This window comes from Cottoperca gobio, chromosome 18, assembly GCF_900634415.1.
Source record: "Cottoperca gobio chromosome 18, fCotGob3.1, whole genome shotgun sequence".
In the NCBI taxonomy this organism is placed as follows: Eukaryota; Metazoa; Chordata; class Actinopteri; order Perciformes; family Bovichtidae; genus Cottoperca; species Cottoperca gobio.
In genome coordinates, this window is record NC_041372.1 from 12,524,744 (window position 1) to 12,580,045 (window position 55,302).

The 55,302-nt window shown below is 40.2% G+C and overlaps 7 protein-coding genes across 8 annotated transcripts in view; 4 read left to right on the forward strand and 3 right to left on the reverse strand.

Annotated features, from left to right (window-relative positions):
- Positions 1-2,470: 2,470 nt before the first annotated feature.
- On the forward strand, positions 2,471-12,675 carry btr12 (bloodthirsty-related gene family, member 12). The gene is made up of 8 exons (XM_029455421.1): positions 2,471-2,606; positions 4,037-4,503; positions 4,774-4,965; positions 5,253-5,348; positions 8,357-8,590; positions 9,683-9,830; positions 10,594-10,620; positions 11,373-12,675. The coding sequence occupies exons 1-8, from the start codon at positions 2,600-2,602 to the stop codon at positions 11,909-11,911; spliced, it is 1,710 nt and encodes a 569-aa protein (XP_029311281.1). The 5' UTR covers positions 2,471-2,599; the 3' UTR covers positions 11,912-12,675.
- A 353-nt stretch (positions 12,676-13,028) lies between these two features.
- LOC115024042 (E3 ubiquitin-protein ligase TRIM39) lies at positions 13,029-19,397 on the forward strand. Its single transcript, XM_029455422.1, has 7 exons — positions 13,029-13,055; positions 14,243-15,230; positions 16,469-16,564; positions 16,675-16,918; positions 17,357-17,503; positions 17,643-17,669; positions 17,754-19,397. The coding sequence occupies exons 2-7, from the start codon at positions 14,286-14,288 to the stop codon at positions 18,305-18,307; spliced, it is 2,013 nt and encodes a 670-aa protein (XP_029311282.1). The 5' UTR covers positions 13,029-13,055; positions 14,243-14,285; the 3' UTR covers positions 18,308-19,397.
- Positions 19,398-20,637: 1,240 nt separating this feature from the next.
- LOC115024023 (E3 ubiquitin-protein ligase TRIM47-like) lies at positions 20,638-23,782 on the forward strand. The gene is made up of 3 exons (XM_029455403.1): positions 20,638-20,657; positions 22,622-23,260; positions 23,525-23,782. Exons 2-3 carry the CDS (start codon positions 22,721-22,723, stop codon positions 23,780-23,782), a joined length of 798 nt encoding a protein of 265 aa, XP_029311263.1. The 5' UTR covers positions 20,638-20,657; positions 22,622-22,720.
- A 945-nt stretch (positions 23,783-24,727) lies between these two features.
- LOC115024024 (uncharacterized) lies at positions 24,728-40,829 on the forward strand. Its single transcript, XM_029455404.1, has 18 exons — positions 24,728-24,775; positions 25,873-26,450; positions 26,610-26,705; positions 27,049-27,282; positions 27,458-27,605; positions 27,686-27,712; positions 27,808-28,366; positions 31,161-31,431; positions 32,061-32,139; positions 32,235-32,323; positions 33,539-33,617; positions 34,011-34,129; positions 37,033-37,128; positions 37,208-37,311; positions 37,436-37,544; positions 37,713-37,857; positions 38,240-38,266; positions 40,060-40,829. Exons 2-18 carry the CDS (start codon positions 25,875-25,877, stop codon positions 40,605-40,607), a joined length of 3,306 nt encoding a protein of 1,101 aa, XP_029311264.1. The 5' UTR covers positions 24,728-24,775; positions 25,873-25,874; the 3' UTR covers positions 40,608-40,829.
- A 1,338-nt stretch (positions 40,830-42,167) lies between these two features.
- LOC115023871 (complement C1q-like protein 4) lies at positions 42,168-43,890 on the reverse strand. The gene is made up of 4 exons (XM_029455190.1): positions 43,723-43,890; positions 43,500-43,554; positions 43,251-43,379; positions 42,168-42,650 (listed from the first exon to the last, which is right to left on the reverse strand). The coding sequence occupies exons 1-4, from the start codon at positions 43,888-43,890 to the stop codon at positions 42,376-42,378; spliced, it is 627 nt and encodes a 208-aa protein (XP_029311050.1). The 3' UTR covers positions 42,168-42,375.
- A 953-nt stretch (positions 43,891-44,843) lies between these two features.
- Positions 44,844-46,447, reverse strand: LOC115023875 (complement C1q tumor necrosis factor-related protein 3-like). Its single transcript, XM_029455196.1, has 3 exons — positions 46,183-46,447; positions 45,935-46,063; positions 44,844-45,326 (listed from the first exon to the last, which is right to left on the reverse strand). Exons 1-3 carry the CDS (start codon positions 46,445-46,447, stop codon positions 45,052-45,054), a joined length of 669 nt encoding a protein of 222 aa, XP_029311056.1. The 3' UTR covers positions 44,844-45,051.
- Positions 46,448-52,776: 6,329 nt separating this feature from the next.
- casq1b (calsequestrin 1b) overlaps positions 52,777-55,302 on the reverse strand; it is a 19,040-nt gene continuing 16,514 nt past the window's right edge. For both annotated transcript variants that reach the window (XM_029454830.1, XM_029454829.1), the window contains 5 exons: positions 55,060-55,105; positions 54,865-54,919; positions 54,606-54,706; positions 53,782-53,856; positions 52,777-53,590 (listed from right to left, as the gene is read on the reverse strand). In XM_029454830.1, the coding sequence (XP_029310690.1) occupies positions 53,312-53,590; positions 53,782-53,856; positions 54,606-54,706; positions 54,865-54,919; positions 55,060-55,105 (556 nt within the window). In that variant the 3' untranslated portion in view covers positions 52,777-53,311. The remainder of the gene's footprint in view (positions 53,591-53,781; positions 53,857-54,605; positions 54,707-54,864; positions 54,920-55,059; positions 55,106-55,302) is intronic.

The following is a 55,302-nucleotide window of genomic DNA, read 5'->3' on the forward strand; positions in this document are numbered from 1 at the left end:
TCATTCTGTAGAGGGGCTTTACATACATTAAGAGATATGGGTATTGCATTGAATTTGCAGGGAAGCTCTTGCTCTAAGACCTATTTCTTACAACTAACGACAGGCTAACTGCATAGGATAGGATCATTCAGACTCTACTGTGTTGGGCTATGGTATATACTGAAGGAGATTTTTATTATTTGCTCTGGAAGTAGAAAACAGAACAATAAACTCAAACAGACACAAATGATTGACAATGTTGGCACACACACTGGACTATATTTTACTCAAGTTAAAGTACAAATGTATGGGTTTTTTTGTTTTTAAAGGTCAGTAAGTAGTATTAGAGTAGTGACTGCATTACATTTTGCCAAAGAAGGGTGGGTTTATGATGATATGATACTACCGTTTACTAGTCCAAATGTCCAAACCAACAGTAAATAAATGTTATATATACACACTTTGCATACACCACTTTCCTCAGGTGTGTGTGGACACCACGGCGGGTGCAACAATTAATATAATGCCACATTAATTCAATATATTCTTATGGAATCAACTGCAGAATAAAACATCACCGAAGCAGAAAACATATAAACAATATAAAGTACAGCCACAAACACCCAAGCAAAGGAGAGACTGCACCGTTATTACCATAGAAAGAGAGTGCACGCGCACACACACACACACACACACAACGTTGCTCCTCAAATAAATAAATAAATAAATAAGACGTTCACCTGAATGACGCTCTGCAGTTACATCAGGCATTATTGTCCAAAGCAGCAGAAAGTCCTCACTGAAGGTGACAGCCCCTCAGCTAACGCAGGAGTCACCTGGAGGAGCCACCATTAGCATGTTAGCTAGAAACAGCTAGCACCTGTTTCAGCATCAGTAGGTGTAGGTGTGTTTCATGTGGGTGGCGAATGAAATAAGTAATTAAGGTGTTTTGTTTATTACTGAAACGAGAACAGTGCTAGCCATAACCAATAAAGACGTAGTCCTTAATTTCATTGCATTATTGTGCATTTGTTGAGGCTACTGTTCATTAAATGCTACACCCACCAGGTGTGTGTTCGACCAGTGAACGTAAACATTACTTTTTTCCCCAAAAACTTTATTTACAACAAAGACGTATAACAAAAATAGCCATGAAAACATTATTTATTTTGTATTAACTTTGTACAGGTGCACTAATTGTAAACTTTTGTTGTTTTGGCAAGCAATATAATTCAGTTTTCTTCTTTTGTATTTATTTTATCTATTTATTCTGTATTTTTCTATACAGTGCTTTTACGATAACAGTGGATGATTCATGTGATTCATGTTGACTGAATTTTGAACGTGCCTGTATACTATTTATCTTGATGTTATTTCTGTTTGTGCCCTTTGCCATAGTTGTTCCTTATATGAGTCTAATGTGTGATCATACTGGTTGCTCATTATTTCTGACTCTGTGCCATTGACAGTCTGACGAGTGGAAGGTTGTTGGATGAAGAAGGGATAAACTATGTTGCCACTAAGGTGATTTGATTAATCAAGCTATTTTTTTTTATTAATTTAACTACTCTTGTCATTTATCACATCGAAAGCATCATTTATCACATTACTAATTCTGGTCTGTCGTCCCCGCAGAGCTTAAGAAAGTGCAACAATATGCAGGTTGGATATCTTCGTGTGATGTTTGTACTTGTACAGTTCACTGCAGTAAGTAAATATCTCAGAGATATGACAAATGTAGACATTTTAAGTACATTTTTGTATGTTTCTTGGCATACGTTTAATTGTTTGCCTTGTATGAGAAATCAGTTCTTATATATAAATATTATATTTCTTAAGTGTTGTCTTAAATTTGAAAGAAAATGTACTGTAAAAGTCATGAATTTCATCAGATGATGGTTAAGGAACTGAGACTTGATAAATAAAGTGAGTACAAGTGATCAGCGGGATGCAGGGTGCAGGGTTTTATCATTTAAAATAAAAAATAACCATATTATGCAACGAGAACAAGGTGATAAATTCATTCACTTTCAAATCTAGATGCTGTTATCAGCGTGACACTTATCAGAGTAATAAAAAAGGTGAATAAAGGGAATTTATAATCCCCCGCACCTGTCTGTAAGACCTTCTGGTGCACAATAGACTGTAGTAATTAATATATTTCATGATAATAATAAACTTATGTAGCACTTTTCAAGCTTAAGTATGAGATACAAAGATTAGGAACATAAAGCAGGTAGAAAGCTAATAAAAAAACAAACTAAATTTAAAACAGATAAAAGTGCAAAATATATATTTAAAAAAAAGAGCATATCAAAATGCTAAAAGTAAATGATACTAAAACAAGCACAACATAAGTATGCAATGACAATTAAGTTAAAACATTGGGAGTATTAAGGAGGCTCTTAAAAGCTGCCGCTGAGTCAGCATTTCTACAGCGCACAGCCATAAAAATCAGAGTGCAATAACAAGGGGAGGGGATGTGTGGATGTTTGGGTGTGTCGCACTGAGAGTGGGAGGGACACTTCAAGTTTCAGGAAGAGAGCAGCACCTGCTGCTGTGGGATAAAAAGCAAAGTTCATGAAGTGAAGGACTGCACTGCTCCACGTCAGAGGGAAACATGCAGAGTAAGTTCTACTTCATCTTACATGTTTCTATCAGTGATTACCTCGTTGTTGTTGTTGTTTGACTGTAGGACAAACAACTTTTAAGTTTTGTGAATCTTTTGTTAAGAAACATTTTTCTGTAGAGTTTTGTGCCATATGTTCAGTCGAAGAGTAGCAATCAGACTTCTCTCCAGTGAAACATCGTTCAACTTGTACAACTCACACACATATGAAGAAGAAGAAGTGACCAAAAGTGTAGGCTGAACGTTTTCTACAATCCTCATTAGATGTGTAGTGTTGGTGTCATCTTACATCTGAGCGCATGTGTTTGTTTGGGAAGGACAACATTTTAAAAACACAGCTACTCGTGTTACTGACTTAATGTCCTGAAGTGAAGATTCACTAGCTGATGAATCTTGTCTCATTTAGTAGACTAATGACGGTTAGTAAAAACTAAAAGAAAATATTTTACATGAATAACAAGTCGGCTTAAGTAATGCCTACAGCAGTGGTGGTTTGTTGTAGCTGGTGTACATTGCAAGTGGGAGTTGTGTTTTCCTTTACACCTGCAGCAGGCGATGCGAGGTAGAAGGTCCTGAGATTCTGCATTCCTCAGATACTTTCTCACCTCCCTCTGGACACAGTGACGCTCTTAAATCTACTTCCTGCTCGAGTGAAAAGCCTCTGTGTTCGCCTAACTCAAGTGGAACAGGTGCAGATTGTAGACTGAACTTTGACCCTGCAGTCAGACTAACACAAACACCACATATCCTACCGTAGGCCCGTTTCTCTCGCTGTAACGGGAAGAGTTTTGCTTTGTCACCGCCGTGGTTCACCTCAAGGTTTCCATCCCAAATCTGCACATATAGCCCGATTACTGTCAGATTGTGCCTTCAAACCACCCTCATTTCTAGTCAAATATTAAACCATGTTTTTCTAAAACTGCAAGTGCGAAAGCTCCACTGCTGTCCTGAAATGCCCTCTCGGGCAGTTTCATAGCAGTTCACATTTCTGTCACGTCTCATGACTCTGACATGAATGTGATCTTAGTGACTCATAACTGATATAAAGGTGTGAACAGCCCCCCCTGGGTGGGTGGCGAGGCAGCACAAACGTATCCAGATTTACTCTTTCTACATACATGGAGCTGGAAATCCTTGCAAACACTAGCATTTCCATGTTGCGTTCAAGGTTAGAGAGTTGCCGCTTTAATGTAGACATGTGATTAATGTGATGAAGAAACAAAGTAATCATTCTACTGTATATAAACATTTAGTATATCACAGCTGTGAGGTGCTGAAAAGCTTGAAAAGGTGCAGGTTTCCTACAGATATTTATCAGATCAGACAGGAGTCACTTGGACTCCAGTCGAGAATTTGGCAATCTGGCAATGTACCTAAAGACTTTTGCATCTAATCACATCTCTCCAATTGTCTTCCTCTTTCCTCCAGGCTCAAGCTCTCCGGGAGTCAGCCGTGCCCTCTCTGAGGACCAGTTCAGCTGCTCCATCTGTCTGGAGGTGTTCGTGGAGCCCATCACCACACCATGTGGCCACAGCTTCTGCAAGGCCTGCCTGCAGGGCTACTGGAACCACAGCAAGAAGTTCCTCTGCCCCATGTGCAAGAAGGGCTACTCCAGAAGACCCGAGATGAGCGTCAACAGGGTCCTGGCTGAAATCTCGTCCCAGTTCCAGGGGCTGATGCTGGCCGGAGGTGCTGGTGGGGCCGGGGGGTCCTCGCGGGGATCCACACTGAATCTGAGCTCAGATATGAGCCACGGCAGCACCGACAGCGGGGAGTTTGCCCGGGCTGGGGAGGTTCCCTGCGATGCCTGCATCGGAAGGAAGGTTAAGGCTCTCAAGTCTTGTGTGAACTGTCCCGGATCATTCTGCGAGGTCCACCTCAGACATCATAAAAAGGTCTGTTTTATTTTCTTTAGGATTATTACGTGAATAAATATTGGTTTTATTTCTCCTTTTTTGTCCTTGTCCTGTTTTGTGGGATTAAAAAATGCATTGATGCACAACATGAGTTTACAGTGATGCCACAAGATAAAGACTTTCACCATGCATCGTATTATGCCAAACCTCAGGATATTTATCGTTCGAACACCAAATATATGATATTATCAGAAATGCTCACAGTCCCATTCAAATTCATGATTCTCTTCCTCGTTGCACTAATTCTAGGTGAAGTCTTTGACATCTCATCGTCTGATCGAACCCACTTTCCACCTGGAGGAGAAGATCTGTAAGAAACACGAACGTCTCCTGGAGATCTACTGCCGCACGGACCACACCTGCATCTGCACGACCTGCGTCGAGGCCACGCACAAGACCCACGACATGGTCTCCGCAGACCACGAGTGGAAGAAGAAGATGGTGAGCTGCAGCCACAGATTGTTAAGTACTGACAGTAACCATAATTATTGTCGGTATTATTTAAGAAAGGCCTGTAATAATACAATATGCAAAACAATAAAAATGCTACATTTAAGTAATAATGAGATATAGTTTTGACATTAACTACATAATTTATTGGTGACACAGAAACCTTTTAATTAAATTATGTTTTAATTAAAAGCAAAAAGGCATTCTGCAAAAATGAAAGAAAAAGCTGTGTCCATATTGAATCCAGTAAACCACAATCTGGATTTGTTTTCTCGCAGAGTAATCTGGGTAAGAAGAGGTCGGAGCTCAAACATTTGATCAAGGAGAGAACCAAGAAACTGGACGAGATCAAACAATCCATCAAGGTCATCAAGGTGAGAAACAAGAGCTCGCCTGTGTGTTACTTTGTGTTGTTAATGTGTGTTATTGTGTGTTACTGCGTGTTGTTACTGCGTGTTGTTACTGCGTGTTGTTACTGCGTGGTGTTACTGCGTGTGAATTACTGCGTGTGAGTTACTGCGTGTGAGTTACTGCGTGTGAGTTACTACGTGTTGTGACTGCGTGTTGTTACTGCGTGTTGTTACTGCGTGTTGTTACTGCGTGGTGTTACTGCGTGTTGTTACTGCGTGTTGTTACTGCGTGTGAATTACTGCGTGTGAGTTACTGCGTGTGAGTTACTGCGTGTTGTTACTGCGTGTTGTTACTGCGTGGTGTTACTGCGTGTGAATTACTGCGTGTGAGTTACTGCGTGTGAGTTACTGCGTGTGAGTTACTACGTGTTGTGACTGCGTGTTGTTACTGCGTGTGAGTTACTGCGTGTTGTGACTGCGTGTTGTGACTGCATGTTGTGACTGCGTGTGAGTTACTGCGTGTTGTGACTGCGTGTTGTGACTGCGTGTGAGTTACTGCGTGTTGTTACTGCGTGTTGTTACTGCGTGTGAGTTACTGCGTGTTGTGACTGCGTGTTGTGACTGCGTGTTGTGACTGCGTGTGAGTTACTGCGTGTTGTGACTGCGTGTTGTGACTGCGTGTGAGTTACTGCGTGTTGTTACTGCGTGTTGTTACTGCGTGTTGTGACTGCGTGTTGTTACTGCGTGTTGTGACTGCGTGTGAGTTACTGCGTGTGAGTTACTGCGTGTTGTTACTGCGTGTTGTGACTGCGTGTTGTGACTGTGTGTTGTGACTGCGTGTTGTGACTGCGTGTGAGTTACTGCGTGTGAGTTACTGCGTGTGAGTTACTGCGTGTTGTTACTGCGTGTTGTGACTGTGTGAGTTACTGCGTGTTGTGACTGTGTGAGTTACTGCGTGTTGTTACTGCGTGTTGTGACTGCGTGTTGTGACTGTGTGTTGTGACTGCGTGTTGTGACTGCGTGTGAGTTACTGCGTGTGAGTTACTGCGTGTGAGTTACTGCGTGTTGTTACTGCGTGTTGTTACTGCGTGTTGTGACTGCGTGTTTTTACTGCGTGTTTTTACTGCGTGTTAGAGCCCGGAGTGACACAACACAGCGTGTTGGAAAGTTTTGGTGTCAATTTGCAGCTCCAGTGGCAGCAACAGCTGCTGTGACAATGCCTCTACAGTATCCCCAATGTGATCAAATCCACATAAATAATGTCGAGTTCAAAATTGAACACATTTATTGTTTTAAATGATAAGTCTCGTGAAAGCCATCATAAAGGAAGCCCGGTGTAGCCAAGCAGTGTAGTAGTGGTCGGTTGTGCATGTGTACGCCTACATGTGTTAAGACAGGGTGGCACTGACTGACCAATACCCACAATTTATTATCAGTCTTCTAGTTTTCCGTTTTAAACATGCATGTTATGTGTTTCAAAGTGTGTCGTGTTGCTTTCCGTCACATCCTGCATGTTAAATATTTACCCAGTCTCCTGTAATGTAGCTTTGTTTGCACTTCAAGAAGCGCTGTGATCCAGGCAAGCATGCAAAACGTGAGCAGGCTGTTGCTGTGGGGCGCTTTGGGATGAAAATTCAGTTGCAGATCACCCACCATACTGTAGTTTTACATCTTTCTCAGGCGTCGCTCTGTGTAACAAACACAACCTCGCTACAGAACACCAGACTCAGATCCATGTCTGAGGCTGTCCAACCGGTGCGACCAGGTTAAACATTCACCTGCGTTTCCCACACCCTGTTTGACATCACAGTAGCTCAAGGAGGAGAAATGACAACGTGAACGATTAAACTGCTTTCGTTTATATAATTTAAAGGATTGTAGCTGTAAAATAGCTCAAACGTTATTGAGGTTTTGAATGGTACATTTCCTTCTTATCAGCACAGGTTGAGTGAAGTGCTGCTCATTGTTTCCTGCTTGGTGAAATTTTCCAAAAAAGTAAATACAATGAGGATCATGTTACCAGAGATAGATAGACTTTGAGATAAAGACGATGCATCACTGAATTCTTCAACATTTTGAAGAGGAAAATGAGTTTGCAATATAAACTTTATATTAAGGAAATTAAATGGTATCTTTATACACTTCTATTACACTATACTTGTGTATATTTGTTGGAGAATAAAACTGGATATTGGAGTGTTATATTGAGACCTACGTAGGGTAACTTTAAGATAAAGAGCAGGGGAGTTCCTACACTTCTTTGGGGGGGAGACGTAACCTGTTAGTCCAGTTTTACAAGTAGCAGACAGACACTAAGGAAACGAAGGAAGCTGTGACTACTGAAACTGCAGCGTTTCACAGGTTAATTTGTTGCACTTTAATGGTTTATTTTAGGCCTAACCCTGTTATTGACAGATGAGAACAATGTAGACAGCAGACGCTTTAAGGCGAGGCAAGTTTATTTGTAACACACCTTCAACAACAAGGCAATTCAAAGGGATTTTGTAAGACATTAAAAAAGAAACACATGACAAGATAAAATAACAGCTTTCTCGTGGACAGCAGTAAGTGATTAGTTCATCTAAGAAACTCATCTAGGTTTTATAAAAGAAAATTAAATCAGTAGAGGCACAAACATCTTGTCTTTAAGTCTACAGTACAGATTAAGCTCCAAAAGGTGCTCAAGCCTACATTTCCCACAATGCAACTAATAATTGTGTCGTTCAATTCTTTCTGACTGCACCGTCAGTTTGTAATGCATACTTCCTGTTTTACATTTCTAGTCTTCAAGCGCAAGCTGAGAAAACCTTGATGACATCACTGTGACATCATCAGGGTTATTTTGTCACCTTTAGAAAGCTCCTTCAAATCCACAGAAGAAATAAAACCTGCAACAGTTTTCACAGACTGTTGGGTTACTTTTGAGTTCAAAGTCAAATCCTTCTTGAGACAAACTTCACTGACAGTGATTTTGACAGCCCAACGTATTCACAATCCCCTCCTCTATGTCCCCCCCCCCCCCTCCTTTGCAGGCCAGCTCTCAGAAGGAGTTGGAGGAGAGCTGGCAAGTGTATGCGGAGCTGCAGCGCATGGTGGAGCAGAGTCAGGCGGAGTTGGTGGAGCTGATCGCCAAGAGGCAACGTGAGGCCGAACGTCACGCTCTGGAACTGGCCCGAGGTTTGGAGAACGAACTCAGCCAACTGAGGAGCAGGAGCAACGAGCTGGAGGCCTACGCACAGACCCCGGACAAAGTGGTCTTCCTTCAGGTAGGAGGGACTTTCAAGTGACACAATGTTGGTCCAGCTCTAGAAATGCTCGCGTTATAATTACGGCCACTGGAGGTTGTTTTTCATGTGCAGGTGGCACATTTAGCTGTGAATAAAGAAAACTTCAAAAAGTTGAAAAGTTTCTCAAGGACTTTTGGACTAACCCATTTTGCAACAACAGGAAATAACGTGAGATGCATGTCAAATTTCAAAGTAAATACATGTTGGTGTTTTCCCGATGCGACTGGAGCCACACGGGCAGCACTCCACCAGCTTCTCTCCAGCTCTTGGCGTTTCTCTTCCATTTCTTTCATTACTATTGATGATCAATATTTGAAATCAAGACCACACTCCAACTGAACATTTAAAAATGCATGCTGGCATATTGAGTATTACTTCATTAGTCAGTTTTCTAGGGTGTAGCCTACATACACAAAACACTTAATATGCATTTAGGACAGCGAGGGAGCTAATTAGTTCAAATCCTGAAGACAGAGCCGTGCACGCTGCTGCTGAATTTCCAATAACATTAATGCAAATCTGATAGACATCCACCTTAACAGACTTTATAATTATTAATAATGTTGCCAACCAAGCCGGAACTATATATATATTTAATACTGTCTCTCTTTCTATCAGCATTATTCACATAATATCCAATTATCCAGTGGACCTCCATGCCTGCATCAGCTGCAGTTGCTAGGAGATTTGTAAGGGAACATCAAAAGCCTCTTCGAATAGAGCCAGCTGTTCTGGAAGTTCCCCCTCGTGCATTTACCCTGGACTGTTTATGTAGATAAAATGTTGATTTTCTTTCATGAAAGACGTCTTTGAAGTTTTTCCAGATAGTATGAGAGGAAGCAAATCAGGCATGCAGCCGCACATACCCAATGCTGTGATGAGAGAGTGCACAGACAAACGCACTGTTCTGTATCTCTTCTGATATGCACTTATTAACTTTGATTTATAGAGACACATTTGCACACTGTCAAGGTTGTTTACCCCAGTATAAATCATATTTAGTGTTTTCACGATTACTACATGTTAGTTTATTCCTACCTTACTTAACCCTTAGTGTCTCATTTCCTGTAGAACCTGGCGACGCTGACGCCCCTACCCGAGCCCACCGATTGGTCGGCGGTCAGCATCAACACTGACCTCTACCTGGGAACCATCCGCTCCTCCGTCAGCAGCCTCATAGACAAGTTCCACGAGGAGCTTAAGAGACTGTACAGCAAAGGTGAGGGCTTACTCTGTTACGTTAAAGTGTGATTTTTAAAAGATGTGTCAGGAAATAAAACAAGTAAAGGAAGGTTTCCATGACACATTGACACAATACAAGAAACTATGGCTGTAAAAACTTGAATGAATCATTTTATTTTGTTAAGACAACAATAACTAAGCTTCATAATGAGAAGCTATTGTACTGTATTGTTAGGTGTTCCTGTTATTTTGTCCATCCCCTTTACTACAAAATGTCACACTGTAAATGTTATACTTACACTCCTTTTACTAATAGACATGCATGGATTAATTTGTGCAAATTCTTATTCAGAAAACAAAAGTTTTGAATAATTTCAAAATAAAAGTGTGAAACTAAACAATATTCCTACAGCTTGCGCTGCTTTTGGTTGATTTAAAGCCAAGTTACAATAAAAGCCATCCTTCCTTGTTTAATATCAACCACAGGGATATGTAGGTCACTGTACGAGCACTTTGAAATAGAAAAGTGACTCATCATTGCACCAGCACCCCCCACAACACTCACACATTCACACATACAAGATGGTCAGGACAGATGGAGATAGTGTTGATGCCACAGTTCACTCACTTGGAATCAGCGGAGACGCCACAGCGGAGAGCTGACTGACAGCAGCACATGTCTCTAGCATTTACAGCTCTGGATTAGATACATGTTTACCACCCACACGTGCCATCTGCTTTGACTTTGACTCTTTGGCTGAATGACTTGCTGACTTTGACTTGGTCTCTCTCTCTCTCAGAGCTCCGGAAGGTGCAGAATTATTCAAGTGAGTAAGACTTTAAATAGTCAGTTTGGTGATCAGCAGTTTCTACTTGTGCTTTTTTATTTATTGTGATTTTTTTTTTTAACTTAACTTAATGTTCACTTCACCAAATTGCCCACAGGATGGCGCCACTTCCTCACAGCAAGCTCGATCCAGGGGCATGTGGCCAATTTAACGTTGTAGCATTTCAGAATTTTTACTCCAATTTTTGTCGTACTATAAAAATGGGTCTATGTATACCATGTAATTAACAAATATTTATTTTCTATCTTGTATAAGATTATAACTTGTGTGCACAAGATTTATAAAAACAAACCCTTTTCCTTCCTTTGTCGGTCTTTACACCTGACTTCCTCCTTTGCGACCATCATAATAAGTGTAACAATTTTGAACCTCCCAGCGGTAATCCAGTTTACCAATAGATGATTATAACCTAATGAGTCAATTACAGTAGGGGAAGAGTAGGGCCTTACCACCTCTATGCTGCCAATGATAACGGCCATTTAATTGACTGTCAAAGCGTGCGTCTTCCACCACTGAAACCTTGTTTTGGGTAATATCTAGTGATATACCTTTTGAGTCCAATCGTGATGCGTTTTTGGGGGGATTACAGCCAATTTCAGAAGGAACTCAATCTTTTAGATGATGTCTTTTTCACTGTTGCATCAAGCAGACATGTTCAGGCATAGACCATCCATTATTGTGATAGTAGAAATGTCTTTATATAGTATTCTGCTGTTCTCTGTCGTGTCCAGGTGAGGTCATTTTGGACCCTGCCACGGCCCAGAGGAACCTGATTGTGTCCGATGACGGCCGCCAGGTGAGATATGAAGAGCGTAAAACCGCCCACACTGAGAGTCTCAAACGCTTCAGCCCTGCCCTCTTCGTCCTTGGGCGAGAAGGTCTCAGTTTCGGGCGACACTACTGGGAGGTGGACATGGGGCGCAAGACGTCCTGGACGCTTGGCATGGCCAGCGCCTCAGCCCGTCGCAAGGGTGAGATCAAGCTGAATCCTGAGGGGGGATACTGGTGCCTGTGGCTAAAGAATGCAGAGGTGAAGGCTTTGGCATCGTCCCGCCTGCCTCTACTGCTGTCGACCCAACCGAATAAAGTGGGGATCTTCTTGGATTATGAAGGAGGCCAGATTACTTTCTACGATGTGAAGGCGCGTCTGCATCTCTACACCTTCGTCGATACCTTCAGCGAGAGTCTGTACCCAATCTTCAGCCCCTGTCTCAACAAGGAGGGGAAGAACTCCTCACCTCTCATTATAACCTCTGTTAAACACTCCTGATAGTCAAGTCAACAGAAAATCAGCTTTTGTAACATCTTTAGGTCAAAAACAGTGTGGCGCATAGTGCCGATACATATTTTTCATACATTTGCCCTTTTATTTTTGTCTTAAGATATGATTTGACAACATGAAGACAGTTTTACTTGTTTGCAAAGCACTTTCTCTCAAACAACTTTCAATATAATGAAATAAAAACAAAGCAAGTCATTGTGCGTATCAAAACTGCCCACTGCAACAACTTTCTCATCATATGGGCACATTATTGCATTTACTCAAGTAGAATCAGGCTCAACACAGATCCTATAAAGACACTGAGCCACAGTTTCAAAACAAACAAACTGTGTTGCCAGTGTGTGTTGGGATCAGAGGAAACAAAAATGTAGATGGTATTTTATTGACGGACTACATATTACAGAGAAGTGTATTTACAATTTGGTTAATCAAAAGCATCCAATAGTTCCTTCATGCTGTATACTCTTATCTCAGATTGTACATAAATAAACAGATATATTGGTGTAAAAACATGTGGAGGACGAGAGTGGTTTAGCAGACGTACAGTTAGAGGTTTAGGCTGGGGGGCCAGATGAGAAACTTTTGTACATACTGTAGGACTATGACATCGTTTGCAATGGGCATTTATTTTATATGCATGTTGATCCAGGAATGTTTCAAGGACCTTGAAACAATGTTCTGTATTTCTATATCAGATGTTTGCTTTTGTACCTTCTTTCCGAACATGTTTATTAAAGATGATCAATCACAAACAAATACAGAATCAACCTTTTTCTTTTTTTCTTCGACATGTGAAGGAGAAATTTGAGTGTTAGCTTCTTCCTCTGAAAGATAAGAAAGAAAGAAAGAAAGATATGACTATACCTTTTATAAAAAAAAAAAAAAAAAACTACAATTATAGCCATAACAGATCAACACTGACTCCACTGTAGGAGAGTTAAAGCCAGTCCTCCTGTGAGGGCCATAGCCAGGGGGTATAAATTTGTATCTGGGGTAAAAAGAGAGGGAGGGGGGTAGTATATTTTGGGTGTTAGGTGTGTGTGTGTGGGGGGGGGGGGGGTTGGAGGTGGCAGTGGTTATAGCCTGTCTCATGTATCAGTGCACAGTGGAGCTTTGAGGCAGCTGCTCTCTGGTGAGTGTCCCCATATCTCTGCTTTTTCTGTCGTCTCTTCGTCCTCTCCTGCGTTTTAATTTTTATACCCTCACATCTGCTTCTCTGTGCTCTCAGGGGAGTGTTGTTTGTGTTCTTTTTTATTACCATTTGGTTGCTGTGACCTGAGCAAAGGACTTTTTTCTTTTGCGATCAGTTTAGTACAGATTCAAGAGAAGACATCAACTGTAGCTACATTTTTGTATTTTTTGAGGCACGGTGTTTCCATGTCAAAAATAATCCAGATTATTCTTTGTTAGCAGCGAAGCACAGCAAGACAGGTCTCTGGCTAGACCAATATTTTTGGAAAGATGTTAATCCGGTCTGCTGTGGATACCTAGGCCTCAAGCAGAGAGCTGCTTGAGTTACACGTCAAACTCACTTAGTTTCACACATACTGCCTTTAGATTAATTACACAAGCATTATATACGTAAATCAATGTTAGACCCAAATGTTTAAAAAGCAAATATATGGAAGGTCTGAAACAACACAAAAACATTTATTGTTGACAATATTTCCAGCAGATATTAGCTCATTACAAATGTATTGGTATATGTCAGCAAATAATGAATATGTGCTGTGAAAAAATATGTTACTTACTTTGAAACAATGTTGCCATTACATCGCTTGTCCACCAGGGACAGTGACAAGTTATATCTGTATATCTTGATCTAAATGTAAGTAATCCTTCTCAAAGGTGTTATGAGTTTATATTAAAATTGAATATATCTATATTATAGATATAGATATTTTTCTCACAACCCAATCAGAGCAGTGTAGGTTTTTTCAAAGGGGGGCTTAAAGAGACAGGCGTGAAAACGGAGCGTTTCAGAGAGAGGGTGAATACAGGTATATTCAGAAAAATAATGTGTTTTTTGAACAGTAAAGCATCTAAAAATGCTCTTGTAGAAAACCCAAAATGCAAGTATGAACCTGAAAATCAGTATAATATGTCACCTTTAAAAAAAAGAATACAACAAACAATACAAACAACACTCCCCAAAGACTCACAAGGGCTCAATTATTACAGAGAAAATCTATATTCTCAGATATTTGGCTTGCATTTGTAATAATAAATGAGTCCTGTCATGCTTTGCTTTGTGAATCTGCATGAAAATGACCCTAAATAAAGTCCCGCCATCTAACCCCAGCAACCTCAATATCACAGCAGGTTTGATGCCCCATTCAGAGCCTGGTTGCTTGCGTTGAAAATGACCCTGCCTCTCCGCCGTGCAGGAATGGCCACCACTGGGAACCTTTCTGAAGAGCAAGTGCATTGCTCCATCTGTCTCGACGTCTTCACTAACCCCGTGTCCATCCCCTGCGGTCACAACTTCTGTCAGGGCTGCATCCTGGGATACTGGAAAACTAGCCCTTTGTACCAGTGCCCTATGTGTAAGAAGTCTTTCTACAAGAGGCCTGATATTAGCGTCAACACGGTCCTGAGGGAAATTGCAGAGCAGTTCAAGGAGATCAGGGTTAGAAGTGCGGAAGAACAAGTGAGTGAGGAGTTGGCAGAAGAGAGAGAAAAGAAGTGGACAATGGAAAGAAGGAAAAAGGAGGATGAGGAGAGGCTTTTGGAGAATGATCAGAATCAGCAGCTTCTGGAGGAGGTGAAGCAAGAGGAGGAGAGGAGTAAGAAAGAGACACTAGGAGAGAAACAGCTTCTACCAGAGGAGTTACCACCGCTGATCCCCCCTGTGTCAGCACCCAGAACCTCTCCTCCACCCTCACCCGCACCCCGAGCCACAGCTAAGAGGCCGCCTCCACTGCCCCAAACATCACCCCCACCGTCACCTCAGATCCCTGCTTCTTCATCCCCTCCACCTACCTCCTCTTCACTCCCACTTCCTTCCTGGGAGGAGGTCCTCTGCGATGTTTGCCTGGGGGACGGCAGGCCAAAAGCAATCAAATCCTGCCTCGTGTGTCTCACTTCCTACTGCGAGGAGCACCTGACGTCTCATTCCGCCAGGTTCACCAAGCACAAGCTGATAGAGCCTGTTGCTAACATGGAGGACAGGATGTGTCCAAAGCACGAGAGGCTCCTGGAGCTCTTCTGTAAGAAGGACCAGACCTGTGTGTGCGTGCTCTGCACCGAGACTGACCACAGGGCGCACTACACTGTCCCTGTGGAGAGAGAATGGATGGAGAAGAAGGTGAGACAATTTGATCAGAAATCTTGGTTTGACAAATGCTAGAGCAGCTTTCAAGGATTCCTGCTGACTCTGAATTACAGTTGTGAAGAAGCAGTGAGATTGTCATCTTCATTGTTGGTTAGTAATATGATTAGTTTTTCCAGTACCGAGTAGTGTTAGGCACTGGTTCCCAACCTGGGGGTCCCAACCTCCACTAGGGGTCGCCAAAGCTTCGTAGGGGGTCGCATTGCCTTCTTAATCTAAAGGGGCGTAGGACAACGTTTAAAAATATACAGTTGGCCTATATATCAATATTTCATTAATTTCTGTGAATACAAATAATTTTTAAATCCATTATTATATAAAATACACTGAAGACCTGGACACTATATTCACAGAGCTTCCCCTCCCTGCTAAACAGCCCCGTCCTTGCATTAGAAAAGTATGCAGTTGAAACAACTACAAAAAGCCTATGTATATGATAAAAATAAAAATAGTTAAAAATACAGACGGAGAATTGTAAAACTTCCTAAAAATAACAGGAAAACTCATCTCTGATGGAAATAATCTGCTCAAAATTCATCAAAATTGCTCGTTTTACACAAACCTGCAGTTATTGCAATCACTGTTTGGGTTAATTGTACAGTTTATCAGTTGTTCGGCACTGTTATTGTTATACATTGAATATCATATTGAATACCCATAAAATATGTCACTTTGGGGTCATCGGTTTTCTCCATTTTCCTTCTGTCCATACTAAAATGGGTTTTTCACATCCAAAAAACATGTTTGTACTCTTGCATTGTAGTTTGGATGGCAACATCTATTTTTTATTCATTATCCTTCCCAGGAAACTGTAACGAGCAGGAATTTTAAGAAACCACAATATTCCTGTGTCATGCAACAATGCCGTTTTCAGTGTTCAGAAAAGATTTAACCTTTAACCTGAATGTAATTGCACTCCATGCAACACGTTTGAGGTTAAAGCCTGATTATTTATGTTTCCAGAGAGCAGCTTTACCACTTAGTAGTGTTAATAGGAATTACACCCGTCATAATTTCATGTCAAATCATTTCCTGATGGGGTGCATGGGAAGTTGTCTTCATATCAGCGAGCTCCATGGTCCATGCCAGAAGCTTTTGCCCCCAAAACCAGGACAACAATTACAACAGTAAAAGTAAAGATGGAGATATTTGTGTCTCTCAGGTTATCATGTGCATGTCTGTCATCAGCCTTGTTTCTGTGAAATGTTGTGCAGGCGCAGCTGAAGAGGACAGAAATAGACGTCCAGCAGATGATCCAGGACAGAGAGAAAAAGGTGGAGGAGATCAAACACTCTGTGGAAGGAAACAAAGTGAGTCCTCCGGAGATCACAGAGCTCGATCACATTCTAATACCACCAGGAAATGCATTTACACAGAATATTATTCAATATAAACGTGTGTAATTGGTCTGATTTTCAAGGCCAGCGCTCAGAGAGAGGTTGAGGAGAGCATCCAGCTCGTCTCAGAGCTGGTGCGCTCCATCCAGAAGACTCAGGCCGAGCTGGTTTTGGCCATTGAGGAGAAGCAGAGGCAGACGGAGAGGTGGGCTGAAGGACTCATCGCTGAACTGGAGCAGGAAATCACTGAGCTGAATAGGAGAAACACAGACCTGGAAAAAGTGGCTCGGACCGACCACATCCACTTCCTAAAGGTTACAGATTATTGTTGTTTTGAAGAGAAAAATTTAGGTTAAATAATGTTTTAAGATAGATCAGATTCCAATCCTTCCATGATTGAGATGTTTGGCATCTCAATTTCATGCTAGGGGTAACATCTTTGAATGTGCATCTCTTATTAAGAGTTTCCACTGTAGCTTTTTATTGCAAATAACAATTGTTTTTGTTTTCTTCCGCTGTCTTACTAAAGGGTGGTGGTAAAATTAACCTTTCCCTTGGCTTTTCTTCCACCATCTGCTTTGTGCTGTAACAACAGTGCCCTCTTCCTGTTCTGAACTGTAATGCAATCCAAAGGCACAACATTTAAAATAAACTGTAGGCTGCCAATCATTTTCAAAATAATCTTGCAATCTTGTTTGTTTATGAAGTAGTTAAATATAGTTTAGAGTACTCCAATCCAACACCTCCTGATTATTCTCCGTAGAGCTTTCCCAGCCCTGAGCACCCTTCCTTCTGTCAAAGACTGGTCTGAGACCAGTGTTCCCACTGCCATATGTGTCGGCATGATCAGGAGATCCTTGTCCAAACTGGAGGCAACGTTAAATCAAATGATCGGCAAACTGTCTGAAAGTGGTAGGATTTAGTTTAACGTTCAAATACATCTTTTATATGTTTTTCTGTTTGATTTTTAATTGAGAGCATCACCAGAATCAGAATCAGAATCATACAGTATATCTTAAACTCTTATATCTTTCTTGCGGTTGTTTTACAGAGATCAAGAAGATTCTGAAATATACAGGTATTATTTTACATTTGGTTTGATCTTTTCATGGTCTTGATCTCCAACAAAATAAATCCTTCATTATGTCTCGCCTTTCTGCAGTGGACGTCACTCTGGACCCTGACTCAGCCAACCCTTGGTTGCAGCTCTCTCAGGACAGACATCAGGTGAGACACCTGGGAGCATGGCAGGACCTCCCAGATCACCCTGGTCGCTTTGACACTGTGGTCATTGTCCTGGGCCGCGAGGGGTTCACGTCAGGGAGACATTACTGGGAGGTCCAGGTGGGGGACAAGGACGACTGGTACATGGGCGTGGCCAGGTCTTCTGTCAACAGAAAGGGCAGGATATCCATAAGCACGACACAAGGCTACTGGGCTCTGGCCATGAAGAAAGGCCAGGGGTACCTTGTGTCAACAACCCCTCCAATACCGCTCCCCCTCGACCCCAAGCCCAAGCGAGTGGGTGTGTACGTGGACTACGAGGAGGGGCAAGTGTCCTTTTACGATGTGAAGGCTTGGACCCATATTTACACATTCAAAGATACGTTCACAGTGAAGATCTTGCCCTTTTTCTACCTGTACTGCTGCGATAAAGCCTCTGATACCATCGTGATCTGTCCTGTGAATGACAAAAGCCCGATCAAGCAAAGCTAAGTACAAGTTTGACAGTAAAAACAGCACTGAAAAAATCTTTATGAAATTGAAAACTGATTGTATTTTGTTGTAGCCGCCATACTAGTTTTGATGAAATCCTGTGTTTTGTATATTTATTACATTATATAGGTATAGGGTAGCTCTAAAAATATATTAATTGTACACCTTACATATTCATAACGGTTAATAGAAGTTTCATAAAACCTTAATTAAAGGGATAGTTCAACATTTCTGGAAACTTCATATTAATTTTCTTGCCGAAGGTTGGATGAGATCATTACAACTCTCATGTCTGTACACTGAATATAAAGCTAAGGCTAATTAGCGTTTTTCTGCAATGCAGTGCAATATGAGTACCCGGGTGGCACTTCTCACCCTCAACGGTCACCATCTTGGCTACGTAGTGGAAAGGGAGGCCCCAGCAGCAGTTGCGGTTGTTTATATGTTATACATGTGTTTTTTCTCTCTCTAAGTAACACCATACTGTTGCAGGTATAAGCCTTCAGTATGTTTATTGGGCTAATTTAGCAGTCTGTAATGATTTATTGCCGCGAAAGGTAACGCAAATGCTAGCTAGCTAGCTAATAGTGGCTATCGTGATTTCCGGAAAGTGCACAACAGACGTGTACGATTTGAGACAACACTACCCTGTCGAAATTCACGCACTACGCAAGTAGATAGTGTACACAGTGTAGCCTACTAACTGAAGTATCCAAATTGAGACACAGCCTTGAACTAGCAGGCAGTTAGCTTAGCGAATTAGTGAACTTTAGAGGTGCTGGACAGAGCCAGGCTAGCTGTTTCCCCCTGTTTCCAGTCGTTTTATAAAGCTAAATATATGTACCATCCAGTTGTAACAGCGGTTTTAGTTTTCTCTTATAACTCTCAGCGAAAACGGCAATAAGCGTATTTCCTAAAAATTAAGGATTCTTTTAAATGCATGATATTTCAAAAATCAAAAGAAATTGTAGTTTCTTGATCTCTGATTTTATGATTGCATGTTAATTTTTATTTAAGTGTGATTGATGCTGCAAATGTTGTATGCTGAGTGAGTTCATGATTTATAACAATAAATGTGCTCTCAAATATTCCCAAATGTCATTATTTCTTTGTTCATTGGCTTTTGGAAAATACTGTTAAGTTTAATTTCAGTAAAATTACGTCACTTGCCTTCTAGTAACTGGAGCCACTGCAGCTCCTCAGAGCTCTTCTCAAGATGATGACTATTGAATTGTTTGTGATGCCATAAATTGCAGATTATGAAGACAGTTAGGCCTCTAGCATATTCAGAAGAACTAGTGAGTCAGGTGAGTATTTTTTCAACAAATTTAGCAGTTTCTCTGTTGTTTTCGGTTTCAAAAAACAGAACTGTAAGAATGTGATGCAGGATTAAGACATACAAGTTGATTCAGGTGAAAATTATTGATTGGGCGGGTCAGAATTCACATTGTAAACATCCTAAAATTAGACTTGATTCTAAAGATTTATGTAACTTTTTGGCTTATTTTTTTACCAAAATGTTTGTGTCTGTATTAAGTACAAGGGGAAAAAAGCCGGAAAGAACAGATATATAAAGCATATTAGAGAGATCATTGAGTGCCTCATTGCCGGAGGATCATTTCCAGTGTCTGATCTGTCTGAACGTCACACCACCTTGTAGTCACAACGTCTGCAAGACCTGCCTCAGCAGGCACTGGGACAAGAGTGATTTACGCAGCTGCCTAATGTGTCATAAAAGATTCCACGTGGGGCCTGAGATCTCCACAAACATGGTGATCGAGGAGATGTCAGTCCAAATAGATAAGAGGAAAGTTGCGACACCGGAAAGCAGTGGAGATAGACCTGTCGTGCCAAGTTCGGAGGAAGGGTTTAAAAAATGCTGAATTTTCCATGAATATTTTGCAACCACAGAGCTCACACAGTCATTAAAATGAATGCAAAGGACTCCTTATCAGGTGATAACCGATTTCACAATGCTGTCATGACACAAGTGGATTCTTTCATTTTAACATCAGTCTATGAACATTTATTGACTTTCTTCATTAGAATAAAGGAAGAATACTTTATTAACATCTTCATTTGCTTTAACACTAAAATAAACTTATTTTTTGCATTTTTGTTGCCCTTTTTTGGAGCGGCAGCTAAATTGTTATGAGGAAACATCACCTGCTTTATCGGGTGTACATGAGTTTATGAGCATCCAGGAAATGACAGGAGGCGGCCCTGTTGACAGGAGTCCAACCCTCTTTCCCAGCACTGATAGGTGTGTCTTTACCTGTCCAGCTGATAAGAGTGCAACACAACACTGCGAGAGCCTCAGGAAATACAAGCTGATAGTTACACATGAAAGGTAAGTGAGTTTTATATTTTAATTTTAATGTTCCAGTATTTATAAGTAGGCTAAAGGTTTAATCTTTTTTTGTTTGTAGTTCATGTAAGTTATGACTCAGTTTCACTTTTAGCCACTTTAGACTGTCTAATTATAAATCCAAAAACATATTTAACTTGTACTGTATGTACAAATGTAGCAATCAACTGACCACCTTGAACTAGTCTAACTAGTATCTCGATTTTGATTGACCAGTGCAATATTTTTGAAATGACCACATGGCTCTGACGTAGCATCCTCACCTTTCTTCTGAATGAAAGCCAGTCTATGATTAATACTCTTAGCTGGAAGGTTATTCAGTTCAGATGTTATGGCTTCTACTTGTTGAAGGAATATTTTCCTACTAAGAATGGACACAAAATACTTACACTGTGTAGTGGCCCAAACTTAATTATACAACAAAATATATAAAAATGTTTCTTTATTCATATATTTATTTCTGTATAATCTATGCTCTCTCCTTCCCATGTTAAAGCCTCGATAAACATGTATATAACCTCTGTAACCAACGAGCTGCTTGGTGTGTGTGTGTGTGTGTGTGTGTGTGTGTGTGTGTGTGTGTGTGTGTGTGTGTGTGTGTGTGTGTGTGTGTGTGTGTGTCTCAAGGTCAGCTATTACACATGATCTATTTTACAACTTTAGGAAGTTCCTCAGACATCAGAAATATAACGCAACATGTTTATTGGACGAACATTGCTGCACTGCTGTAAACCTCCTTTACCTGCAGCTGCTGGTGTGCAGTTTTATGGGATGAGTGCAATTAAAAAGAAGGCAGCAAGGTAACCTGCAGTGATAGCCAGGACCTGGAGCAGATCTTTCCACCAACAGCTGGAGGAAGCGTTCTCAGCGAGGCGAGCAGACATCTCTTTGATGTGGACTTGCATTGACTCAACTATTGCTGCGTCCACAACTGGATCCTGTGATAAAATTAAAGACTCTAGAAGCCTCTTATCGCAGGTCTTTCAGCACAGCCTTGCCCACTTTCTTGGTGTTCTTGTCATCCGGGCAGAATCCTCTAGTGATAGCGAGTCCTTCCATCGTCTGGTTTATTAGTCTCTTTGTGTGGGAGACCCAGTCCTCCTGCCTGCGGTTCTGGAGAGCGTGACACTTGGTCATTACTCTCACCGTCAGCAAGGTGACAAACAAGCAGAGCTGGTTCTCACTTTCTGCCCCGGTTCTGGATTCGGAGGCAGAAAGATCAGCAGACTCCGTAGATGTTTGAGGTCGATCCACGGTGACCTCAGAGTTGTTTTCCTTCTCCAGGATTGTCTCTGGTATATCTTTGTCAGATAAGACAATCTATACCATACGTACTTCAGCTGTCTTCAGTAGTCTGTGTAGTGAGATCTGATCCAGAATGTGAGAAACTCTGAGCCTCTAATGTGTTCTAGAATGTGATTCTAGAATTCCAATGTGATGTCACAAACACGTGTGAAGTTGAAATTAATTGTTTTATTTATGTCATGTTTCTCAATATGTCTCATAGCTTTCATAATGTACTTCAAAATAGTTGTTTGATGATCCTGATGCCAAACAGGAAGTCCAACATATAAAAGCCATAAAATCTGAGTTTTCAAAGTCAAATGCTTGATTAAAAAGAAAAGTAACACAACAGGAAAGACACTTTCACTTCCCAGTCGATGGGATTAACAGGAAGGTGTGAAATGTAGATTCAATCATTTCCCCCCCCCCCCTTTTTGGCCGGGTCAAAGAAGATACCGATGGAATGTGACTGAGTACTCTAATGAAACTTCAAAGAAAAGAGGTTTTTTGAGTGAATCAGAAATAACCCTTTTATTCCTGTTGTCGTTCTTACACACGTTCAGCTGTTTTGGGATTCTGCCACCAGAGATAAATTGATAAAGAAGTTCTGTAATTCATATGTTATATGTTCATATGCTAATACAAGTTTGTTTTCTCTTCAGATATACTGTAATCAACAATCAATGGAATACACCATCATGTGTGCGTGCTGATACCACACCAAATCGGGCCACGGGTTGCATGCATGTTTGTGCACACACATGCAAAGTCTAATGTCAGAGCCTCCTAAGTGCTGCATCTGTCTGGAGGAGTTCAGCAACCCTGCTTCCCTACCATGTGGACACTGCTTCTGCCTGGGCTGTATAGGTGAATACTGGAGGATCCAAGGGTCCTGTCAGTGCCCCCTCTGCAAGGCCTTTTTCCCCACCAGGCCACAGCTCAAAACAGAACAAACACTACTTCCTGGTCGCCGGACTGAGGAGGCAGATATGCCTTTAAAAGCTGGTGAGGTTCTCTGTGATTTCTGCCCGGGGAAGCATAGAGCAGTCAAGTCCTGCCTGGAGTGCCTGGCCTCATACTGCGACACTCATCTGGAGCCACACTACCGGAGTGAAGATCTTGGGCGCCATCTTCTGATCAGTGTGGTGAAGAACCTGGAGGACTCTGTGTGCAGACTGCATGGGAAGCAGTTAAACAGATTCTGTAGGAGTGATCAAACGTGCATCTGTGCCATGTGCTCCCAGACAGAACACAGGGGCCACCATATTATTTCTATCAACAACGAAGCAACAAAGAAGAAGGTATAGTCTAATAAAAGCACCACATTAAAGAGTTCAGCTATTTTTGAGTAGCACTTGCAGATTTTGACCTTCAACCTAAAATCTTGAAACTCACTGACAAAAGGTCTGTTTTGCATCAGCTGTCAAAGGAATATAAAATCAAATTAGCATCAGTGTTGGCGGTATATATATATATATATATACATATATAGAACAACGTTAATTACACTGTGTCTGCAGCTTGACACATTTCACCGCAGCTTCGCTGTTTTGTTTTTTTCACAGGTTAAACTAAAACGGAGAAGGATGAAACTTCAGCAAGTGATTCAAGAGAGACTGAGTAGAGTTGAGAAAATCAAGCTCTCTTTAGACCTCAGTGGAGAAAATCCAAAAGATGCCTGGACACAAAATAAAGAGCTCATCAGACAACTGGAGGAAGAAATCTCGGAGCTGCAGAGCAGAAACACGGAGCTGGAGCAGCTCTCACAGACTGAAGACGACCTCCACTTCCTACAGGTCTGCGTCATAGCCGGAAGTCAATGAAATCACATTTTTTTTGAATACGCAATATTTACACTAGTATATATAATGCTATATATATATAACACTAGTCAACAACCACAGTTTTTTTCAGTTTGTCTCTCTTGTCTCTGCAGACATTTCTACATGCTGCTGTTGACGATTCACCTTCAAGAACATTGGAACAAACCTTTTTCTATAGTGGTTAAATTTAACATAAACACTGGGAAACTAACAAAATCTACCTCAATATTTTATAAATAAATACAATATTTAATTGATTTACATTTATGACAGTGGTTTTAATCTTCCCAGCTAACTTTACACCAGAAAGCAAATAAAAGCATATTTCCCAAAATGTCAAACTTTTGCTTTAACAGTTTCATTGGAGGATTCCCTGCTGAAATGTTTAATAATATATTTTTTTGTACAAATAAAATATTAATTAGGATTTCATTCTGTCTATGGCAATTTAAAAAGTCACCTTGATCCTGGGTGTGGCCAAAAGCGCATTGAGAATATATTGTATGAATGTAATTTATGCCTGGGTGGATGATGTGATTCATTTTAAGGATAAAGTGAATTTGAAATAGTTCAGGGTTTTAATGTTTCATCTTTTTTTCCTTCCTTTGGACGAATGAATAAAACACTGTAAATACGCTTTTGTTGCAGTTTTTCTTTTGCCTCAAAAAACTGATAATGAAACTGAAAATGAATCACTTTCAGTCCATCAGTGAAACATCAATACACAGAGTTGCAAACATGAAACCTCAGTGAGTCCAACATTTCCTCTGTGTGAACTCAACATGGAACAGATCATTTGGTTGCTCATTTGCACGCCTACTTTCCTCTTTCAGAGAAGGAAGTGGCAGGCAGGGCCTTTAAACAGAAATGAAACTTAACAGAGGGAGGACGGCCCAGAGGAAGGACACACACAGATACACATACACACGAAGTAGGAGTGGAGAGAGAGAAAGAGACAGACGCTTGTGAGATACGCATCTCAATAGCTAAAAGGTAATACTACATTCATCTATATTATATTACTTTCTTTTTGTTTTTTAACATTTGTAAGTTGACTACTGGTATTACTGTACAATGTCAATTACTTAGTTGTGCAAAGGAAAACTACAGTGTGATCATTTTAGGTGTTTTAGACTGGGTTATTTCTTCACTATAGTTTGTTCCTATACACACACACACACACACAAATGCCCAAGGCTTAATTATCCAGTGGGTGTGTCACAGGTAATACCTTAGAGCTACAACAGTGTCAGAGTGTGCTTTTTTATATGTTTTCTTTGCTGTTCAGAAAGAAATATGCTTTGTCGTCTTGACTTTCAAGTGCAAAAGTAAATATTGAGACATAAATCGCTCATTTGAAATACCTGTACAAGCAAATATGTGTCTGGTGCCCTGGCTGTTCATCCAGTTTCTTCTCATAATAGAGTTTAGTAACCTCTGATTTTCAAACTGGAAAGGTAGATATAGAGATTTATTTTCTCACTCAGAACACAATCCTGGTTGGAGAAAGTGAAGTGAAGAAGTGAAGAAATCAATCAATTAAACGGCAATCTTTTCAGGCCTCTGAAACTACAAGGTTTCATTTTCTTCATGGATTAGCAGAAAACTATACAAAGCAATACTAGGAGTAAACATTAAAGAGTTGCACATTATAACTAAGGGGGATTAAGGTTGATAACATGTGTGTTGAATCTGTTTGATTCAATTGTCAGCTTTTATTAAGCAAGTACTTAGAGCATAAATATAGCACAAATATGTTAAACTGTGACGAAATAGCACATTCATCCTTTTTTAAAAGGGAAGTTGAATCAAGCAATAATCACAACGTTGCTCAATACAATAGACTCAGGGCTTTTGTTGCTACAACCTTACTTGGTCTGGTATGACCGGTAGCTTCTGTCACCTGTAGCAACAATACCCAGTGTTCGACAAAAGCTATATAGTCTCTTTGCTTTAAGTAATCAGTTATTAATTGAACATTTAGATGCTCAATGAATACGCGAGGAAAAAGCAAAAAAAAGGAGCTTTAAAATGATACAAAGTATATTACATTTCTAATTGACTAACCTCATGATGTTCTCTTCAAGCAGATATGGCCTGCGCTCAAGCATCACCCAGCGAGACCCTCTCACTCGAGAAGCAACTACGATGCTCTATCTGCCTAGATTCATTTGTGGATCCTGTCACTACAGCTTGTGGCCACTCATTTTGTAAGCAATGTCTGGAGCGCAACTATATCCTCAATGACATAGTGTGCCCCCTATGCAAGGAGCTACTGACGAAAACCCCCAAAGTGAACATCGTCCTGAGAACCATTGTCGAACACGTGAAAAAGACCCTGAAGGAAGATGATGATACGTACACTGGGGCGCCCGGCGATGTGGCCTGTGACATCTGCACGGAGAAAAAGCGGAAGGCTATGAAGTCCTGCCTTGTGTGTCTTGCCTCGTATTGTTTGACCCACCTTGAGAATCATTCTTCAACTGAAAGGTTGAAGGGCCACAAGTTGGTGGAACCTGTGGAGAACCTGGACGAGAGGGCCTGTCTGAAGCATGGACGCCCCTTGGAGCTGTACAGCAAGAAGACGGAATGTTGCATTTGTGTGAGCTGTCTGGAAGAAAATCAGGAGGGGGTTGTTTCTACTGAAGACGAATGGGACAAGAAGAAGGTGAATCAACATATTGTCTTTTGATTCTTGACGGTACTGTATATTTACTTTATATTGTGGTATGATGGGCAAATCGATCGAACACACCAAAAAAGGTCCACAAATGACGTAACAAGGTTTGAAGTTGGGATATTGACTCGCTCTTTTTATTCACTGCAGGTCAAGCTTGAACACACAAAGGGAGACTTGCAAGAGAAAATTAAGAAGAGAAAAACACGGGTGGATGAGATTAATACATCTCTAAAGAGCTGCAAGGTAAGCTGCAAGAGAAAAAAATATTACTGAGCGTATGTTTACCTGGATTGAAAAACCAATCAGATCAATCTTTCAAAACTGGCCGAGCAAGTTTCCCAACAGTCTGGCAGTTAAACGGAACAACTGTTTAATATACAGAGTGTCCTTCACAAGTGATAATGCTGCTTCCTGGGCCCGTTGGTGCCATTTTCTTTTTTACCTAATCAAAGCGCAATATGTTCTGGGATACGTAGCATTTCTGCAAATTGTGTTAAAATCAAACCACAGGTGCAATTCATAAGACAGAAAGAAAAGGTCAATTCTCAAATAGACAATGCTTGCCCTAACCATAACCTATTTTCAGGACCAGCTGGACAATGATTGGTGGGAAATTGAGTCTGTGTTCACAGCTGTGATTGCCACTGTGGAGGAAGCCCAAGCGGCAGCTCTTAAGCCAATAAAGGAGAGGAGGGAGGTTGTGGAAAAAGAGGCAAAATACATCAAAGAGCAGTTGGAAGCAGAGATCAAAACACTTGAGAAAACCATCTCTGAGCTGGACGATATATCTGCGCTTGAGGATCACATCCTTTTCCTTCAGGTGAGAGGAATGATACAGGAGGCCCATGTGTTCAACGGATGAAGAGAATGCGTGTCTTTTGAAGAGCTGCACAACAGTCCAGCTACTGTGGCTTGTATCATTAGATCTTTTTCTCTGCTGTCAGTTTTCCTGCCTGTTGGTTAATCTCCTCACTCTTTCTCTTCCTTCGTCTCAGAAGTACCCATCTCTTCAAGTCCTGGACAACCTCAAAGACTCGACAGAGGTAGAGCTCGACACATCACTGTCTTTTGGCACCATGAGAAAAACCACAACAACCATGTTGGAACAAATTCAACAGCAACTGGACAAACTGACATCCACTGGTAAAAGTTAACTCATGGTTGTAAAGGTTAAAAGCTAAAATGTTGACTTAATTGATTTAAACAATTTCTTTACTTCACAGAACTTGAGAGAGTTGCAAAGTTTACAGGTACGTGATTTAATGTGCTTCTTCCTTACAATATCTCTTAAAAAATAGACTTTTCGGTTCAGATCTTTTAATAATCTCCAACTTGTAATTAACAGTTGATGTAAAGCTGGATCCAACTACTGCGCACCGTCGCCTTGTTCTTTCTGATGATGGGAAGGAAGTGAAAGATGATGGGGAGGACCAGGAAGTAGATGATGCTCTGGAGAGGTTTGACTTGTTCGGGAGCATTCTGGGGCTCAACAGGTTAACCTCTGGGAAGCATTTCTGGGAGGTGGAGGTCACCAATAAGTCGGGGTGGGACCTGGGTGTAGCAAGTGGCGACGCAAAACGCAAGGGGAAACTCTCGCTGGACCCAGAGAATGGCTACTGGCTCACTGTACATTATGAGAATGAAATGTACGCAGCCCTGACAGCGCCGCCGCTTCGTCTTTCCCTGAAAGAGAAACCTGAGAAGGTCGGGGTGTTCGTAGACTACGAGGAAGGTCTCGTGTCCTTCTACGATATGGCTGCTCAATCTCACATCTACTCCTTCACTGAGTGTTCGTTCAGTGACGAGCTCCTCCCATATTTCAGTCCACATGTAAAACAAGACGAGAAAAACTCTGCTCCTTTGATTATTTCTGCTGTGAAACATTGTGAGCAGGACATGGATATGTCATGAAGAATGTGTAGCAGTCAAATGTGGACGGGGAATTTGATGAATCCTGCCCTTTGAGGAATTTGAAAGAAATGCAAAGTTGTGGAGAATTTGTAGAATTACAATTAGGAAAATAATTGGAAAAGTGTTGGTGGAACTATAAATGATGAGTACTCAACAAGGTGCACTGAAAACAACAAGCCTCTGGGAGTAACAATGCCATACGTCAGGACGCTAGTTTAACTACATTTCCCAATAGCATTAGAGTAGTGTAGTTGCACCCAAAATAGTGTAACATATTCAGCAGCAAGGTATGTTTTCCACTAAGTTCAACCAAAGCAGGTGGTGTAATTAAATCCACCACAAAGTAATGAGTGGATTATGTTACTGTAGCTCAATTTCAGTAGTTTAGCTCCATCAGCTACTGAAACAAAGTAGCTAAAAGAAAGCAAAGTAGTGGGGACATTTCCTCCGTTATTTTACTATATCAGGACACCTAAGAGTGTATTCTTATACCATAGCATTCAACAGGGCAAAGGGAGAAGCAGTGTCAGCATAACTCATGTTAAATTGCAATGTTGTTACCGACAATTTAATATACCTTGTGAACTGATTTAGACTTGAGGTTAAAGCCTTGACCATTACTGGGCCAACAACTGTTATAAATGTCTATAATGCAAATTATTAATGTGTATTTTCTATGGTGATGGTAAAAACTGAAACTATGAGCTGTAACATTAGGTTTAACTTGGGTTATGAGTCTTCATCATAGCTCTAATACAGGTGGTTAAAAGCATTCCTGGGATATCCATAGTAACCACTATAATACGTGAGCAAATGGACTTTCTTAGAACTCGATGAACCCAAGACTTATTAGACTACTTCACAAACATGTATGGATGAAACATTTTTGTGAAGTAGTCAACTTATTCTACTGTGCAGTGTCTACATATAATGTGGCCTGATTAGTCACAACATGTGCTGTAATTACATATGTTGAACTTTAAATAAAAGAAAAAAATCCAAAGTTTCATGTTAAATGAAGTTTCTTTTTTTCCTTCTGTTCCTCTCTGCAATCTTTTTAATCAAACAATTATTTTTGTGATAATCGATTGAAGATAGAGTTACTGCTGGCTGAAACTTCCAGGTAGATCTTCTAATCACTTTAACCTGACTGCTGATAAATTCTCTAATTAACCATTATAATATGCTCGATAATATGTACAGCTAAAAAGTGCTTAACTAAAGGTGCATTCCGAATTAAATAAAAGCCCTTAAAAAGCTTTTTAAAACAGTATTTTGAAATGCATGCAAAATGTTTTACACATTAATGCATCACTAATTATAATCTATTAATATGAAATATAACTATTTTTTACATTCTACACAATGAGTGCTTTTACTTTTGGTACTGTAAGTCACATTTTGACTGCAGGACACTGTGGCATTGCTGCTTTTACTCAAGTACAAAATCGCCACTGAAAGTTTTGAGAGAAAAACATGTCCTATCCTGTATTTGTGTAAACTCTTCACTATGGCCAATCTCTACTTTTTATATTTCAGTGCACAGGAAATGAACATGAGATTTTCTTTATTTTAAGTTTTGTTTAACACGAAATTGTGTGTCGGAAGTCGCTGCTTTGGGCGATTAACAGCAACGCCTCAGTAACGTTTTTGTCTAAAATGAAAGTGAAACGGTTCAGGATGAACACATAGAAGGGGAGACTGCAATAAGACACACATCACTCAGAGGAGCGTCGACGTTAGAGAGCCGAAGGTAAGCTGCTGATTGTGTTGTTGTTTTTTTAAATGTTTGTGTAGAATTGTAACGCAACATAACGCTAACAAATCTTACCACAGGCTTGTTTATAGTCAGCAACCATGTTCCTGTTTGGCAAACAAATAATGTCAGTTCAAGAAAGAATTAATTCAGGAATTTCAGGAATTTGACTTTAAGATGTGTTTAAACGTTATTAAAGGTCAGTTTATTTTATTACTCAAACTGATTGCGGTCGTGTGACCCATACAGGCGACATATATCGAGGTTGTATAACTGTGATCAAAGTGCAAACAAGTTAAGAGTAGGAGGCATTGACACAGGCAGGACATTAATGCAAATATATGCCTACCTTGAAAACCCACAGGTTTCAGGGCGTGTACACGAAATACTCGAGTTGGGAGTGTGTGGAAAATATAATTAATGGGCTGTTCTTTAGCTGCTGTCAGAAGGAAATAAATAAAGTTTCCTATGATGAAAGATTTTATATATTTTTTAAACTTATTATTTTGTATTATTGTTGCCATTTATTTCATTATATTATCTTTCTATATTGTGTCATATTCTTGCTACTATATTGTAATTTTACATTTTTCATCCTCATATATGTTATATAAACGTAGACACTCATATTTATTTGTTATTCTATTTTAACTGTATACTACTTTTCACATTATGCTTTGATTAGATTTAAGTTTATGCTGTAAAAATTCATTCAATTCTTTTTTTTGTGTGTAATTTACAGCAGGAAGTTGTTGATACTCTAGAGTCTAGACCACTAGAGCGCGACTAATCACTGTGTAATCTCCTACACATCCAGGTTGCAAACAGCACAGTATGTCATCAAATAAGTAGCAGTCAGACATTTAAACAATATATTTTTATTTCTTGCGATAAACAAAAATAACACGATTAATAATTCCCATGTGGAAATAGTTTAATATTTTCCTGCATCCTGAACATTTTGAGAAGCAACTGTTGCTTCTACAATTGTGGAGTAAGTGCTTTCCTAACTGCGTGTGTGACTTCTACAGACAATCAACAATCATGAGCCACCAGGTTTGCCACTGCGGCTCCGGATTTTCGAGCTACCACGGTCTGAGAATTCACCAGGGGAAGATGGGATGCACGCCGAAGGGAATGCGTATCCCGGAGAGTGAGCAATTCAGATTTAAAAGATCCATTCGTACATCTGCTAACTTTGGATCTTCAATCTACATAGAAGAGCCAATGAAGAGCATCTTCAGCCCTTCTCGTCAAAAGGACAGCGGACCAAATAAGTCGAGCACTCCAGACAGGGAGCAGGTATATTCAAACAAAAATATAGATTAATTGTGGCCATTTATACGTGTTAAAAACATGTACACACATATTTATTTAAAATTGTATTTTTAAGTTGTTATTTTATATGTATACTATTTATTTACATAAAAACATTACATCCTAATATATAAACAATTATCCCAAATGTTCTGAATCTATGCTACTTTGGTTAACTTTTACACATTTGTTTTTTAACGTATCTGTATTTTCTTGTGCTACTGTAATACTAAATGTTCCTCTTGGGATCAATACAGTTTGATTGCATCGTACATCAAGAGTTACTCTATTATTTAAAAGGAATTAAATTCCATTCCAAGAATACCTTGTCGTAGAAAAAGTCTTTCCTCCGGGCAAGAGGTGAAGTCCGGACTTCTTCCTTGAACACATTCATTTCTAATAAGCTGTAGACGTTCTGGTTGTCTTACAAGTTATAATAGACTCAAAAGGCCACAAACTCTTCTAGCGATTAATTTCACCAGTGGTGCACAGGTACAACAGATTTCTGTAAAAAGAAGTTAAAGTGTTGTGGAAATATTGAGTGATCAATAAACGTTAGCAAAGCTTTGTTGGGTAAAACCCTTAAAATATTTTCTTCCCCTCTTCTCTGTTAGCCTTTGCTGATGCAGATGTTACAGATGTTCGGCACCCCGATGATCCCACAAGTCACAGCGAATGAGACAAACAAATCATGTAAGCTATTAAACTAATTTATTAAGAAGAGGAACAACATACAGATACGATTCAAAGAAGCTTTGTTTGACAGTGACCAACTTCTTTTTCTACAGTATTTGAAACTCCACCACAATACAGCACAGCACATCAAGCCACCAGCAACACTCGTCGAGCGCTTGATTTCGCCAGTGGTGCACAGCAGGTACAGTGGGTCTCGACTTGTTTAAATATCCCACTGGAGACTGGGAAAGTTAACTTTTTATGTACATATGCATTTGTTTATAACTTCATTTTTATCTTTATTGTAACAATGCAGCACCTTCAAGAGTATCTTCATTAATAGATCCATTGCAGACTGAGAAGTTGTACTATCATTTGGTCCAGCTTGCAGTAAGTGCTTTCATCCTTTAGGTGGAGCCACTGTCCTGGGATCGTCCAACAACCACAGTTCAGGAAACAGCCATTCGAGCAATGGAAAGAGAGATGGAGAGGGAAAGGGAAAGGGAGAAAGAGTGGGAGGCTCAAAAAGTACTTAACTTTTAATAATACTTTGAATTGTTTTTACCCAAAACTAGCATTGTAGCTCTAGGGATGCAATGCCAGTCTATTAGTTGGTCAGTTATTCTACCACTCTGGTCTGGCCTTTAAACATCTCAACTACTATCAGATAGATCTTCATGAAATTTGGACTTGTTTAAATATCCCACTGGAGACTGGGAAAGTTAACTTTTTATGTACATATGCATTTGTTTATAACTTCATTGTTATCTTTATTGTAACAATGCACCACCTTCAAGAGTATCTTCATTAATAGATCCATTGCAGACTGAGAAGTTACACACATATTTATTTAAAATTGTATTTTTAAGTTGTTATTTTATATGAATACTATTTATTTACATAAAAACATTACATCCTAATATATAAACAATTATCCCAAATGTTCTGAATCTATGCAACATTGTTTTACTTTTACACATTTGTTTTTTAACGTATCTGTATTTTCTTGTGCTACTGTAATACTAAATGTTCCTCTTGGGATCAATACAGTTTGATTGCATCGTACATCAAGAGTTACTCTATTATTTAAAGGAATTAAATTCCATTGCAAGAATACCTTGTCGTAGAAAAAGTCTTTCCTCCGGGCAAGAGGTGAAGTCCGGACTTCTTCCTTGAACACATTCATTTCTAATAAGCTGTAGACGTTCTGGTTGTCTTACAAGTTATAATAGACTCTAAAGGCCACAAACTCGGACAAAACTCTTCTAGCGATTAATTTCACCAGTGGTGCACAGGTACAACAGATTTCTGTAAAAAGAAGTTAAAGTGTTGTGGAAATATTGAGTGATCAATAAACGTTAGCAAAGCTTTGTTGGGTAAAACCCTTAAAATATTTTCTTCCCCTCTTCTCTGTTAGCCTTTGCTGATGCGGATGTTACAGATGTTCGGCACCCCGATGATCCCACAAGTCACAGCGAATGAGACAAACAAATCATGTAAGCTATTAAACTAATTCATTAAGAAGAGGAACAACATACAGATACGATTCAAAGAAGCTTTGTTTGACAGTGACCAACTTCTTTTTCTACAGTATTTGAAACTCCACCACAATACAGAACAGCACATCAAGCCACCAGCAACACTCGTCGAGCGCTTGATTTCTCCAGCGGTGCACAGCAGGTACAGTGGGTCTCGATTTGTTTAAATATCCCACTGGAGACTGGGAAAGTTAACTTTTTATGTACATATGCATTTGTTTATAACTTCATTTTTATCTTTATTGTAACAATGCACCACCTTCAAGAGTATCTTCATTAATAGATCCATTGCAGACTGAGAAGTTATACTATCATTTGGTCCAGCTTGCAGTAAGTGCTTTCATCCTTTAGGTGGAGCCACTGTCCTGGGGATCGTCCAACAACCACAGATCAGGAAACAAGCCATTCGAGCAATGGAAAGAGAGATGGAGAGGGAGAGGGAAAGGGAGAAAGAGTGGGAGGCTCAAAAAGTACTTAACTTTTAATAATACTTTGAATTGTTTTTACCCAAAACTAGCATTGTGGCTCTAGGGATGCAATGCCAGTCTATTAGTTGGTCAGTTATTCTACCACTCTGGTCTGGCCTTTAAACATCTCAACTACTATCAGATAGATCTCCATGAAATTTGGTACAGACATCCACAGATTTATACAGTGCCACCCATAGACTGTATATGAGAAGTGGAAGTAGTCATTGTGACACAATTCATTGGTTTGTGGACTACCGTTTTGAAGCCTTGAGTTTGGCATTTTGGCAGTCACTACCTTGGTTTGGCCACGACCTAAAGCATACCCTGCTTTATCGTCTATTCTGATCTAAATGGGACTTCGGGTTCATTCATATAAACGGAAGAAGGAAAATAACTTGGGATTTGGCTATTAGTTTAACCAGATAACCCCAATCCATTTTACAACTTTAAAGACCTAATGATTTAAATAAGGGCTATTTAAGGGTTCATATTGGAAAGTTGATTTATCTCAACAAAATTAAAAGGCTAATTTTACAGATTTTGGTAATAAATCAAGTGAGAAGTAGGGTAATTTTCTCATAGACTTATATACCTTCAAATCTATTTTTGCAGCCAGTGGAGTCGCCCCCTGATGGCCATTTGAAAGAATACTGGTTTAAGGAACTTCAGCATTGGTTTCACTTTTATGAACCGGAAGTTGCTGCTTGGTGCCACCATGAGTTTAAGGTTTTCACTTATCCTGTGACATAACATCTACTCGATACATTGGCGAGGCAGAGGTGGGAATGAAATATAGTGAGGGACTGAGAGTCACCGATATCTTGGGGGAGGGAGTTCCAGAGCCTGGGTGCTGCCCTGGAGAAGGCTCTGTCTCCAAAGCTGCGCAGGATTTGGGGGTGGAGAGGAGACCAGATGAGGTAGATCTGAGGGACGGAGGGAGTTGGTAGGGGGAGATGCGCTCAGTGAGATAGGAGGGGGCTAGGTGGTGGAGGATTTTGTAAGTGAGGACCAGGAGTTTGTAGTTGATTCGGAGGGATACAGGTAGCCAGTTTAGTTATTTGAGGACTGGGGTGATGGAGCTTGCGGTGATGCCATATAGTAGGGAGTTACAATAGTCAAGGCGGGAGGAAATGAAGGTCTTTCAGCTGCTGGGCGGGTGAGAGAGTCTGATTTTTGCAATATTGCGGAGGTGGTAAAAGGAAGTTTTGGCAATATGGCAGATATGGGGCTCAAGGGAGAGGGTGGGGTCGAAGATCACGCCAAGGTTGCGTGCCTGAGGGGAGGGGGAAACAGTGGGGCCGTCAATGGTGAGTGTCAGGTTGGAGGTTTTGCTGAGTGTGGATATGGAGCCGATGAGGAGTAGTTTGGTTTAGTTGCTGTTAAGTTTGAGGAAGTTGCATCCAGTTTTTTATGGCTGTGAGACATGATTCGATGTGGGAGAGGTGTGGGTTATGGGGGGATTTGGTGTTGAGGTAGATCTGTGTGTCGTCGCCATAGCAGTGGATGTCCAGGTTGAAGTGGCGGAGTATCTGATCAAGGGGGACGCCTTGGGTGACTGGCGCTGTGGCAGGGAAGTGGTTGTGATGGGAAATGAAGTCGGATCTGTCGGACAGGTAGGAGTGGAGCCACCTGAGTGCAGTACCCTCGATACCGATATCCTTGAGTCTGGAGAACAGGATGTTATTGCTCACGGTATCGAAGGCTGCACTCAGGTCAAGGAGGATTAGGATGTTGAGGGAACTGGTATCAGCAGAGGTGAGGAGGTCGTTGAGGATTTTGAGTAGTGTCGTTTCTGTGCTGTAGAGGGGGTGTCCAGGGAGATGAAGGGAAGAGGCACAGTGGTGGAAGCTGGGGTAGGTGCTTCTGGGTGGGGTACAGGGGATAGTGAGCTATTAATGTTGTTGATTTTGTCTGTGAAAAACTGGAGGAATGAGTCGCATAAAGCAGGAGTAGATGTAGTGAAGCTGTTGGCAAAGGGGCTGGAGGAGGTTTTGACTGTGGAGAAGAGGGTTCTGGGGTTCTGGGAGGAGTCATTGGAAATGGTCTAGGGGTAAGCAGACTGGTCAGCGGTGAGGGAATCTTTGTAGGCAGTGAGGTGGAGTTTGTAGGCTTCATGGTGGACTGTAAGGGGGGTTTCTTTGCTGTGACGTTCAAGTTGAAGGCCAGTGTTCTGTGCCAATTAGCAAATGTTAGCATACTAAAAGGCTAAACTACGATGATGACTATGTTGATTACATCTGCTACACATCAGCATGTTAGCTTTATGGTTGTTAGCATGGCATTAGACCAGGGGTGTCAAACTCATTTTAGTTCAGAGGCCACATACAGCACAATTTGTTCTCAGGTGGGCCGGACCAATAAAATCATAGCATAATAACCTATAAATAACGATAACTCCAAATTTTCCCCTTCATATAAGTGCAAAAATTTGTGAACATTTTCACATTTTATCTTTTTACAAAACATTATGCACAACCTGAAATTTCTTAAGAAAAAAAGGTGCAATTTCAACAATAGTATGCCTCAGTTTATCATTCACACATGTGCATTACAACTTACAGATCACAGTGTATCTACAAAGGCACAAAACATTTTGTCGCGGGTATCTGGAACAGTATTTTGCTTTTTGATCAAAACAACATATTTTTACACTTTGCAAAGTCATCCCGCGGGCCGTATTGGACACTTGGGCCAGTTTTGGCCCCCGGGCCGCATGTTTGACACCCCTGCGTTAGAATGTTAGTCTTCTTCAACTCCATTGGGTATTTTATACTTTTTAACAACCCTAATCTAGCCTTTCAGTGTTACTTTATCAGTCCACTTTCCAATCAGGAATGCAGTCATTGTGCTTGAATCCCTACAATGTGTACATTTTAATATAAGTGATTTTTATCTTATCCAAGATGAGACAAGACAAGATAAGGGATGATTTACAGCAGAAAATTCAGACGAGAGAACAAAAGATGGCTGAAGTCAGATCATCTGTAAAAGACTGCAAGGTGAGCTTCTGCAGTTTTTAACTTTTTTAGATTTGAATAATATTTCTTTAACATCCTCACTGTCTGTTACTTTTTTCAGGGCGACTTGGATGCTGAGTTGCTGGAGATCAACAACGTTTTCTCAGAGGTGATGAGAGTCGTGGCGGACTCTCGGCAGAAAGCCCTTCAACCTCTGGAGGAGAGGTCGGTCATGTCTGCCTCAGATTATAAAACAGTGATATGGCACTGTGTTAATGACATTAACACCAAAGTTAGGGTCATCAATGAATAAAACTAACTGCCTATTGTTACTGCATGTTATTTTTAGGAGGCAAAGAGTGAAAAGAGAAGGACAAGATCTGGTCCAGAAGCTGAAAAGGGAAATTGACAAACTCAAAAAGACCATTGATGAGTTGGACAAAAGACCTGACTTGCAGGTGAGCCATCCAAGCTTTTGAAGTTTTTAACATTTGAGCAAGTCATTATGCGTCTATACTGCTAAATGTCAGTATGAGAGGACACTATCCAGTTCTAGGGGAACTAAGCAAGTATTTTCTGATTCCTTTAAATTATTTTTTACTGATGATGTGACATTTATTACACAGGTTTCTCCTCTACCAGGCCTGGATGAATTCCAAGATTGGAAAAATGTTACTGTTGACACTTTATTCTCCTTCGGGTCACTAAGAATTACAACATCCAACATGATGGAACAAATTCACCAGGAACTCGAAAAACTCTCTTCCGTTGGTGAGTACTCCTTAAAGTGAATACAGACTTCCCCCCCAGCGTTTCCAAGTGGTAATATTGTTTGTGCCGCTTGGAAAGACAACCAGATTGTGTTTGCAATATGGCTACCGCTAGCAGAATTGCTACTCAAGCTCTATCTTCTTCCTTTGTATTCCGGAAATCGAACCTTCATTTTCTTTCCCAAGAGTTCTCAACCCGGAGGCAGATAGAATTGCATAGTGAAAGTGAGATTTATAGGCAACCAATCCAAACACTGATGGTGTCATTATTCTATAGCCTTTACAGTTAAAGCAAAAAACGTGTCTAAACGTGTCTATTTTCACTTTAAAATGATGTATTTAATTCATAGTCACTGTTTTTAATAGAATTTCTCTTTCCACAGAACTCAAGAGGATTGCCACATTTGCAGGTGTGTGACTCAGAATATCAAAAGAAAATTTGAATATTTAAACAGGAAAACTTGGTGGTCAGGGAACCATTGTGGTCATAGTTCATAAGAAAACAGCTTCAAGCGATCACACTCACATTTGGAGTTTTGTTTAAAAGCCTTTACTGGTTTCATGGCCTGTTCATGGCAATTAAACAAAGCAAGCGCAGGTTTTAAACCATGACATGTCTTCTGCAGGGTAACAAATCAAGAGACACCTGAGCCTGATCCTTTAATACAATCACTCAGGGGTGTGTCCTATTTGGGTAATTGGGACAACAGGTGGGAGATACTGAGTGTCTTTAAGGGAGTACTTCCAAAAGATTTCTCAATCTGGAACAGCTGAAACTCCAAGAAACAAATCAAATAAGGGTAAACCCAGTTACTGGATGAAAAGAAGCTAAATGTTCCACAATAAAGGTCTTCATTTAGTCCTGGATATACTGTTCAATTAAAATGAAAATGTGTAAGGAGTGTGCACACATTCTCTTGGATAGTCTGTCAAATCCACTCAAAGATAGAGCCAATAAATCACAAATCATATACATGGCTTATGATAGAGCTTACAAAATGTCATCATTGTGGTGACCCACTTGGGACATAGACATTCACGGAACACAGGAGAGGGGGTACGTCTCCTTTAAGACCGAGGAGCTTTCTGGGTAATGGGGAGAGTTAGCGGAAGTTAGAAATGTACCGGTGAATATAAGTTCACCTGAGGTGACTGTTGGAGAGGGATTATTTACTACTGCCGCTGTATCACTGTTGTTGTTGGGAAGTAAACCTTTTGACTTGACAGCTTGTCTAGCGTCTCCTCGTTTATACGCACGCCCACGTTATAGTGATTTATTACATACGGCTAAAAATTGTGGGAGAAAATCCTTTTAATTTAACTTAATTTCTGTAACACCGTACACCACAATATTCATTCCAATTGGGCTATTTTGGAAAGTGACCTTCATTTAAGAACAGTGTCTTTACAGACAAGCACCAAAGAAGTGCCTCCAATGTCTTTAAAACAAAAACATTTCTTGATTTCAAAACTAAAAGGATAGACTCCCTGCACCCAAATGTGCAATAAAATGTAAAGGCATAAGCATGTTTGTTTGTGTAGGAGGTTTTGAATAGGACAAATGGGGCCATTTGAGCACGAACTTCCAGAGAAAAGACTTTTGGACTTTCAAACTTAATGCAACAGTGTATCCAGGCCTAAATGACATTTTTTGACTTTTATTGTGACACATTTATTTCAACACAAATCTTTACGTATGGTATGTCTTTTATTGAGTCACCATGTTTATCTTTTTTTTTTTTTCAGTTTGGGAAGTCTTTGGGAATAACCTCTTGAATGACACTCGTTATCTCCCACCTGTTGTCCCAATTACCCGATTACGACACACCCCTGAGTGATTGTATAAACAGCTCAGACTCAGACAGTGTTTGTTCGTTGAGTGAATCTCATGTTTTACTAACTGACCACACCACTTTCTTTTTAGACTAAAAAATCCCCCAAATTGACAAATAGTGCAAACTCCTTGCGCTCTTAAAAGTGTGACATTTTGTTTGTCCACAACAACTGACCCTCGCTACAAAACCAAAGCTTTATTCTTGTTGAACCTCTGAAGAGTTCTTTATTATTGCTTTCTTTATGGAGTAGTATCCATTTCAATATTTAATAATTTAAAGTTGAATGCATAAGCATCAATAAGTAGTTTTGAGTGTCACCTATATAAAGTCTAATAAGATTCTATTTCCATTCATCTCCTCAACTACAGTGGATGTAAAGCTGGATCCATCCACAGCACACCAATGCCTTGTTCTTTCCCCCGATGGGAAGACAGTGAGAGATGGAGGAAAGAACCAGAAAATTCCTGATGCTCCACAGAGGTTTGACATGTTCGGGAGCATCCTGGGGCTCAATAGTTTGACTTCTGGGAAGTCATACTGGGAGGTGGAGGTCACCAACAAGACGGGGTGGGACCTGGGGGTGGCAAGACGCAATGCAAAGCGCAAGGGGAAACTCTCTGTGAACTCAGATAACGGTTACTGGGTCACCGTACATTATGAAGATAAAAAGTACGCAGCCCTGACGGTACCACCCGTCAGCCTCCCCCTGAAAGAGAAACCCCAGAAGGTCGGGGTGTTCGTGGACTACGAGGAAGGTCTCGTGTCCTTCTACGATGTGACGACTCAATCTCACATCTACTCCTTTACTGAGTGTTTGTTCAGTGACGGCATTTTTCCATATTTCAGTCCACATCTTAAACAAAATGAGAAAAACTCTCATCCTCTGATTATCACTGCTGTGAAAAAGCAGTCATAGATGTATAAAGTGAATGTGTAACTGGTGCACTGAGGGTTAGAATGCACCACTGTGCCTACATACAGCTTCATGGAGATTATTTTCTTCTTTTGTGTGAAGAAGAATTAGTTTTTTCTACTGTGCCCTGCAGAAATCCCTACGAATACTGCAGAAGTTTTATAATATTTGGCACCACATTGTATATATGCCTGGTGTTGGGGTTAGCTGCCATTTAATACACTTACAAAATAAACTGTATACTTTGTGAATACTATTATGCTGTGTGTTGTATCATTACATAAACAGTACAGGTGTTGGAAAATGTTTCATATTTTTCTATTTTCTTTTCAATGGTGTTAAAAACATTACATGTGTTGTATTAACTGACAACATCACACCACTGAACACTGCATGTAGCTGTTATATTTACAGGTAAAGGTTTTACATATTGTCTTTTCTGTATAAGTTATATTGGTGTGTTCGCAGATCATTTTTCAGACGAAAACATTAGCACCCAGATCCTTTAAAGGGAAGTTGTCTCAGTCTGGCACAAACGAAGCGATGTGTTTGTGGTAGACCTCGATCCAACTCAACTACGAGGTGAGGTGAGCGTTGCATACTGGGATGCTAACAGGTGGCGTACAAAAGCTGTACCTTTTTTAATAAAGAATGTCAGAATTTGTCTAGGTGCTTACTGTAGGTCTTTAAAGATAACTTTGTGTTGTAAATCTTGCTTTTAGTTTTTGAGTACAGTACTGATGGACCAAAGTTTTGAGGTGTAGTTTACTAATCATTCTTTGGTCACAATGAAAATCAAAACCACATGTTGGCCAACGTCAGGCAACAAAACAGCAACACCCTCAAAAAATAACTGATATGAATTTCTTGGCAGAACATTTGTTTTCGTCTAAATGATTAGCTGAAGTTCTGCTGGCATTTCCCGACAAGCAACAAGGAAGGACAATATAATACATCATCTAGCTAACAATTATTGATTTTAATCTTTGATACTATGAGTGATACTGTGGGGCTAAAACCATATGTATGTATATATATATATACACACACACACCCACAAACACACACATATATTATTATAAACCCCTTGAGATGAATCATCTTGTTTTAAAGAGGGTCCTTATCACAATTTAACAGAAAATACAGCACATGAGACAAAACAAACATTAAAAAAGTCTCTCACTTTTTCACTGATCTTACAAGACAAGTTTATTTGTAAAGCAACTTTCAACAACACGGCAATTCAAAGGGCTTTGTGTAAAACATTAAAGACAGTATTGAGGGGACTTAGAAAGACACATGAAAATGATTTAGAGAGTGAAAAATGTCAGCAGAAATCATAAAATTATTCTCCTGATCATCAAAGTTGATACCAAATATTACAGAATGTGACAGAAACGTCCTGAATGATGAACACATACAGTAAGTGTCAATATGTTTCTAATCATTAAAAAGAATTCTGAGCTGTCTTGACTGTGAAAGCACAATGGGTCAATCAATTCTGACTATATGATAAAAACAAAACAATATTCAAATCAAAATCCACTTACTCAGTCAGTGGCTGTTTTCCTAACACGAAGGGTTAAAGTGTTTGGAGGTGTGGTACATTTTAGGGAACTCTAGCTTCAAGGAAATGGTAGCAAAAATCAATGAACAAATAATGAAGGCACATAAACAGAACACAGATATGATCCATGACATGCAGCATGAAAGCAAAAGAAAGGTTGTCAACCTCCAGAAAAATCACGTCCTTATTAACTCTTTCTCTGACCTAGTTGACCAAAACACCGCTGAAGGTGGTGATGTGATCGTTTCCCCAAACATGTGCATTTGCATTTAAGTTCACAAACACCTGGTCCCCTTGATTCAGCTGCAGGAACACAGCATTTCCCCCGTTATCAGCCCCGTCATACTGTGTACTTTGGTCACTGGTCGTCACAATCTGCTGGTTGTTCTTCATCAGAATTAGATGCGATGCGTGTGCTCCTCCGGCATGATAGTAGAAGGTGAAGTAGTAAAGGCCTTGAACAGGTGCAGTGAAGATACCTGTGGAAACAACATTTTATTCCAACAACTGACAAAGCTTTTAAGGAAGTCCTTGAATCCTAGAGTGTTTTTTTAAACCTGGTGGATCACATGGAAAGTGCTCTCAGCCGCTTGATTCATTGCAACGTATTGTAGCAATCAAATTCCTACATATACTTCAGGTCTGTGGACATCGTTCTGTCATCGCATCAACGCAACACGTCAAAAATAAATATTGCAACCAACACGCTTTAGTTATACTTCTTTCAAAACATGTGTAAAGCCTGTCTTAGCTTACAATGATAATGTCATGGATGTTCTTTAAATATTAGGTTGTGTAGTATATAATGGGAGGAGGTTCAGATTACGGAAAAATTGGTCTCAAATGTTAGAAATCAGTAAAACAAGAAAGAAATGTGAAAGGCTCACTCGGCCATTTTGCATAAACTTTTGTGACGGCCCCTAACTTACCAGCTCCCTGTATTGTATCGGATGTTCTTTAAATACTACGTATTTTTAACCTAAAATGTATTCAATTTTGGCACCGTAGCATAAAATAACAATATACAAATGTATTTTTAAATAAGATATTATAGAAAATGTCACATACACGCTACATACCAGTATATTGACTGTAGGCATCACCGATGTTTGTTTTCACAGTTCTGTAGATTAATGTTGTCTCTCTGTTGAAGGGTCCAATGGGTCCACCCCCTCCTGCCGCTGCACTGAATGCCACCAGGGTTCTTTCTGCGTTAACAAAAACATTGTTTTGTAAGTGTATTTCCACACAGTTCTACTTTGTATTTTGTTCATAATAATTCTTTATGGATGTATTTAAATCAATCAGGGGAAAAAGTTTAATTTTACTTTTGTTCTTCAGTTCAATAATCTGTGTTTCACTGTCCTTCAGTCTGGTTTCACTGTCCTTCAGTCTGGTTTCACTGTCCTTCAGTCTGGTTTCACTGTCACTCAGTCTGGTTTCACTGTCCTTCAGTCTGGTTTCACTGTTCTTCAGTCTGGTTTCACTGTCCTTCAGTCTGGTTTCACTGTCCTTCAGTCTGGTTTCACTGTCCTTCAGTCTGGTTTCCATAGCTACAAGTTTTTCCTTAATGATACCAAACTCTTGCAGGAAATCACACATGTCAGGAAAGCATGCCCGTGTGTCACTAGTTTCTCCTGTTTCAGGAGTATCACCAACATCCTGGGCTGAAATCAGGCCGCAGAACAGCGAAACAAACAATACAATGGTGAAATTCATCTTCCAGGTTCAATGTTTTTCAGTCACCTAAACTCTGAATGCTGTGATCCCTCTGGCTGCGTTTATGTTGTTTAAAGGTGACGTGTTCATTGTGAACATGCCCTTTGAAGCAAGGTTTATTTTGCAATGTGTGATAAATATTAATTACACTTACAGGCCTTAATAACAACGTTATCGCTGTTTGTGTTACTTACACGTCGACAGTGCAGAGATTACTGATATGATCCATAGCAAGCAGCCATATTTATTTCACAAAATACAAAGATCTCCTCCTAATCTTTCTTGGCAGAACATTTGTTTTCTTCTAAATAATTATCTGGAGTTCTGCTGGCATTTCCCGACAAGCAACAAGGAAGGACAATATAATACATCATCTAGCTAACAATTATTGATTTTAATCTTTGATACGACAGAGTGATACTGTGGGGCTAAAACCTATACGTACATACTGTGTACACACATATATTATTATAAACCCCTTGAGATGAATCATCTCGTTTTAAAGAGGGTCCATGTCACAAATTTACACAAAATACAACACGAGACAAAACAAACATTAAAAAAGTCTCTCATTTTTTCAATGATCTTACAAGACAAGTTTATTTGTAAAGCAGCTTTCAACAACACGGCAATTCAAAGGGATTTGTGTAAAACATTAAAGACAGTATTGAGGGGACTTAGAAAGACACATGAAAATGATTTAGAGAGTGAAAAATGTCAGCAGAAATCATAAAATTATTCTCCTGATCATCAAAGTTGATACCAAATATTACAGAATGTGACAGAAACGTCCTGAATGATGAACACATACAGTAAGTGTCAATATGTTTCTAATCATTAAAAAGAATTCTGAGCTGTCTTGACTGTGAAAGCACAATGGGTCAATCAATTCTGACTATATGATAAAAACAAAACAATATTCAAATCAAAATCCACTTACTCAGTCAGTGGCTGTTTTCCTAACACGAAGGGTTAAAGTGTTTGGAGGTGTGGTACATTTTAGGGAACTCTAGCTTCAAGGAAATGGTAGCAAAAATCAATGAACAAATAATGAAGGCACATAAACAGAACACAGATATGATCCATGACATGCAGCATGAAAGCAAAAGAAAGGTTGTCAACCTCCAGAAAAATCACGTCCTTATTAACTCTTTCTCTGACCTAGTTGACCAAAACACCGCTGAAGGTGGTGATGTGATCGTTTCCCCAAACATGTGCATTTGCATTTAAGTTCACAAACACCTGGTCCCCTTGATTCAGCTGCAGGAACACAGCATTTCCCCCGTTATCAGCCCCGTCATACTGTGTACTTTGGTCACTGGTCGTCACAATCTGCTGGTTGTTCTTCATCAGAATTAGATGCGATGCGTGTGCTCCTCCGGCATGATAGTAGAAGGTGAAGTAGTAAAGGCCTTGAACAGGTGCAGTGAAGATACCTGTGGAAACAACATTTTATTCCAACAACTGACAAAGCTTTTAAGGAAGTCCTTGAATCCTAGAGTGTTTTTTTAAACCTGGTGGATCACATGGAAAGTGCTCTCAGCCGCTTGATTCATTGCAACGTATTGTAGCAATCAAATTCCTACATATACTTCAGGTCTGTGGACATCGTTCTGTCATCGCATCAACGCAACACGTCAAAAATAAATATTGCAACCAACACGCTTTAGTTATACTTCTTTCAAAACATGTGTAAAGCCTGTCTTAGCATACAATGATAATGTCATGGATGTTCTTTAAATACTAGGTTGTGTAGTATATAATGGGAGGAGGTTCAGATGACTGAAAGATTTGGTCTCAAATGTTTAAGATAAGAAATCAGTAAGACAAGAAAGAAATGTGAAAGGCTCACTCGGCCATTTTGCATAAACTTTTGTGACGGCCCCTAACTTACCAGCTCCCTGTATTGTATCGGATGTTCTTTAAATACTACGTATTTTTAACCTAAAATGTATTACATTTTGGCACCGTAGCATAAAATAACAATATACAAATGTATTTTTAAATAAGATATTATAGAAATTGTCACATACACGCTACATACCAGTATATTGACTGTAGGCATCACCGATGTTTGTTTTCACAGTTCCGTAGATTAATGTTGTCTCTGTGTTGAAGGGTCCAATGCGTCCACCCCCTCCTGTCGCTGCACTGAATGCCACCAGGGTTCTATCTGCGTTAACAAAAACATTGTTTTGTAAATGTATTTCCACACAGTTCTACTTTGTATTTTGTTCATAATAATTCTGCATGGATGTATTTAAATCAATCAGGGAAAAAGTTTAATTTTACTTTTGTTCTTCAGTTCAATAATCTGTGTTTCACTGTCCTTCAGTCTGGTTTCACTGTCCTTCAGTCTGGTTTCACTGTCCTTCAGTCTGGTTTCCATAGCTACAAGTTTTTCCTTAATGCCACCAAACTCTTTCAGGAAATCACACATGTCAGGAAAGCATGCCTGTGTTTCACTAGTTTTTTCTGTTTCAGGAGTATCACCAACATCCTGGGCTGAAATCAGGCCGCAGAACAGCGAAACAAACAATACAATGGTGAAATTCATCTTCCAGGTTCAAAGTTTTTCAGTCACCTAAACTCTGAATGCTGTGATCCCTCCGGCTGCTTTTATGTTGTTTAAAGGTGACGTGTTCATTGTAAACATGCCCTTTGAAGCAAGGTTTATTTTGCAATGAGAAAGAAATATTTACTATACCCACTGCCAATCAGTTAACCTTCGATATCCTAGAGAAATGTTAACAGAAATGTCTCAACTTTTTAATGATTTTCCAGTGACTTTGCAAAGATTTGTGTGTTTCAGGGGATATTATAGCAAACCAAGAAATAATGTTAGTTCGACAAAAACATTTGAAGTTGAATGTATTTAAACTATAAACCACTATTTCAATCTAACCTTCTGGTTTGAAGAGGCCTTAACCACGACGCTATCTCTGTATTTGTGTTACTTACACCGGGACAGTGCAGCCATATTTATTTAACAGTTATACAAAATACAAACAAACTGTTTCTCATTTCTCACTTAAACTTATCAATTTAGCTTGTTCTATTTCTGTGTAGGTGCGTCAAGTTATGTAGTTTTCAAATGCCAGAACTATTTGTTCAAATCACAACAAACAAACACATATACCAACATTATGCATGAGATAAAACCTGCTGCTCAGTCACTACACAACAGCACAGCATAATATAAATCATTAAATTAATTCAATATGTCTAAAAGGGTTTTGCTTCCACCTTTTCATCCACAATTATATTAATCCACTTTTTTAACCCTTTGATGCACAACATGGGTCCAAATAGACCCGAGTGAGTTTTAATTGTAAATATCTTTGTAATAAATTACTTTAATCATTCAGAATTCCAGGAATTCCTCTATTAACTTGTTTTTGATCATCACAAAATCTTATTTTCATTTTTACTTTCTTACTTTTTGAGTGTTTCTTTGCTATATTTTTGGAAATCAATTTATTTAATCATTTAATATTCCAAGTATTCATTAAATATCTTGTTTTTGATGACCACAAATCATTATTTTAATTTTTTCTTTCTTAATTTATGAACTACGGCAATATATAAGACAACACTTTGAAACAAATCACCACGACAGGTACAAGCATCTGGACATGAAACAGAGGCTCCAGAAGGTAGAAGAGTTGAAAAGAAGTCTGGTGTCACAGCAGGCTATGTTCACAAAAGCCAAATCACAAAGTGAGGCTGTTGTAAAGGCTAGTTATATTGTGGCAGCAGAGGTAGCTAAATCAGGCCGGCCCTTTACCGAGGGAGAATTTGATGTTTGTTGTTTGTCGTGTGTCAAGATAAAAGGCAAGCGTTTTCAAATGTGAGCCTGAGAAGAAACATTGTGATCGTGTACTTGAGCTTGCCACCAATCTACAACAACAGCTGGTAGGAAAAGGAAAAGATCGCAAAGGACTCGTCTTACTGATGAACACCTTCACTCAATCCTGAGGATTTTCTCAGCTCAGAGCCTGACCCCAAACATTGGTGAACTTGCATCCAAGATGAGATGCCAGTTGAAGCGGTTGGGATGAGGATCAGCTCCTCAAAATCCGAGGCCATGGCTCTCAGCAGGAAACCGGTGGATTGCCTACTCCGGGTAGGGAATGAGCCCTTACCCCAAGTGAAGGAGTTCAAGTACCTCGGGGTCTTGTTCGTGAGTGAGGGGACAATGGAGTGAGAGATTGGCCGGAGAATCGGAGCAGTGGGGGCGGTATTTCATTCGTTTTACCCCACCGTTGTGACGAAAAGAGAGCTGAGCCAGAAGGCAAAGCTCTCGATCTATCGGTCGATCTTCGTTCCTACCCTCACCTATGGTCATGAAGGCTGGGTCATGACCGAAAGAACGAGATCGAGGGTACAAGCGGCCAAAATAGGTTTTCTCAGACGGGTGGCTGGCGTCTCCCTTAGAGATAGGGTGAGAAGCTCAGCCATCCGTGAGAGACTCGGAGTAGAAGCGCTGCTCCTTTGCATTGAAAGGAGCCAGTTGAGGTGGTTCAGGCATTTAGTAAAGGATGCCACCTGGTCGCCTCCCTAAGGAGGTGTTCAGGCACATCCAGCTGGGAGGAGACCCCGGGGAAGACCCAGGACTCGGTGGAGAGATTATATCTCCTCACTGGCCTGGAAACGCCTCGGGATCCCCCAGTCAGAGCTGGCGGATGTGGCCCAGAGAAGTGAAGTTTGGGGTTCCTTACTGGAGCTGCTGCTCCCGCGACCTGACCACGGATAAGCGGTAGACGATGGATGGATGGATGGATGCCCATGTGTTTGTCCAAGACTAATGTTGCCAGTTCTGCTTTCCATAGGCTCTCCATGATTGAAACATTTCTGAGGTAGTTCAGTTTAGCAGAGCAGCTCTCAGTGAGTCATACAGGACTGTCTCAGAAAATTAGAATATTGTGATAAAGTTCTTTATTTTCTGTAATGCAATTAAAAAAACAAAAATGTCATGCATTCTGGATTCGTTACAAATCAACTGAAATATTGCAAGCCTTTTATTATTTTAATATTGCTGATTATGGCTTACAGCTTAAGAAAACTCAAAAATCCTATCTCAAAAAATTAGAATAGTTCCTCAGACCAAGTAAAAAAAAAGATTTATAACAGCAAAACAAAATCAAACATTTGAAAATGTCCATTAATGCACTCAGTACTTGGTTGGGAATCCTTTTGCACGGATTACTGCATCAATGCGGCGTGGCATGGAGGCAATCAGCCTGTGGCATTGCTGAGGTGTTATGGATGCCCAGGATGCTTCAATAGCGGTCTTTAGCTCATTAGCATTGTTGGGTCTGGTGTCTTTCAGCTTCTTCTTCACAATACCCCACATATTCTCTATGGGGTTCAGATCAGGGGAATTGGCAGGTCAATCGAGGACAGTAATGCCATGGTCAGTACAACAGTTACTGGTGGTTTTGGCAATGTGGGCAGGTGCCAGATCATGCTGGAAGGCTGGAGAGGCGCCAGAGTCTGGAGAAAGGCTGGAGAGGAGCAAAATCCAAGTTGCTTGAAATCCAGTGTGAAGTTCCCACAGTCAGCGATGGTTTGGGGAGCCATGTCAGCTGCTGGTGTTGGTCCACTGTGTTTCATCAAGCCCAGAGTAAATGCAGCTGTGTACCAAGAGATTTTAGAGCACTACATGCTTCCGTCTGCTGAAAAGCTCTATGGAGATGAGGAATTCATTTTCCAGCATGATCTGGCACCTGCCCACAGTGCCAAAACCACCAGTAACTGGTGTACTGACCATGGCATTACTGTCCTCGATTGGCCTGCCAATTCCCCTGACCTGAACCCCATAGAGAATATGTGGGGTATTGTGAAGAAGAAGCTGAAAGACACCAGACCCAACAATGCTAATGAGCTAAAGGCCGCTATTGAAGCATCCTGGGCATCCATAACACCTCAGCAATGCCACAGGCTGATTGCCTCCATGCCACGCTGCATTGATGCAGTAATCCGTGCAAAAGGATTCCCAACCAAGTACTGAGTGCATTAATGGACATTTTCAAATGTTTGATTTTGTTTTGCTGTTATAAATCTTTTTTTTTACTTGGTCTGAGGAACTATTCTAATTTTTTGAGATAGGATTTTTGAGTTTTCTTAAGCTGTAAGCCATAATCAGCAATATTAAAATAATAAAAGGCTTGCAATATTTCAGTTGATTTGTAATGAATCCAGAATGCATGACATTTTGTTTTTTTAATTGCATTACAGAAAATAAAGAACTTTATCACAATATTCTAATTTTCTGAGACAGTCCTGTATAGTGTTTGTTTGTTTTCCAGTTTATACTATATACATATATCAGATTTGTATTTTTCTCATTCTTTCAACTACTTTTAAAACATTACTTTGGAACACAATAACATGTTGCGTAAAGGGGTTACTTTTTTACAATTTCATATTAAATAATTACATTGCCGTTACTAATCCCAGGAAGAGTCTGTTCCACACGTATTAGGAACGGATTAGGGAACTACAACAAATATCTAATATTGGCTCAGGTGTTTGAATTTATGTGTGTGTGTGTGTGGGGGGGGGGGGCTCTCTTTCAAATGTATGGCTCCAAAAATGACATAAATCAACATAAATCTTATTATTATTGGCATAGTGATACTAAAAATATATAGACAGGTCGATATACCACCTGACCCACAACAAATTGCAACAAAAGGTTTCTCAGTGGTTTTCATTCCTACTGGATATACTGATCAACAGAAAAAAAGTATACCAAAATTAGACCTCCGGAAATGGGTTAAAACTGGGTTACTTCCAAGATGGCCGCCGCCGGGCTTCAAAATCACTAAAACAGCTATAATCTTTTCAATAATTGTGATAGAAACATAATTGTTGGTTCTAGTCCATGGTTTTAAGAGGTGTCATTTAATTTCAGATATGGGCAGTATTTAACCTCAAATCCAAGATGGCGGCAAACAATGTATTTGTCCTTGTTGAAGGGTGACATCTCCCTTGAAAGTCTTGAAGCATCAGCTGCAATTGTACAGATCACTGATAAACTTGATACAAAGAAGTCTCAACTTCGATCACTTGCAGGCTGTTGCTGATGCCTTGCCAATAGTTGCAGCAGCTGGACACCAGAACTACACGAAGTCCGCTTACCTCTACGTACAAGAAATGGCTAAACTGGAGAAAAACCACCCAGATGTGTATGAGAAGTTTCAAGATGGCTACGATGTGATCCGGCAAACAAACCCAGTTTTGGGCAGGCCTCAGCTGTGATCTAGTCATTGAACAAACACTCATGAGATCACTAAAAAGCACCGGTGGCTTGACTCATGGCAGTAAGATGACAGAGGAACAGCGAGCATTGTGGGCAATGTCAGCCCCCATAACATCTGAGGTCAACATCGCCATGCAGGACACAACAAGCGAACAGCATAAAGAAGCAACGGGTGCCAGAATTGAAAGAGACGCATCCGACCTCTCGAAGATAAGCACGAAGCTGAGCACATTTTCACCCGTCTCCTTGGATCCTGCATTAAGAAATGTCATCAATGGTATCGTGGCGAACAAAGACATCAACGTGCATGAATATGAATCTGTTGGGAACAAAATCATCGAGAGAATGATTGGACAACCTGTGTTTTCCTTCTCTATTAAGAGGAAAGAGAAAGCGAAGACCCTGGAAAATTCATCTGCTGTCCAGGTTGCTCCTGACAGAACCATCGATCCCAGCTTGCTGTTCCAAAGATTCATGGTGGTATCCCAGACAGGTGATTTGTCACTTGAGGAAGTGATGAAGTATGAGCTCAGTCCATACCCACCATCCCTCTTTGAGGACAACAAGATCTTGAGGAAGGCCGACAAACCTCAACTCGCTGAAGCCGTCAATGACCACTGTACCAAGGCACTGGCATGTGAAGGAGCACCCGATACCACACCTTCAGCACACCCTCAGACTGAAAGATACGTGCTTGATGGAGGATCCTTGCTGCACAAACTCAAGTGGAAGAAGGGAGATACGTATGGTAAAATAGCCGGAACATATGCGGACTTCACAATAAGGCACTATGGGGCAGCAACTGTTGTATTTGATGGCTATGGTGCAGGTCCTTCGATAAAGGATAATACTCAGCAGAGACGAGGACAAACCAACAGGTATCCGACTGTGAACTTGACCGGTGAAACCGAATTTGACGGAAAGAGAGATGAATTCCTATCCATCGGCAGTAACAAGCAACAACTAATCACTTTAATAGGTGATCAGCTGAAGAAAGTGGGCTGCACAGTTATTCAGGCAGAAGGGGACGCTGATGTGGACATTGCAAAGACAGCAGTAAACAGCACAATTCCGCATTCCACCACACTAATCGGAGAGGACACGGATTTATTGATGCTTCTGCTTCATTACTGTTTGGCAGATGGGAAACCACTATATGTCAGATCAGACAACCAGTCAAGAAACAATCTGAAAGTATACGACTTTAAGTATTTTCTGGCATTTTAGTAATTCACTTGTACAGTTCCGATATTACTTATAGCCATTGTTTCTGATGTCAAACTTTTTCTGTAAAATTCTGTTGTAGCTGTATTGGAAATATCTTAATATAAATGTTTTTTAATGGAACATAGCATGCAAGAACAAAGGGTGACACTATTTTGTGTCTCCACTGGTAGCAGTTGAGCGTTTGGACGCTGCGTGAAAGTCTAGTTAAAATTATCATGGCATTGATCAAATGTAATAATTAAATAAGACTACATTGCCACACTCATTTAAGAAGTAATGTATTTCACATAGAAATGACAAAAACAAACAGCGTTGGTTTTAAAGTATTTGTCTTTCATTTTTAATGAGAGCAGAAACAGATTATTTTGTCATTTCCCCCCCCCCCCCCCCCCCTTCCCGATATCTTAATAGTTTTCCAAGATTGTAATAATCTTAAGACTGTCCAGTGAGTTTAGGTTTACTCGCTTTAAAAATAGTACAAGAAAGTGTTTCTTCTCTTCATCAAGTAGAAAACATTGAAACAGGATTACAGTAAATTAGAGAAAATTAGAAAAGGGGTGAACCCCGGTCTGTGACTTTAGGTAGGACATGTCAGGGAAGGTTAGCCTCTGTTAGCCTCACATTCATTATGAACCTCAGAGGTGAGAGATTAGCATACTTTAATACAGTAACAAATGATATATAACATATTAAGCTGCAACCCTGTTCATCAAGAGATGCAAATCCTCTGTTTCTTTAATGATCTCCTTCCCTAACTCACGATAAAAGTTTCCCACAGGGTCATTATATTTGTCCCTTACAGGAAACCATACAGGAAGCAAAAAGACACAAAATGTGTTTGCTGCAAGATGTTAGAAAAAACTGCTACTTTTGGGGTTTTGCCATTTCTGGCAAAATTATAGGGAAGTGAAAAATGGCAGTAAACATTTATTCATCATCGTCGTCATCATCGTCATCATCGTCGTCATCATCATCGTCATCATCGTCGTCATCATCATCGTCATCATCATCATCGTCGTCGTCGTCGTCGTCGTCATCATCATTGTCGTCGTCATCATCGTCATCATCATCGTCGTCATCATCATCATCATCATCATCATCATCTGGGTCGATCTTTCCAGATAGAACGTCCTCGATCCACTGCTCGAGCTCGTCAGCTGTGGGCATGTCATCCTGGTCGTCCATTTCCATCCACACGCTGTCAGCCTGCCAATGATGGCCACACAAAAACATTTACAGAATTTTAGTTTCTTTTTTTATTTATATGTTTTTTATAGTTTGTTGACTAAGAATAACTTTGCTATATCTTTAGATAACTCCAAAGTATCTGAATTATGTCAAACTTTAAATCTGTTTTTCATTTTAGGTTTTTGCAAGGGGTAGGAGAAGTTTCTCACGTCTTCAACATCCACCACTCCAATGTGAGGAGAAGAGAGGTCAATGCGGAAGGTCCTCTCCCAGTATGGCACCAGCTGAAAGAGGGATACAGACAGATTAGGAGTTATATATCCTGGTGCAGTGTAAATTACATTAGAAACTGTTGTTTTTATATATATAAAACGATAATTCTGTGAAATTGTGTTTTTTAAGACATAAAAAGACAGATTATCAATTCAAATATTACAACAGCATAAATTATTTTGAAATATATACGTCTCAAATCGGATGCTGCCCATAGCTGCCCATAGTGTACAGCCGCGCCGTGAACACTTCCGTAGTGCGTGAATTTTGACTGAGTATCGTTGTCTCAAATTACACAGGGCTGCTGCGCCCTCATCTGGAATGATGATTGGCGCTGTTAGCTAGCTAGTTAGCTAGCTAGAAATGTTAACGTTTGCGGTACCAAATCATTACAGACTGCTTAATTAACCCGATAAAATTAACCATGGCTTCTGTCTGACATCAAGAAAAGCACATGTAGGCCTATAACTATTATTTGTATAGCGCTGTGTTCAATGGCGCAACCTCATCCGCTACTTTCTAAGATGGCGATCGTTGAGGGTGAGAAGTGTTACGTTTTTGACAGCTATGAATGCAACATCCAGATACTCATATTGCTCTGCATTATTATACTTATGCACTCAAAATAGCATGTGTAAGTGCAGAAGTACGCAAATTGAGACACAGCATCAGAAAATGAAAAAACCTAAACAAAAGTGCAATATAGTACATAAATAGTTCTTGCATGGTTGCATACAGTGTAAGTGAGAAATGTTCATACCAGGGGGAAATTGTCGGGGTCGATCCAGATGATGCTGAGGTTTGGGTTGTCAGTGTTCTCGCGTGCCACCTCCTTCAGGATTTCCAGGAATTCAAAACCGTCTAAAGAAAAGTTCAAATGTAAGGTACCGTAGTGAGCCAAGTGTACTAAAGTATTGAGTATATGTGATCGTCCAGCTGATTCAACCAGTATGTGGATAATATATAATATATATCAATAATAGAATTGTATATAAAGAGGCACTAAGGTAGAACAGTACCTGTGTCATCTTCCTCAGCAAAGGCAACAATGTGCTCTCCGTCAATGTCATCCTCCTGTGAACACAAAAAGAAGGATATGACAAGGATGAGCTATATTTCCACTCCAGATAGACTGGTTAGAACCATAAGTTTTATTGGAGAAACATTGTTTAACAGATTACTTTTTTTACATTTAACAGTTTTAGATCACTTACCCAGATCTCATACATGCTGTGAGGCTCAAGCTTCCTCAGTGTTGGCCTGAAAAATTGAAAATGAAATTGTTATATTCCAATAATTTATAGAAAAAAATTGCGGTCGGCTCTCCTCCCGGCGATGTAGTCTCCTGGCGAGGAGCTAGCCTTTTCTTGACACATTTGCAGTTTGATAAACAGTAAATTCATCAAATTCAGTGCCCCATATAGCTTTTTCCCAAACTATCATAGCTTTCATAGGGA

What these genes read in the sequence shown, in the direction of transcription:
- LOC115024042 (XM_029455422.1), top strand. Translation starts at nt 14,286, where the DNA reads ATGACCCTGCCTCTCCGCCGTGCAGGAATGGCCACCACTGGGAACCTT. An exon ending in ACTCTGTGGAAGGAAACAAA is followed by an intron (nt 16,565 to 16,674) that starts GTGAGTCCTCCG and finishes CTGATTTTCAAG; the next exon opens with GCCAGCGCTCAGAGAGAGGT. An exon ending in CCTAAAGGTTACAGATTATT is followed by an intron (nt 16,919 to 17,356) that starts GTTGTTTTGAAG and finishes TTCTCCGTAGAG; the next exon opens with CTTTCCCAGCCCTGAGCACC.
- LOC115024023 (XM_029455403.1), top strand. Translation starts at nt 22,721, where the DNA reads ATGCAAAGTCTAATGTCAGAGCCTCCTAAGTGCTGCATCTGTCTGGAG. An exon ending in ACGAAGCAACAAAGAAGAAG is followed by an intron (nt 23,261 to 23,524) that starts GTATAGTCTAAT and finishes TTTTTTTCACAG; the next exon opens with GTTAAACTAAAACGGAGAAG.
- LOC115023871 (XM_029455190.1), bottom strand. Translation starts at nt 43,890, where the DNA reads ATGAATTTCACCATTGTATTGTTTGTTTCGCTGTTCTGCGGCCTGATT. An exon ending in TATTGAACTGAAGAACAAAA is followed by an intron (nt 43,380 to 43,499) that starts GTAAAATTAAAC and finishes TTGTTAACGCAG; the next exon opens with AAAGAACCCTGGTGGCATTC. An exon ending in TGCCTACAGTCAATATACTG is followed by an intron (nt 42,651 to 43,250) that starts GTATGTAGCGTG and finishes TTGTTTCCACAG; the next exon opens with GTATCTTCACTGCACCTGTT.
- btr12 (XM_029455421.1), top strand. An exon ending in ACGAGTGGAAGAAGAAGATG is followed by an intron (nt 4,966 to 5,252) that starts GTGAGCTGCAGC and finishes GTTTTCTCGCAG; the next exon opens with AGTAATCTGGGTAAGAAGAG. An exon ending in ACAAAGTGGTCTTCCTTCAG is followed by an intron (nt 8,591 to 9,682) that starts GTAGGAGGGACT and finishes CATTTCCTGTAG; the next exon opens with AACCTGGCGACGCTGACGCC.
- LOC115023875 (XM_029455196.1), bottom strand. Translation starts at nt 46,447, where the DNA reads ATGAATTTCACCATTGTATTGTTTGTTTCGCTGTTCTGCGGCCTGATT. An exon ending in TATTGAACTGAAGAACAAAA is followed by an intron (nt 46,064 to 46,182) that starts GTAAAATTAAAC and finishes TTGTTAACGCAG; the next exon opens with ATAGAACCCTGGTGGCATTC. An exon ending in TGCCTACAGTCAATATACTG is followed by an intron (nt 45,327 to 45,934) that starts GTATGTAGCGTG and finishes TTGTTTCCACAG; the next exon opens with GTATCTTCACTGCACCTGTT.
- LOC115024024 (XM_029455404.1), top strand. Translation starts at nt 25,875, where the DNA reads ATGGCCTGCGCTCAAGCATCACCCAGCGAGACCCTCTCACTCGAGAAG. An exon ending in GAATGAGACAAACAAATCAT is followed by an intron (nt 32,140 to 32,234) that starts GTAAGCTATTAA and finishes CTTTTTCTACAG; the next exon opens with TATTTGAAACTCCACCACAA. An exon ending in GAATGAGACAAACAAATCAT is followed by an intron (nt 33,618 to 34,010) that starts GTAAGCTATTAA and finishes TTCATCCTTTAG; the next exon opens with GTGGAGCCACTGTCCTGGGG.